The 72,089-nt window shown below is 35.2% G+C and overlaps 1 protein-coding gene across 2 annotated transcripts; it reads right to left on the minus strand.

Annotated features, from left to right (window-relative positions):
• Positions 1 to 23,827: 23,827 nt before the first annotated feature.
• Positions 23,828 to 44,009, minus strand: ETAA1 (ETAA1 activator of ATR kinase). Of its 2 annotated transcripts, none has more exons than XM_045884875.3 (6): positions 43,651 to 44,009; positions 42,325 to 42,453; positions 41,981 to 42,057; positions 38,852 to 38,964; positions 36,557 to 38,601; positions 23,828 to 28,116 (listed from the first exon to the last, which is right to left on the minus strand). In XM_045884875.3, exons 1-6 carry the CDS (start codon positions 43,871 to 43,873, stop codon positions 28,103 to 28,105), a joined length of 2,601 nt encoding a protein of 866 aa, XP_045740831.1. In that variant the 5' UTR covers positions 43,874 to 44,009; the 3' UTR covers positions 23,828 to 28,102. The 2 variants fall into 2 exon arrangements, with proteins under 2 accessions (XP_045740831.1, XP_045740830.1); XM_045884874.3 differs by lacking the exon at positions 23,828 to 28,116 and adding an exon at positions 29,869 to 31,555.
• Between the last annotated feature and the right edge of the window lie 28,080 nt (positions 44,010 to 72,089).

A 72,089-nucleotide genomic window follows, 5' to 3' on the forward strand; every position in this document is an offset into this window, starting at 1 on the left:
CCCATATTGTCTATCCTCCTTCCTCTCTCTTATTTTTCTCCATAGAACTTATCACCATATAGTATATATTTACTTGCTTATTTCCTTATTTTCTGTCTCTTCTCACTAGAACATAAGCCCTACAAGGTCAAGAATTTTGTTTTGTTTCACTGCTGTGACACAATGCCCCCTACCCCAATACTTGACACATAGTAGGTTGTCAATATATAGTTTTTTATTTTTTTAAAAGATTTTATTTATTTATTTGACAGAGAGAGAGAGCATAAGCAGGGGGAAAGGCAGGCAGGGGAGAAGCAGTCTCCCTGCTGAGCAAGGAGCCTGATGTGGGGCTCGATCCCAGGACCTGGGATCATGACCTGAGCTGAAGGCAGCTGCTTAACTGACTGAGCCACCCAGGCGCCCCTCAATATATATTTTTTAAATGAATGAATGAAAGAACAAACCAGCAGAAGAGATAAAAGGGAACAACCAAAGAAGTAGCAGGAAAACCTGGAGGTATCTTAGAAGCTAAAAGAAAAAAGTGTTTGAGATGAACCATGAGAGACGATGGACTCTGAAAAACAAACTGAGGGTTCTAGAGGGGAGGGGGGTGGGAGGATGGGTTAGCCTGGTGATGGGTATTGAGGAGGGCACGTTCTGCATGGAGCACTGGGTGTCATGCACAAACAATGAATCATGGAACACTACATGAAAAACTAATGATGTAATATATGGTGATTAACATAACAATAAAAAATTTTTTAAAAAAAGAAAAAAGTGTTTGGAAATGGAATATGGTCAGATATGTTAAATGCTGCAGAAGGGTCCAGGAAGGTGATACAGCAACAAATGCATCACACTTGGCATCATGAGAGTAACTGTGTTGAAAAGAGCAGTTTCAGTATAGTGGTGGGGGCAGGAGTCAGAATGATTAAGGTTGAGGAGATACTAGAAGATAAGGAAGTGAGTGAAAATAGAATCAGTAGGTAACTAATTTGAGAAGTTTTGCTGTGAAGAAAAGTATTAGTATAAGACAATTAATAAAGAGGAATATGAGATGAAGGAAGGGTGCATTATTAATTTTTACTCTGGATTTTTAGTGGTGTATGGATTATCTCCTGCTACAATATTGCTGGTTAACAGTCAACCATAAAACCTTAGTGGCATTCGACAACACACATTTTTTACTTCGCTGGAGTGCTTAACTAGGTGGCTTTGCTTTATGTCTGGATTTTGGCTGGCTGTTGTCTGATCTAGGCTGGCTTCAGCTGGGATTACTCAAGTATGTTCCACATGTCTCTCATCCTTAGAAACCACAGTCTGAAAGCAGATGATCCTCCTATTGGTTAACAGCCTAGTTTAGATATGTTCTCAAAGTGACAGCTGAAGCACAACATATAAATGGAAATAGACAAGTCCTCTTGAGCCCTGGGTTCAGAACTGGCACACTGTCACTTTGTCTTCATTCTGTTGACCAAAGCAAGTCAAGAGGCCAGCTAGATTCAAAGGGAAGGTATTCCAATACTATTGCTATGAAACAAACTGCCCTAAAACTTGGCAATGTAAAATAACCATTTTATTATCCTTACAATTTCTTTGGGTTACGAATTCAGACAGGGCAGAGTGGGGTTGGCTTGCCTCTGCTCCATGATGTCTGGAGCCCCAGTTGGTAAGATACAAAGACTAGTGGCTGGAATCATCCGGAGGCATCTGTACTTATGTTTGATAGTGATGTTGCTTGTTAACTAGAACTACAGCTGGAGCTATTGGCTGGAACACTAGCATGTGGCTTCTCCATGTGGCTTTCTCACAGCTTAACAGAATAATTGATTCTCACATGGCAGCTTAGAGCTCTGAAAGCTGATGTCCCAGTGTACAGGGCATAAACCATGTCTTCTTTTATTACCTAGTCTCAGAAGTCATGCAGTGTCACTTCTGACACATTCTATTGGTTACAAACCAATTCTCAAGCCTTCTCCAGATTCAAGGAGAAGGGAATTATACTCCACTGCTTTTTGGGAAGTGGTAAATTTGGAGATGGGTACAGGTACATTTATGAGTGTGGGAGGGGGAAGAAGAAAGATGCGGTAGTTTACTTCCTAATATTAGTTGTACTTCATTTGGTGTTGCTTTACCCTGTCTACTCATTCTATCTGAGAGCAGCCAACACAAACTAGAAGGTTCTTTACCCCACAAGAAAAGGAAATGTACTTTTAACATAAGACTGGAGCCTCCAGGATAAAGAATTTGTCCAAATTGACTCCATCCACGTGATTTTGAGGTTAAGTCCCTGAAGATTCTTGGGCATAGCTGCTGAGAAAGCTTCTTTACATTTAAAAGCCGCAACAAAGAGAGTATAAATGCAAGTCTCAGCAAGCATGTACTATAGGGGTCGGTTCTCAGTGTTTGACTTAGTGATGCCCAGGGTCTTCTCCTGAGACATTTCTAGGGTGGCTTTGGTATCCAGAAACTTCAGTATAGCAATACCTTACCACACTGATTCCAGATTAACTTTGCAAAAGCCTATAAGATATTTTAGGTCTTTGAGTTATTTGATTATTCAAATTAATTTTAGCCACAGATGTTCATATAGGATTTCTCTTATTATTTCATTTGTTATATTTAGTTATAACATGCCATTATTTCAACAAATCACGTTTTGAATATGCTAAACCCAAGCACCTGGGAAATAAATGAAACTTTTAAAAGTAGATTTTGCTTTTCCTTGTGGGTTTTCTGAGCTAAAGCTTTGAAAATAAGCTGACATCTATTGTAAATTTATGCTATATATTTATGGTCTCTAAAACCATACACGATATAATAAATACAATACAATGAATTATATAATACAGTCATTTCCCCACCTTATCTGTAGGGGATATATTCCAAGACCCCCAGTGGATGCCTGAAACCACAGATTATACCAAACTCCATATATACTCATGATTTTTCCTATACATACATACCTTTGACAATATTTAATTTATAAATTAGACACAATAAGAGGGTAACAATAATAACTAATAATAAAATAGAACAATTATAATAATATACTCTGAAGAAGTTATGTGACTGCGGTGTCTCTCCTACAATATCTTACTGTACTGTGCTCACCCTCCTTTTGTGATGATGAGAGACAATAAAAGGCCTGTGTGATGAGATGAAGTGAGGCGCATGACGGAGGCATGGTGACGTAGTGTTAGGCTACTGTTCACTTTCTGACTAGACGTCAGGAGGAGAATCATCTGCTTTTGGATTGTGGTTTCCTGGAAGTAACTGAAACCATGAGAAGCAAAACTATGGATGGGGTTACTACACTATATGTATTATATATTGATAAAGAATATATCTAAAAACAATTTGATTTTTAAAAGAGAAGGTTTCAATTCTTTTGTGTGATATATTGAATGCAATGAAGAAAATAGATGCTAAATTATTGACAAAATATACTAATTGAAGAAGGTGGGATTTTTTTCATGAGGGAGAAGAGGAGTGTTTGAATAAATATCATCAAATATAATCAATATTTATAAAGCATTTTGTAGCTTAAAAATTTTTTGAATTCTCTGTATAGCCTTCTGTTATATGTAAGGCAGGCATTATTGTTTTATATTCATTTTACAGATGTGGAAACAGGATCAGAATATTTAAATGGCTTTAAGAAAGTAAGAAAATGGCAGAGCTATAATTTGAGCCCTGTTTCTATTGCATCTCACTAAATGGATTATGTGTATATATAACAATACACCTAAATTTATATATGTTTATATACATGTATAAGTAATATAGGTCAATTTTATGTAATTCATAATCACATATCTAATTGTGTATATGTCTATAGAAATGAATATATTAGTAGTTATTTAGATTTTAAGCAAAATCACTCACATTTTTATAGATACAGATGTATACTTATTCCTACATTTTTCCATCTACCCATCAAACTTCCACTTGATATCTGAAAATATGTTTGCATCTGATACACATTTGGATAAGGAGGTATTTAAAAGATTACAGCTAATAAAAATGCCTTTAGATTTTTGAAAGTCGAACAAACATAGAACCTTAGTGTTCAAACCTGGCATTTTACACACTCTGTTTCAGAACTAAAGGGATTCAGCAGTTAAAATTCCATGAAAATTTATGAGGAGGAGCCAAGACAGAGAAAATAGTGTTTGTATATAAACCACCCTTGACCTGAACAAAGCTTTTGCTAGAAGTTCAACATAGAAGACTCATCTGTAGACTCAAGGGCAAAGAACTTAAGAAAAAAACCAATTGGGCAGGCATTTACCAGATGGCATGTGGGTGTTAAGTGGAAAGGAGCTGATAGATGTGGGTGAAGCAGAGTGGGTCTCCCGGATTAGCTACTTTCTAATATGGATCCAGCAGAAGGGCAGGGCAAGGAGGAAAGAAAGTCAACAATACCAAACCATAAGAGCTCGGGCCTAAACTCACAAAAGGCAAAAATACTTTTTTTTTTTTTTCTCCAAAAGAACCTTGGTATCTGAGGAGTAAAGTCAAAAAAGGACTTACAGTAATTCATTAATGTCTCAAACCCATGACCAAGTTAATGTACCTTTGTCTCACCACTCCTCTAGAATTCTAAGAAGCTATTCATTGTAAAACAAAGGAACCATTTAGTAATGGTCTTTGTGGAGAAAAATGCTATATTAAATGCACACAATGAATCTGGGACATAGTCTGCATTGCAGAAATGTGAAAATGGATGTGTGTTGGGGGAGTGGTAGAACATCTTAAAATCAGGGAAATAAATTTTTGACTTGAACACTTAGGTTAAGAGAAGGATGTATTTAGTGAGTGAATAGTACTCAAACGATAACAAGTTTTAACAGAGAGCAGACTTTCAGTGAGGTACAATTAAACAAACAGTTAAATAATCTCACATACAAGTGCTTAAACAAACAAACAATCACAGACTGCCTTGATCTGCTCAGTGCACAGAGCATGAGTCAGAAGAAATTATTTCAGCACCACTGAGGGGAAAAGCCATGTTGTGCTCAATTCTGGTTGACTTATTGCAAATAAGGATATCAGAGAAAATGAGAAGTTTATGGCAGAAGGTAAGATAAAGTTATTCAGTGACTCAAGGAAATTAATTATAGCGGAAAAGCTCAAAAACTAGGTGCGTCTGTGATGACCTCATTGAGGAAAGCAAGGATGACAGGTGTTGCAAGGGTGGATACCCTGAAGGGATCTACATTTATAACAACTAAAAAGGGAAGTATAAAATCCCCAAGAGAGGCAAGCATGAGCAAAATTTAATTGATATCTCTCATCCACCCCTTGATATTAGTTAACACTGGAAAGAAAGAGTTCTGAGAAGTGATTAAGATGAATACAAACCGTCCAAATATGGACCTGATTAAGAATTCAGAGGGAGAAAAATAAGCTCTTATGAAGGAACATCTTTTATAATTTTACTTTTTCTGGAATTTTGCTGACCCCCAATGAATATTTAAGGAGAAAAAAATATACCCCTATCTTGTCTGGAACTGGTATGTGAATTCAAGCTCTAAGTTTTAATATCAGGCAAGGCTTTTTTCTTTGTTTATTCTTGTGATTAAAATATTACATGAAACGAAACCTAAGTAGTGTGTTATAACTGCTGTTCAGATGCCACATTTCAGTTATTATATGCCGTACTTTACGACTCTCAGAAACCTTTGAGATTAGACCTGTGTGAGGTCGTCAGGTGTCTCCTCCATCTCTCACTTAACTTGTTTGTACCTGATCACAGTGATTTGAGCTCTCAGTGGAGGAGAACAGAAGGAAAAAAGTGCTCAAACTTTATAAACACAGAATACAGATTAATAGCTAAATGTTCATTTGACATATAATGTTGATCAGGATGTCTCTTCAGAATATTTCTGCACTAGACTTGGCATTCAAGATGCATATTTGGATTCTATTAAAAAAACCCTCAAGAAAGCCCAGAATTTACCTAGGAAAAAACTAGCAAAATGTGAAAGGCCCTTAAGCCTCACCATTCTGTAATCACAACAGTAATGGCCGATATCCTTGCAGTTAGAAGGGCTTTTCTTAGAACAATATTACATCCAGAAACCTTAATGAGAGGAATGCATATTCTATTTCCTAAAAATTTTAAACTTCTGTATAACCAAAGGCAATATTAACAGAGTTGAGAGAAAAAATGCCAAAATATAGGTTTAAGCCTATATAAAATGTTATCTTAATATAAAAGGCTACTATCTTAATATATAGAAGCTCTTGCAAATCAAAAAAGATTGATAATTGCGGGAGAAAATAGACAAGTAATAGATATAAAACAGATGCTCAACTACTAATCAAAACAATGTAAAATGAAATTACAAAATAATATGTTTTGCCTCTCGTAAAATGAATTGTTAGTAATCTGAACTGAGCAGGGTGTGGGGGGCAATGACAAACTCTCTTAGATGAGAAATGAGATTTTAAATTGGAACATTTTAAGAGGGTGATTTAATAAGATAAATAAAAAATTTAAATTTATAAATTTTGCCTCAGCAATTCTACTGTTAGAAATATACTCCAATGAAATAATTAGACAAGTACACAAAATTTGTGTGTACATATGTGGAAATTTTATAGTAAGGAAATAATACAGATAGATTGAAAATAACCTTAATGTTTATCAGTCAAATTTGGTTAAATAAAGAATGGTAGAGTTATAAAATGGAATACGGCAAAGCCTTCAAAAGGATAAAGTGATTATTACGTAGAGTTTTCCCTGAATGCAAGCATGGTTGGACACTAGGATATTGAGTAATATAATTTTCGATATTAATGTATGAAAAGATCATATATCTATAAATGTTTGTTATAGATTGAATAATGCCCCCCACAAAGGAGTTTCAGGCAATGTGACCATGGAGGCAGGAATTAGAAAGACAGCCAAGATAGGATTGTAATTCTACAGAGAAGCAAACTGAGCCTCAGAGAGGCTATGTAAATTTCCCAAGGTCACATAGTGACTAATAAGTGACAGAACTTGGATTCCAACCAGGTGATCTGACTTCAGAATGTCCTTGTTCGTGGGCGTAGGATAGTATGAGTTCAAGGTTCAAATGATTGGCTGCTCTTTATTGAGAATCTATCTATGTGTGTGTCATACACCAAGCAAGCCCTGCCCTTGGGAAAGGTAATCACTTCTGAGATGTATATATATTAATATTATATGTTATATATTAATATATAATATATTAAAAAAGGAAATAGCTTTCCTTTTTAATTACTACATAGCATTTTTTTCTTTTTTTTTTTTAAGATTTTATTTATTTATTTGACATAGAGAGAGACAGCAAGAGAGGGAACACAAGCAGGGGGAGTGGGAGAGGGAGAGGGAGAAGCAGGCTTCCCGCTGAGCAGGGAGCCCGATGCGGGGCTCGATCCCAGGACCCTGGGATCATGACCTGAGCTGAAGGCAGTCACTTAACCGACTGAGCCACCCAGGTGCCCCCATAGCATTTTTTTCAACACTTACTTATGCCAGATGTTATATTAGATGCTGGAATGTAGCAATGAACAAGAAAGGGAGGTTCTGTACCTCTGGAGCTTAGAGGAAGAGATAGACAGTGAATCCCTAAATGACCTCAGCCAAGCAAAGAGAAGGGGTAAGAACATTCCAGGCAGTAGGAATAGCGTGGGCATTGGGCAGGAAAGGTATGCAAGGACAAATCCCTGTAGATCACAGGGTTGTCTCCTTGAAGAGGAAATAGAGAAAGCATTGAGTTCCCATAGGATTTAATAAAAATCCCACAAGTTCTTACTCAACATATCCCATTTTAATGATTAGCTTCATGAGGTCAATCTCTTAAAATAGAGGACTATAACATATTCCTTTGTTATAACACTATAGTTTGTCATCATGGGATTATTTTAATTAAAGTACTTGAATAAACCTTAATTGTTAAGTATTTAATTAAAGTATTTGATTCAAATCAAATCAGAGAAATCAGATTTCTCTAATATTCTTAAAATACACAATTTACACACTCACGCTGATACGTTCTCACACCCATACATAGGCAGTCACACACACTTACACACATGCTCACAGGCATTCCCTCATACACATTCACATGCTCTCATGCATATTCATATGCAGTAGAGCATCCTGACACTCACATACAATCATATAATCCCACACATGCTCACACACTCATCTCACAAAAACCCACATGAGGGAGGGTGCACAACTCATTTACTCAATATTTTAACAAATACTTACTGATCACCTGCCAAGTGCCTGGAGATAGAACAAAAAACAGGATTCATCTCTGCCCTCATAGGGCTGACCTTCTAGTGGGAGGTACAGAGACTGAACAAGACAACAAAAAATGCAGATTATAATTCCAGGTTGTAATGAGCACTATGGAGAAAATAAGTCAGGTGATGAGACAATAACTAGAGGGCAGATGATTTAGGACATATGGAGAAGGCTTCTCTGGAAGAGGACAACTGAACTGAGGCCTGAATGACAATATGGAGCCAGTCATTCAGAGAAAGGGAGAAAGACCAGTGCAGGCTGAGAGAAGAGCAAGTGCTTGGAGAAAGGGCTTGGTGTAGACGAGGAACCAGAATGTGATCTTACGGCTGAACTTTAGTGAGCAAATTGATAGTGAAATAAGAGTGAGGAAGGGACACAGAAGTTAAATTAAGACAGCCCTTATAACCACGGGGCTGCCTTGAGATTTATTCTAAGAACAAACAGAAAGAACGGACAGTGTATAAGTGTCCCCACTTGATAGGATTTGTAGTTTTGTAAGTCCTCTCTGGCTACAATTTGAGGAATGGACTAGACAGGACAAGGGTGGAAGCTAGGGACCCATGGGGAGGTGGATGCAATTGGCCAGGAGAGAGTGTTGATGGTGGTATCGGCATGAGTGGTCACCGTGGAACTGAGGAGAACGTCGTGGATTTAAGATGCATGTTGGAAGTAAGAAAGCCAGGACTTTGTCAAAGCTTTGATGAGCTGAGGAGATAGGACAGGGTTAAGGATGCCTTCCAGGTGTTCTGCTTGAGCATCTGAGAACACTGTGGTAGCTGGCCTTCATTTAACCACTGTCTCTGTCATAGGAATGGCTTCTATTCATCCAGTGCTTATTGCGTGCCAAGTATGCGCTTTATATGTATTATCTCATTTGTTCTTTTTTTTTATTCTTATGTCAATCCCCATACATTACATTGTTAGTTTTAGATGTATATCTCATTTACTCTTTACAACATCTCTATAAAGTAGGCCCTATTATTATCTCTGCTTAGAAATGAGGAAACTAAGGCTCAGTGAGGTTCACTTCCTCAGTTCCAAGGACTCATATGTAAGTGTTGGAATCAGAATTTAAATGCAAAAACTCTGAACCCAGAGTCACCTCACTGAGGAATTGAGTAACCATTATTTCAGAAACCTATCACTTCACATTTGAATTGCCAAGATCTTTATTACTAGTTTCTCTTTTGTCCTCAAGTTGACTCAAATGGTGATCAGTTCACTACAGTTTGTATCCTTGCTGTAGACTTGGAAGAACAAGTGAAGTGCTGACCATTTATTTTTCTACTTATGCTGTAAAAAGGTAGTACAGGTGGATTAGAATTATAAATGGAAATGAAGTTTGAGGATTATATTTGGATTATATTTTATCTCTAATTAATATAAATGAGAGATTTAGTCATATAAAATTGCATCTACATCAAATGAATAATTTCAGAGATGAGTGCTTTGGGCATAATTTTTCCCCCATTACTAATTAGGGGTGGGGGCACACTGTTGACATGAATCAGAACCTCTTATTAAATATGATATTGCTCCTACTTAATTGGATTGTTCCTCTTCTGGTACTTCTAGGACCATCCCCTTCCCCATTCCGCAATGTGCATATCCTTGACTCATGATCCTCCTTTCTTCACACTTACTCCTGATATCATCAGTTCTCACCATCTGTCCAGTCCTGACCCTCTGTGCCATTGACCTCTCTCAGAGCTCTGTGTAGCATTTCTTGTCCACTGGCTCCAGGCAGGAGGGAGAGAGAAGGAAGAGTGAACTCTAGAGGGCAGAGTGGTGAGAGATGATGAAGATGATGATGATAATGGTGATGACTAGGTGTAAGGGGAGACAAGCCAGATTCAAGGTCCTATTTAAGATATTTAAGGAAAATCCTTAATCCGCACTATCCATGTGGGCCCTGTGAGCTTGGAGACAAATCTATACTTAGATTCTGAACACTGAACTGTTACAGCTTATAGAGGCCATCCACTGTTCTGTGCTCAAGTGAATGTGTGTAATTACACAAACATTACATAGAGACAATAATCCCTATATCCATCACTCTAAATATAAGCCCCATCCCTTGTATATAAGAATGACAAGCATAATCCCACCAGAGACAGTCCTGGGAGGCCAGAGAAGCCACGGAGTTTGCTTGGCTGGATGGTATATAGGATACAATAGGGGAAAGAAGTCCTAACCCAGTACGCACTGTTCAGATTTCTAAACAAAATAGGTTTAGGTGCTAATCTAACCTAATCTTTACACTATGTCTGACCCTCCCAACTCCCACCCCTATACCATGATGTCTCTCTTAGTGAATAAAACAGGCAGCAGAAACATGAGGTGAGAATACAGAGGGAAGGAAAAACAGGAGAGAGGGAGGAGGTGAAAGACACAGATCAATTAATCCTCCCATTTTTTTAAATCAGAGAAAAGCTTGGCATTCAGTGATGATGAATCAATGCTGCTGACAGATACATCATGTTAGGATCTCAACAATCTAATTCTTCCATCAACAGAAAAGGCAAGTAATTACCACATTATCAAAAGGCTTAACAAACACAGGAGGGAATGCCACACAAATACTAGTGCTGCATTTTCTGACTCATCCTGTTTAAGACTTAGCACCATGTTCTGAACTGATCAGCACTCCTGGAGAGTGGGTAGCAGAGTAGGTTAAAATCCTGTGGGGAAATCCTTCTTAGGAGAGAAATGTCTTTTGATTAGAAAAACAAAATAAAAAAAATTATGAAGGGTCGTTTCAGTTGTGGAAAGACAGGCCTTAGGAAATGGCCAGTTGTGAGATAAGGGTAAATAAAGAAAGCATTGCCTTGTTCCTCATAATGAAATGGGAAGAATTTTCAATTTTCAGGGACATGAGAGAGGGACAGCTCATCTTGTGGACATTCCAGAGATGAAAGGAGAAGGAGGAAGATAACGTTCAAGGAAAAGTCACAAAATGACTAATTCTCAATAGCACAAATAGCCAAAGAACATTCAAGAACATCAGTGTCTAATATTAATCTTATCTGTTGTGCTATAACTAAGTGACTACTAACCAGATCAACAATAAAAATCTATTGCACATAACTATCTTTGGTAACTGCTTTGTTTGGATTGTGTTTTGGAGAATTTAAAAGGGGGTTCTGATCTCTGTTGAGCCAACTAAAGAAAGAGAGCTTCTACAAGAGGTCAGAGATAAATGAGTTAAAATTCAGCAGAAGCAAAAAACTAGATGTGACTGTAAGAAATAAGTTTCAGAGGATCCTCAAAGAGACACACTGTGGTACACACTGAATTACCCACAAATGGGAGATGCAATTTAACATTAGAACTCATAAAACTAGGGGTGCCTGGGTGGTTCAGTCAGTTAAGCCTCTGACTCTTGATTTCAGCTCAGGTCCTGATCTCAGGGTTGTGAGCTCGGGCCCCACTTTGTGCTCAGCACTGGGCATGGAGCCTGCTTAGGATTCTCTCTCTTCCTTTCCCTTTGACTCTCCCCCCTCCCTCTCTCCCTTTTTAAACAAAAATAAATAAATTGTAAGGCTAGAAGACTGAGGCTTACATCTGAGTTATATTGCATACATCAAAAAATTGTTTAACCTGTCCCATTTTTAGAATAGCTTGAAAGGGAAATAAATTAAATACCCAACAATAGATGATTAAGAAAAAATGATAATGCATCTGCTAGATGAAAAATTATGTAGTCAATAAAATAATATTTACAAGGGATTTAAAATGAAATGATAAAAGGTTTTGGTATGTTGTTTAAGATGAAAATAAATGATATTAATTGTATATGTGGTATGATTGGAACTCTGCATTACCTAAATTCATCCTAGGAATACAGAGATGACTTGATTCTAAGAAATTTACTAATGTGCTTTCACCAGTTAATACATCAAAGGAGGAAAATGCATTCATTTCCATAGATACTAAAAATACAGCATGCATTCTTTATTTTTATAATTCATTAACATAATAATAGATGGATACTTCCTTAACATGATTTTCTACCTAAGGCCAAAACCAGGATCTTGCTTAATGTTGGATAACTAGATACATTCCTATTAAAGTCTAGGAACAATTTAATATTATTCGAGCTGTACTAACTAGGCAGTGCAATAGGCTAGAAAACTAACATATATAACCTAGGTATATGTCAATCAAGAACTGATTAAGTAAATGATAGAACACACATACAGTAGACTACTAGGGGGCATCTGCAAATAAGAGACTAATATCATATTGTTAAAATAAAAGTGAAAATGTATAGAGCATGTAAAACATTGTATATAGACTGCTTCTATTTGTATAAGGAAAAAAAGCAAGTTTGTATATACACAGACTGTTTAGAAAAGGGGAAGATTTGAAACAGATAATCAGAGTAGGAGTAGGAATCTGGAAGTCTGGGATGGGAAGGAAATTTTTCATATAAATCCTTTTTTTCTATTTGCATTTTTGATTTGTAAGTATTACTTTTTTAATTAAAAGGAACTAAGAATTAAAAGAAAAAAAACTTCGTAGATCAAAAAATAACAGGAAACTAAACATCCAATAATAGAAAATTGCTTAAACTATGGTAAATGTACTTTATGGGATTTAAGGCAGCCATTAAAAATTATATGTATAAAATTAAAATTAAATGAGAAAATATAGTACATTGCTCAAGAAATATTTGTTGAATGAGTGAAGTGAGGAATCCCAAATGGGAAGAGAAATAGCATAAAAATTGTGGATACTGAAAAATCATAATTATATAACACCACCCACATATATATAGATATATCTAGAGAGAGAGAGAGAAGGAAATGTGAGAAGAAAGAAAAATGTAATAGTGGTATCTTCTGCTTGGATGGTATTATAGTGTACAATGAAAAACAATTCCTTCTATTTTTCTGATTTTCAGAAATATAAAATAAATGTGCATTGTTTTAAAATGAAAAAGTTCTTCAGAAAAGTTATCTGCTTTTCTGAAGAAATGTGGATAATAGCAAATAAATTACTCCCCAAAGGTGGTTCATGCAGGCCCTGCAGTGTGGACACAATTGCCTTAATGCTCACCTTAAACTCTACTGTTGATTTTGAGTTTTACCTGCAAAATAAACAGTGAGCCAAAAGTAAAACACTGATACAATTGAACTTGATCTGATTTATTCTTAAAGCAGAGACTTGCCTAAGGCATAATTCTTTAGGAAAACATTCCAACAGCTAAAAGAAGGTTGTGAGTTTGTACTTAAACTAGGTGAATTTTCATTCATAAAATTATTTCCTGCTCCTATTACAGATTGTAAAATAAGGTAGAAACTGCTGCCCTTGGACTTTAAATTTAGTGTGTATATACTTTGTAGGAAATAAGGGGCTGTGTGAAAAATGTCTAAAGCACTCAGCTGATGTTTGTTAATGGTGATGTTTTAGTAAAACTATTTGAAGTCAATTGGAATCATTATTGGAAATCAAGACAGTAAAGTAAGGGATTTTGTTGTCTCTCTAGCAGCTATTCAGATATTTTTTAAAGACCAAGCTATCAGTCTATGGTATATAAATTTGTTGTTAGTTTCAGTGTTTACTAGTAATTGATAAATGTTACCTCATATACCAAATCTCCTATTCTACTCAAACCCTTTGCCCACTTAAACATTCTTTACAAGAGTGGTGCTCATCTTTTTTTATACAAGACAGTGAGCTAATTTTTCTTTTGCTAATTTTCGAACAACAAAATATTTTCTCCCCCGCATTTGAATTATTATGTTTTTTAAAATATGTTTCTAAAATTTTGAGAGGAGAAATAAAGCAAAAGCTCAATGGCTTCTTATTCCCTCTCACATTAACCATTTAGTGTATCTTTCAATAACCTCAATAATCTATGTTTCCTCCAACACACACACATATTTCCTAGGCAACATGCCTGTGTCTCTGGCCAGAATACCACAGCATACCATTTCAGTTCCACTTCATTTCTTTGCTTATTATGTTCTTCCCATTGCCTTGTCTCCTATTCTTGGCCTGAATTGTTCTGGTTCAGGTACTCATGAGGTGGCAAACTGTCAGCTGATGCTGCTGTCATCTCAAGACTGGACTGGTATTAAAGAATCTTCTTCTAAGCTCGCTCACATGGTTTTTGTCTGTTAGCCAAAGCCTCCATTTCTCCCCACATGTGCTTCTCCATAAGCTGTCTCTACTGGTTTCCTCCAGAGTTATTAATGACAGAGAAGGAGAACAAGATAAAAGCCACAGGATGTGAATGCCAGGAGTGGGGATTATTGGGAGGCATCTTGGAGTCTGGCTACCTTCGAACTACCACACTTCGAAGTCCCAGCTTCTCCTAGAAGCTTTCTTTAATCACTACTCTTCTATGATTTCCTTCTTCACAGAACACCTTTAGAAGAAGATCTCAACCATACTTGGCTCTTAATAATGTCATTTTTGAAATTTTTTGTGTTTCATTTTAAGTAATTCTTCTCAGTGCAATGTAAACTCCTTAAGTACAGTAAGTAAGACTCAATAAATTTGATAATTCCTATCTCAATTTCAGCAATACTGGGCTTAATAAATATTGGGATGAGTCTATTTGAGGATAGTGGTACTGAATACTGCATGCTGATTAAAATGGCCTGAGGAGCTTTTAAAAAATACCGATGCTTAGGTGATATCCCTAGATGGACACTGGTATTCATTTAAATGCTTCACAGGTGATTCCAATGAGCAGCCAGTAGTTTAGAATATTTCCTGCCTCAGTTATAAAATTAAGAGGAACCTATTTTGAATTATGTTTTTTTGTTGTTGTTCATTATCCTATAATTCCACCAAACAAGACATTTGCCATTTTTTTTTAACATTTTCTATTTTTGATACAGTTCTCTTAATTAAAAATATTGGGAGAAGATCAAGTAACCATAACCCCATTAGTGAATCTAGTTTTTTCACATATATAGTTTTTACTTCATATTCTGTCCAAAATAGAAATATACATAATTGCTTTTCCAAAATGTGTAATTATCATGTCCTCTAATAGAAAAATTAAATTCCTAAATATAATAAAAAAATTGCCCAAGAGTCATGACAATCAACTGAAATGGTTACAGTTGCAGGTCATAAAATTGTTTCCAATAGATAAAATTTATAGTCTGAAGATTGTTTTCAATCCAGCCATTTAAGATCTGTCAGGAAAGGAAGTGTCTATTTCACTTGAAGTCCTTAAATGTTTTCCCTTCTTTTACATTGTCCCTGAGGCTTTTAAATTCTCTATACCAGTTCTACTTCCAAAGGTTCCCCACTGTCCCCCCTCCAATGCCACCCCAGCCCCCAACCACAATCCACAATCCTGAAAAGGATGGAGTAAAAAAAGATCTTTCTGATACAAAGGAGTTTTTCAAAGGCAAGCCTTCTGTGACTTGAGATGTCACAAGGAAGAGATTCTTTACTCCCTGGTTAGAAAAATCAACTGTTTTCAATTGCTTATTTAATGGTATTAGCCTTAGTTCTTTTGCCACTCTAATTCCCACCCTCTAATTTGAAGAAATAAGTAGTGAGCTCATTTACCTCTTAAGAATGAGATGCTTCTGTGGTAGCAGAAGCTCTTCTGAAAAGGTTAACTAATTCAAATCAGAGGCTAAAGTTTAGGACAATGATTCTTAAATGTGGTGCACTTCCTTTACATTTTTTTTGTAAAGCACTTATCTGAGACCTATACCAGACCTAATCAGCATCTTACAATATAAAATTTGCACAGATGAGGGGCGCCTGGGTGGCTCAGTCGGTTAAGCAGCTGCCTTCCACTCAGGTCAGGATCCCAGGGTTCTGGGATCGAGCCCCACGTCAGTCTCCTTGCTCAGCGGAGAGCCTGCTTCTCCCTCTCCCTCTGCCTGCCGCTGTGCCTACTTGTGCTCTCTGTCAAATAAATAAATAAAATCTTAAAAAAAAATTTGCACTGATGAACACTGAAAGAGGCAAAGACAGAATTAAGCTTTGCTCAACATCTTGGCACACAGGGGTATTTCTAAAATCCATCACCCTGTCCAGCATAAGTAGATTAGACAAATAGCACATACCCTCTCCAATGTTAAAGACATACTTTAAATCTGTACCCTGCAGAGAGGTTTTCCCCCAAATAGTTGAAGTATAACTTGTTACCATTAAACATAGCTACCATGTTACCTAAATTCATTTATTATGTATTTTAGGTCTAAACATTTGACTGGGTAAGAAAACTTAAAGGAAACAATTGTGACTTAAACAGTTAGAAGTTAGAGATATAACAGAGTTTCTTAAGCAGGCAAAAACAAACAACTCAAATGGAGTTGTGTTTGAAAACTGTATTTCCTGAAATATGCTTTGATAATCTCTGTAAATTGGAACAAGCCAAGGGAGATAACCTCTATAGTGTTGAATATAGTATCTCAAATGAGCTGGTATCAAAGATGAGATGATGTTATAAAGTCAATATTTCCCCATTTTCTTCCTGGATATCACTCAAAGCAGCACAGAGAAGGAGATAAAGTAACACAAACTCCTTTTTTTTTTTTTTTTTTTTGCAAATAAAGTATTAAACAATAAACTGAAAACTAAGTGTAGAGTTTCCCATTAGAATACAGGGATGTATGCATAAAGAACAAAGGGGAAGAATATTGTAGCTTCAAATTTAAGAAAGATTCAGCAAAACACACTTCTTAACAATAAGGGACACTCTCTGAGATGCAAAATCCAATGCGTTGTTTACAACAATGGAAATAGGATCCATGTGCTAGAAGCAGGAACTACTCTGGATCCAGCTTACTTCTGGGAATCAAAAGGATGGCAACAAACAAGGCATCATGCAGATTGGCTGCATTTGCAGGAAGTATTTGCAGAAAGTGAGTGCAGAGATTTGGCATTGTAATAAACTTCCATAGTGCCTATCCTCATTGACTTGGGAAAGTTTTTGTTTGTTTTGTTTGTTTTTTTGTTTTTTGTTTTTTGTTTTTGACTTGAGAAAGTTAAGGGGAGACAAACTGATATACAAAATTCTGGGTCCTCAAGATAATTACAGCTAACCTGAAATATAGCCATCAATTCTTCCATACACTAGACTCCTGAAAATAACTTATCCTGGAGAAATTTATTTGCTTTAAAGATGAGTAATGAAAAAAAGGAAGTATCACTAGAGCCACACAAATATGCTGCAAGAAAAAGAAGGAAACAAGAGTATCTTACAAAGAATATAGGCAGAAAAATGATCTATTGTAGCAACAGAAATTTAAAAATCTCAATTAAGCAATACCTCCTATGAAGAAAGAGCATGAAAAAGATATTCTAAAGCTCAGGGAAGGGATCATAAGACAATAGGAAGAGAAAATTTATAATGCAACTACAAAGTGAAAGGAAAAAATAACAAAACCATCCCTCAAATATAAAGAAGCACAATGGAGAAAAAATTGCAGAAAACAATAAAATAAATATAAGATAGGTATAAGAAAAGTAAGGAAAATGAAATAAAGAGGTAAAATGGAAGAGGCAAATTGACTCAAGATTTGCATGGAGTCCAAAAAGAGAAAAAAATGAAAAAGAACAAATAATTTACAATATAGTTTAAGTTTATTTCATGGAAATAAAAGATTTGGGTTCACATAATGAAAGAAAACCTTGTCAAAGAAATATATATTCAAAATAATAAACAATAAAACATTTCCTAGCAAATGTATAGGATTTCAATGAAAAAGAAACAAGTATTTGGGTAAACAGGCAATAAGCTCAAGGTACTTTTAAGGTATGGGGTATGGGTGGGGGATCAAGCTGGTCTCAGACCTTTCTGTAGAAAGATTTAAAGCTAGAGATTCCAGAGAAATTATATAACATCCTCAAGAAAAGAGGAGGGGTGAATAACACTGAGAATTTTATACCTAGCCAAACTATGATTTAAAAAATAAAGAAATATGCAAGAACTAAGAAAATACTAAAACTATAAGAACTCAGAAAATAGTCCCATTGGTCCAGTTTAAGTAATCTACTAGAATAAGAAAAAATGGAAAAGACTATTAATGTTGAGCATTTATTCTATTAACATTGAAGAGTGAAAAAAATGTAGGATTGGAGTTACAAAAGTATAAATATCACAAGCCCTGGAAGTATGGAAATAATGCAACTAACAAAAGATGGAAAGAGCAGGGGCAAGGAAGGTGAGAATTTCCAATTTCCTCACCTTTAATGGCTACAAATCAAAGCACATCACTAAAAGCTCACCAATCATTAATACAGATATACATATATAGATGTTAATAACATGAAAATAATATAATCAAGGGAAAGCAAATGATAGAGAAGGAGTGGAAAAGAAAAAGAAAATACAGTAACTATCATTGCTTATAGTAACAGCTTAGGCATATTTAAAGAAATGGAGAAATAGGGGATTAAAAATTAATCGTATGTGATGTAATTTTTTTAAAAAGATTTTATTTATTTGAAAGAGTGAGCAAGCAAGAGAGAGAGAGCACGAGCAGGGGGAGAGGGAGAAGCAGACTCCCCAGGGAGCAGGGAGCCTGACGCATGTCTGGGGATGCCAGGACCCTGGGATCATGACCTGAGTCAAAGGCAGATGCTTAACTGACTTAGCCACCAGGCACCCTGTGATGTAATGTTCTTATTAAAAAGGTATTCATTAGAACAAAAATATAAATCTCCGATTATCAGAAAAAAATGAAAAATAGATGCATGGGAGGGAAAAAGGCTACATTTGAAAGGTTTTTAAACAAGTATAAAAACAAAAAGCAAAACATAAAATAATATGACAGCTGACACCAAATATATTTATCATAATAATAAATATAAATAAATTACCTCAACCATTAAGAGAAAGTGAAACCTAACTCTATACAAAAGACATACCTGCAACAAAGTGATTCAGAGGGGAAAATAGAAACATGGGCAAAATTTTACCAAATAAATACAAGTAAACAAAAAGGGAAGGTCACAGTTTTGGGACCAGGGAGGTGACAAACTTTTAATACTAGATAAGATTGAATTCAGGCTCCAAATCACTAAATGAGACCAAAAAGTTTATAAGGAAGAGGGTAAATTGAAAATTAAAATATATTAGTTATGAATCTGTATTGCATACCAAATAACTTGGATACACTATTTAAAAGGACAAAAACTATTGAAAAAGAGTTCCACTTTTCTTTAGGATATAGAAAGTCACAAGAAGAAAGTTCCTCCCATCCTAAAAATAAGATACAACAACACCTTTCTTGAACTTTTTCTTGAACCTAAAAACAACAATACTTTTCTTGAATCTATCAGAGAGCTGAGTTACAAGGCAACCTACTGAACTGAATTTTAAAGTCACAAGTTCCTCTAAGAGAGATGGAACATACAAACTGCCTCACCTTTGGCGGAGAACAAGAGGAAGATGTGGCTTCCATAGAAGCAGGTAATAGAACATCTTGCTAATTGTGCTCTATTTGTGTCATCTGTTCTTTGTTGTTGTTTTTCTTCTTTACCTACCTTCTTTTGGATTAATTGGATATTTTATTAATGTTCATCTACCTTCACTATTGGCTTCTTAGTTTTACTTTTTTTACTTTTAGTTGTTCCTCTAGGTTTTGCAATATAAATCTTTAACATCACATTTTACCTATAGAACTTTGTATCACTTATGTATGTTGTAAGAAATTTATAATGGTATACTTAGATTTCTTCCCTTTCATACTATATATAATTGTTGAATTATATTTTAATTCTACATATCTCATAATCCTTACAACACCTTATTACTATTTTGCTTGAGACATTCAAATATCTTTTCATAAATTTTTCTAAAATTACCTGAGAAGAAAGAAAATCTAAATGACCAATTACCGTGAAATAAATACAATTGTCAAGTAGCTATTTCTCCATAGTACCAGACTGTGAGGGTTTCAGAAATTAATTCTAAAAGAAAAAGATAAACCTAAATTACTTAAATTATTCTAGAGTATTTAGTAAAAAAGACAATTTTCTAAATCCTTTTTATAAGGTGGCCATGTCATTGATAACAATGTATAAAATAGATTTCACACACACAAAGGAAAACTAGTGGTCAACTAAACTGAAAAAATCCTAAACAAAATATTAGTAAACAGAATCCATTAGCACATTTCAAGAATTATACAAGAATATAGCTGGAGTGGGGTTGGATTATTTTAATACTACAAGGATGATTTAAGATTAGGAAACCTAAAATTTAATATAAAATTGAAAACAAAAACAAGAGAGAAAACTCACAGGGTCACTTAATTAGGTAACACATTCACTGGCTATAAGAAATACTTCAAATAACAGTGGCTTATACAAAATGAAAATTTACTTCTCTTTCCTGGAATAGATTGAGCATAAGCAGTTTAGAAATGATATAGTGGCACCCTAGTATTGGAGAGCTTATGGTCTCAACTAAAATTAGAGAATTAATAAATGAAGAAAGGGGGAATAGATACTGGGCAATGTCAAACAGTATCTACCATAGTCATCCCCATTAATGATGATAATAATACTTTTTTTTAAAGCAGCAATCCTTGATTTCAAAAAAATAAGGTAAAAATAATAAGATAAAAATAATAAAAACTATTAGCAAGAAATGTGTCTCATTCTAAAAGCCTGAAATGTAGATATAAAAAATACTAGAAGCATCCGTATTAAAATCAGGAGTAAGGTAGGATACCCACAATGACCACAATTATTCAACAACTTTCTTACAGATATTAGTTATTACAAATAAAAGTACATGAATGAGAGAAATAAAATTTGTTTTTTATTTTTTAAAGATTTTATTTATTTAACAGAGGGAGAGAGCAAGCACAAGCAGGGGGAATGGCAGGCAGGGGGGAAGCAGGCTCCCCGCTCAGCAAGGAGCCCAATGTGGGGCTTGATTCCAGGACCCTGGGATCATGACCTGAGCTGAAGGCAGCTGCTTAACTGACTGAGCCACCCAGGGGCCCCAAGAAATAAAATTTGTAAAGGATGAAAAGAACTTATCAGTTGTTTTATTTATCTATTGATGCATAGAACTCACACCTAAAAATTATGGGCTTAAAATAATAACATTTACTATCTCTCATGATTATGTGGGTTAATTAGGCAGTTCTTTACTCTCTACAGTAATTCAAACTTTATATTTTAAATCACCAAATTAGTAAACAATCTAAAATTCTAATATTAGATAATGTTCAACTATTTGGAGAAACATTTTCTTTCTCTTTTTTTTTTAAGATTTTATTTATTTATCTGAGAGAGAGAGAATGAGAGACAGAGAGCATGAGAGGGAGGAGGGTCAGAGGGAGAAGCAGACTCCCCACTGAGCAGAGAGCCTGATGCGGGACTTGATCCTGGGACTCCAGGATAATGACCTGAGCTGAAGGCAGTCACTCAACCAACTGAGCCACCCGGGTGCCCCTGGAGAAACATTTTCAATACTGGGTAAATCTTATCTGTAGGTCTTTGAAAGTTTTGGCTCACATGTTCCCTCTGTCATGGTTCTCTAAGGAAGAAAAGTAGGACAAAAAAAAAAAAAAGGTAAGACAATATTTAGTTTGTCCTCTTTTGCTGAATGTTGGATATGTTTCAAATCCAAGATTTCTGTGGTTAAGTTTTTAGACTGACTTTTTCAACTTGGTTCACAAAGTAGTATTATGACTCATGCATATAGAGTTCCAGATACAGTGAAGAAGCAGAAGCCTGATCAAGAGCCCAGCATCAGAGAAATGAAAATGATATAGATGAATAACCAAGATTGACATGGCAGGAGAAATGTAGAGGTTCTATATGTAAACCTTCATTGGGAAGTTTCTGGGCACATTAAAATATTTTCTGGCTGTCACATGACACCATTTGAATGGACTGTTTGTTGTTATTTTAAGCTTAATTCATCAATTTTAGAAACTTTTCCAGACACATAGAATGGCTTCTATGTTTTATCCCATAACTTGCTTAAAGTATTTGATCCTCTTTGATGTGGACTATATCCAACTTGGAAACTAAACTATGAGTTATGTGAGATTTCAATAATACTTTCCTAAGGTAATCCACACCTTTCATCAGCAGTCTTCTGTCCTCTCTCTATAAAGACTACATCCAACATTTTAAAAAGAGGCAACTGTGTTTGTGACATTATATAGTTGCCTGGTATTATTTCTTATTGTCTCAGAAAGCAAAGGACAGTAAGTCTAGAATAATGATAAACAACATTTTTTGAGGGGGGGGAAGGGCCAACTCAAGAAAATAAAAACATGTTACTTTTTTTGTCTGTAAAAAAAAGTAACTTTTGGAAGCTTCCCCTCTTGTATGTCACATGATTCTGGTATGATTGTCAATTAAGAGGCCACTTCCCTGCCCCAAGAGTTGCATGTATCCAAGCACGGATAATCAGAGCTCTTGTTCAGTAATTGAGATGGAAACTGGGAGACGGGGGTTACCTATCTCCTTGTATAGGTTGAGAAAAAGCATGTAAAAGGAATAAGATTCATTTTTCTCACTATGTGGAGAGCTTGGCTAAAGATAAAGTCAACAGAGGAACAGAAAGAGGGACACAGAGGTAAATGTAGAGTGACAGGCTGGCCACAAGACAACTTTTACCTCAAGAATGGATTATAACAAAATAATTTAAATAATGGGGTACACTGTTTAATTTCATTAAACTATTTTCAACTATTTTGGAAACAAACTTATTTGCAGGATCCAGCTTTAAACCTAAAATATTAAATACCACACATCAATAGTCTTTATACCTCTTTTTATATACCACACTTACTAAAATTACATTTATGCACCTCCTATTAGCATTACCATTCTTTTTCTTTTTTCTTTTTTTAATGGGGGGGGAGGGAAGAAGGAGAGGGAGAGAGAGAATCTTAAGCAGGCTCCACGCCCAGCATGGAGCCCATCACAGGGCACGATCTCACAACCCTGAGATCATGACCTGAGCTGAAATCAAGAGTTGGATGCTTAACTGACTGAGCCATCTTGGTGCCCCTAGAATTACCATTCTTATGAAATGGTGTTTGTGCAGTTATTTGAATATTTTAATATATTTTGCCATATTTTACAAAATTGAGTGGAAAACTGAATAATGAATATGCTAATATTAATGGGTTTAGATAATTTTAAAGTTTGGAAAAACACCTCTTTTTAAGTTGGCTTAAATTTTCAGGACTTCTATTTTCACATATATATAATTTATATATATTTTATAGTAATTCATATATATATAAAGCATATAACATATATATATGTATATATATTACATATATATATTACTTAAGTAAAAAATATTCTTGTGATCATCTGTGTATGTGTGTATTTGTGTGTGTGTGTTAAGCAAATATAGTTTAAAAGCCTGAAGTTACATAATCCAAATATTCTTATAAATATCTTTTGAAAATTGTGCTCATTTTTCTAATAGGTAATAATTATATGTAGGAAAGTAAACTCCTCTCAAATGTTGAAATAACACAATAAAAATATAGTTAACAAGGAACTTCTAAGTCAATAACTTTATAATTTGGTTTAAATTAATTATATATAAGTAATAACCTATAAGCTTTAAGTATAGTATAAGGTTATATAAAGCTTATAGGTTATGCTACATATACATATGTTATGCTACCTCAAATCATGGCAATAAGTTATGTGGTTATTTCTAATATTTCTAACACAAAGCATATATCTGTAATCAGTTTTGTGTGTGTGTGTGAATATACATTTACACAAAAGTTAAATTAGGAAGTGATTATTTTAACAAAAAGGATCTTAACTAAAGAATAACCCACGCAATTCCTATAAATGATAGTCATCTATTATGTACTATGTACTGGCTCTAGCCATGAATATGGCCTTGACTGAGTCCTTTAACCTCATTTGAGTTTCAATTTCCTCATCTATACAATGTGGATTTCACATTTTTTATGCTAAACAATAGAGTAATGATTAAGATGTGAACACTGTGCCAGGCTGGTTTGAATTCTGGCTCTCCCACTTATTAGCTATGTGATCTTGAACAAGTTTAAACACTTTATGTTTCCTTATGTTTATGTATTTCCTTATCTACAAAATGAAGCAATATCCTCTTCATAGGAGTATTGAATTAAATGAAATAATGCATATCAAATTCTTATGTCAGTGCTCAATAAGTGTTAGCAATTAGTTGTTTTTTAAAATGACCCTGAAATGTGAGGTACAAATGAAAGTACTAACTAAGTGAATAATAAACACAATTCCTTTTTGCATATTAGAATTTTGAGGCAGGAACATACTAAGGGTATGCCTAAGAAAACAGAGTAACTCTGTAATGGAAACAGAAACAATAACAAATTAGATATTGTTTCATGTAAAGGTGACAATTCACAAAAAATAAATCTTGAGACATTAAAAAAATCAGTTAATATTTTATGTTTATTTTTGTTTCAAAGATACTTGTATTCAAAGTATTCAAATAACTAGTTGAGTACCTCTACGTGGTACTTTTTTTTCTCTACAAACATTTTGTTATAAATGAAAGTAAGCTATACTTCTTCAACTCCCTACCCCGCAAAAATATGGTTTGTGGGTTTTTTTGAACCACTAATAACACTTTCAACATCACAAAAAGTGTATTGGTAGAACCAAGTAAAAGGTGTAATTTATTAACATAAATCTTTGAGTCTGTAAGTGTACTACCACAGACTATAGAAAGATATTGTCGGGGCGCCTGGGTGGCTCAGTCGTTAAGCATCTGCCTTCGGCTCAGGTCATGATCTCAGAGTCCTGGGATCGAACCCCGCATCGGGCTCCTCGCTCTGCGGGAGGCCTGCTTCTCCCTCTCCCACTCCCCCTGCTTGTGTTCCCTCTCTCACTGTGTCTATCTCTGTCAAATGAATAAATAAAATCTTTAAAAAAAAAAAAGAAAGAAAGATATTGTCAATTGAAATCTAAAGCAGAGGATTAACAGCTTGATGACTTACTCGAAAAGTTCATTAGGAAAAGCCATATCCACAAGTGCTGAAAATGTCTAGAGCCCAGAACTGTGGTTCTCTTTCTAAGTACACCATTACCAAGTTCTGGAAATGCTATTTCAATAGCTTTGGCAATAATTATAATTTAGAGATGTGGGGTTTTAATTCCCAAGAGTTTAAAGCATGATTGTCCCTATGGCTTAAATTTTCCTTTCTGTGTACTGGGATGTAGAGATAATGACTTTGGGAGAATGCACAGCTGAAACAGCACTAAACCACAAAGAAATCTGAGGTTACTAAATAGTGTCAAGGAGTTTTATCCATATGTTTCACTCTGCCTTCCAGAGAGTACTCCCAGACTAGAAGTTATAAATGGAATAAGAGGGGTGCCTGGGTGGCTCAGTTGGTTAAGCGTCTGCCTTCAGCTCAGGTCATGATCCTAGGGTCCTGGAATCAAGCCCTGCCTCAGGCTCCCTGCTCAGCAGGGAACCTGCTTCTCCCTCTGCCACTCCCCCTGCTTGTGCTCCCTCTCTCTCAAATAAATAAATAAAATCTTAAAAAAAAAAATAAATAAGTGGAACAGGAGCTCTTCAGCATTTAAACAATGTTTTCTATATTTGCATTTAGAATATACTACTAAATCCTTCATACCAAAGAAGGAAATATTTTCTATTAAACATTTAAAATTTTCATTTATTTAATGTAATTCCAATTGTATTAAAACAAAACAAAAACAAGAAGCCCTATATAAAACACCATAAACCAATCACAGCAAAAGAATGGATGAATTTACAAATAATGGGGAGGTGCCTGGGTGGCTCAGTCAGTTAAGAACCCAACTCTTGGTCTTGGCTTAGTTCTCAATCTCAGGGTTTTGAGTTCAAGCCCCATGTTGGGTTCCATGAGAATAATGGTTTACTGTGGAAAGATCCTGAGATATGGAGTCAGCCTGAACTGGTCTTAAAACAGGGTATAGCTCAGGATAGAAAAACTGAACCCCTATCTCCTTAGCTCTGAACTGGGAATAATGTCAACTGGGCGGTTGTCACAAATGACATGATTGATCATGCATCATAATCCACATGTTATTTATGTAGTGATTTGTGGACTGAGATAGCTATAAAGTTTGTACTTTATGCAAGTATTCACAGTTTAATATACTGTGTTAACAGAAATTTGAACTACGTTGTTAGGAAACTGGTGTTACGTAACTGAAACCCATGCATGCCAAAATGTGCAAGACTAGGACTATCTACTTTCATATTTTTTTTCCTACTGGCCTTTATGCTTTTGTCATGTTTAACTTTTATGTTATAAACCCCACAACATTGTTATGTTTATATGAGTAGTCAATTCTTTTAAAGGATTTAAATAATTTTTAAAACTCATATATTAACCCATGTTATCATTTCCAGTGTTCATCATTCCCTCATGTAAACCCACATTTTCATTTATCATTTTCTGCTTGAAAGACATCCTTTAGTATTTCTTGTAGTGCCAGTGATGAATTCTTTCAGATTTTATATGTCTGAAAGCAGCTTTATCTCATGTTTGACTTTGAAAGATATTTTGCTGGGTATAGAATTCTAGATAGACAGGTTTTTCCTTTCAGTGCTTTAAAGATGTTTCTCCATTGTCTTCTCAGATTGTTTCTGATGAAAATTCTGATGTTATATTCATCTTTGTCCCTTTGTTCTTTTTTATTGCTTTCATGATTTTATACTGGCTATGATGTGGCTTCATAGTTTTCTTAATATCTCTTGTGCTTGGAGTTCATTGAATATCTTGGATTTGCGGGTTAATAGTTTCCATAAGGTCTGAAAATTGTTAGGTCATTATTTCAAATATCCTGTATACTCTCCCCCCACTTCCTCCTTCAGAGACTCTAACCATACATTAGGCTACTTGAAATTATTCAACTCACTGTTCTTTTCCTTAAATTTTTTTCATTTTGAATAATTCCTATTGATATGTCAAGTTCACTAATTACTAATCTTCTACAGTGTGTAAATTGCCATTAATCCTATATGGTGTATTTTCACCTCAGACATTTTAGCTTTCATCTGTAAAAGTTTGAGTTTAGTCTTTTTAATATCCTCCATGTTTCTACTTAACTTTTTTGAACACATTTAATAACTGTAGCTATTTTAATATCCTGTTAAGTTTTAACATCTATATCAGATACAGGTTTGTTTCAATTGATTCTTCTTATAGGTTGTTTTTGCTTATTTGCGTGCCTAGTTATCTTTAATTAGAGGGCAGTCATTGTTAATTTTATCTCATAGGTGCTGGGTATTTTTGTTTTTCTAGAAGTATTTTTACACTTTGTTCTAGCATGCAGTTGTTCTGTGGGAATGGTTTGATCCCTTTTGACCTTGCTTTTATGATTTGTTGGGTGGGCCCAGAGCAGTGCAACCTAGGGCAAATCATTCCCTACTACTCAGGCAAGTAACTACCCAGTGACCTTGGTTGGTAAGAACTGGCATTATTACTAGATGCTTGTGAGCACCGGACAATGTTTGCTCCCTCTTAATCCCATCATGTCTTTCTCCAGCTTCCATTTCCTCACATATATGTGCTAATCAGTACTGAATTTAATTATCAAAGGGGATCATCTGCAGATCTCTGGAGTTCAGTTTTCTCTTCTCACAGGTACTCTGTCCTGTGAACTCTAGCTACCTTAGTCTCCCTAGTGTCTCAGCTCCATTTCTCACTCATGATGTCTACTGGGCTGTTCCTCAATTCTTCCTTGCATCATGGTCTGGAAACTCCCTCAAGGCAGTAAGCTGGGAAAATGGTAGGGCTCTATTTGTTTGTTTCCTCATTCTCAGGTTGTCTTGAAATCCACTTTTCCATGTAGTTTATTTGGTTCTTTCAGCAAGAAGTGTACATGCAGTCCTCATTATTCCATCTTGGCTGGAAACAGAAGTTAGAGCTATCTTTTAATAGATTATCACTTCCTGAGTTTTTGTGTAATATCAGAAAAGAATACCTATACTTATCTGAAAACACTATTAAAATACTTTTCCTTTTCCCAACTACAATCTGTGTGAGCTTGGATTTAATAGTAACATATTGTAACAAATTAAGTGCAGAATACCCCTCTTCTATATAGTGTGAATCTAACCAGAAACCTTGATTTTATTACTTGGATCAGAGTTTTACTAGCAGCTTGAGGTATGCCATTTCATCTTAGACTAGGCAATTAAGGTTTCCCTAATAGATTTAAAACCAGAACACCCAGAAGTTAGTAAAATAGTGAGGTAAAATGAAGACATTTTAAATAGCTATACATTTTATGTATTTCTTTACTCTTTTGTTTAGTGGTTGAATGAAAAAGAAGGAGATCTCTGTGTGGATTCATGTAATCAGTACACACCCACCTGCTCATGTACACATAAAGGATAGGAGTCATCTATAACAGCGACTTGGACTGTAAACAACAATTCTCCTGAGCTATACAGTTAAGCTATAGAATTCTAGTGAGTTTTTTTGGCACACTTGCCTGAAATGTAACAATTCTTTCCTGTACATATAATTTCCACAGACAAGTGATTTTTATGAATAGTTTCCAAGAATGACAGTACACTCAATAGTTAAGATCACAGTATTTGAAATTAGACTGCTTGGGTGCAAACTCGAGCTCCAACTACTTTCTAATTGTGTAACCTTGAGAATATCCCTTAATATGCTTACTTCAGCTTCTTTTTTTTTTGTAAAATGGCGGTAAAAGTGTTATTTACATAGTTGTTTTGAGAAGCAAATTAGTTACGGTAATTTCTTAAAATTGTGCATGGTAAATAAAACATTTAGCAACTTATAGAACAGCAATTACAGTTTCTTTTCAACCCTCTTGGCTATTAGCCAATGAACTTTAAAAGCACACATATCTGAAATCTACCCCTAGATGTACTTTTATGAAGTCTAAAGAAGGCACAACAACACACGTTTGTTGTTTTGTTTTTGAGTCCCACAAGTGATTCTGATCATCACATTCCGGCAAGAACTGAAGATCATAGTTAGACTTTAGATAAATTGTCACTTAGACTAATCAGTATTAGGCTAAATTTTAATTGTTCCTAGAAACATTTTCTAATACTGAATAGCTCAGGGAATCAGAGTCAAACTGCTTTAAGGAGGGGAAGGCAGAACTTTGCCATCAGAATATATCTAAATTCATAAAATATTTAATAAGTAACCATTGAATATCAGTATTGGGTAGACAGAGATGAGTAAGGTGCCTCTGTTCTCAGGAATGTAAAAGTTAAGTGATATAAGCACTGTTTCCCAAGGTTGGTACATGCCTGCATACAACTGACTCTGTGTAATAAGCAACCCAAGTTTTCCTGGGATCAGGGTTGCCTGGCTGCAGCAAGAAAGAGTAGTGATGGGGTGCCTGGCTCAATCATTAAGCATCTGCCTTCGGCTCAGGTCATGGTCCCAGGGTCCTGGGATTGAGCCTCACGTCGAGCTCCCTGCTCAGCAGGAAGCCTGCTTCTCCCTCTCCCACTCCCCCTGCTTGTGCTCCCTCTCTCGCTGTCTCTCTGTCAAATAATTAAAATCTTAAAAAAAAAAAAGAGAGAGAAAGAGTAGTGATAGATGGGCTCTATTCTGCAGTGGACTTTCCTGCAATCATGGCATTATTAATGTCAGTTTTTCCACAGCCAGCCTGAGATGCATAAACAGCAGCCAAGCTTGAGCTAGAATTAAGCTGTCAGGCCTACCAATTACTCCTCCTCTGTGTAGAAACAGATTTCCTAGAGTTTGGAAAAAGCCAACCTAGAGAAACTATCTATACAGCCCTGTGTGTGTTCACTGAAGGGCCACTAACCCCTACTGTTTCCAATAATACCTAAAGGAAGAAGAATGTGTTACAGTGTTACTCTACTGTAGATATGAAAATACAACTGTCAGAGTGATATATCTCTATATAGTCATACCTTAAAATGCATTTAATTGTTTTGATATTATCATAGCTCTAAGACACCTGAATAGTGGTAAATGCACTAATAGGTATTTTGCATCTATACCTTTCATCAAGTCTCCCAAAGCCATTTAGGACAAATAAAGCATCTTTACTGCCCTTATGACCTCTGTTTAGATTTTCTGGCTTAGTGAATTCTAAACAGACAAAAAGAAAAAAATAGAGTAATAGAGATGAACAAATTAGTAAAGTGAGAAAACTAATTAAGGGAAAATTAAATAGTTATAGGAAAACTAAAAAGAGAAAGATTCTCATTTTTATATTCTGGAATGAATTCTTTAATACACAAAACAATGAGCATTATTATTAAACAGTCCTTAATGTACTTTGAGTTACTATTTTTTTTAGTTTTATACTATGAAATAATTAATGCTCCTACAAACAAGTTATTTTATATACTAATTAATACTCAGAAGAAAATGGTACAATTGTCTAGGTGTTGATTAGAATGAAAGCAATCATTCTAATTTCAGCACAGCTTTAACCTGCCCTGTGATTTTCAGAATAACAGTATTCATTTCTCACCTATACAAAAAAGAAGTTGGACCAGATGATATCTAAAGGTTCTGACAGTTCTAAATGTTAATAATACTGTATTATTTATATAGCCAGTCTACTTTCTTTTTTCTAAACTTCTTAAATCAGCATTTTCCCTAAAAATAGTGGAAAGTTTCCAAAATACATCATGTTTTAGAAAAATAAAATTAAAATCTATTTCAGATTAGGAATTAAAAAGTGATTTACTGACAAATAAACTGAAGTCATTTCCCACCAACCATGTTCCTAAAAATATGAAAGTGTTTTTAAGATTCAGAAATGTATAAAAAACTTAGAAACAGTTACTGAAAGTAAAACTATAAAAAATAAAATCTTAAAACTTAGTGAGTTGAAGCTTTGTATTAGGGAGTTACTATGATAAAAAAATTAGTAGATTACCACTTTTGGATGATCCACAATATTTAAAAATATAACTACTTACTCTGTATAATTCTACAACATAATTGCTAACTCTCCTGAATTTCCAAAACTTTTATGCAATTATTTTCACATACCTCTCCAAGGAAAGGTTTCATTGAATTGCAACATTGATTTATTAAATAAAATAGAAGTCCATAAAAAAAAAAAAGTCCATGCTTTATAAGTCAGCATTAAATTTCTCACAGAGAAATCAAGAAAAAATATTTCCTATCACAGATAGCTATTAACTGTTGTTGTTACATCTTCCAACTAATATTTCATAAAAGAAATCAAGTTAAGTGGGAGCTGCCTTTACAGATGATGCCTGTGCTTTGGCCATTCTTCGAACCAGTGCTTCTTGTCTTTTTCTTTGAATTTCTTCAGGAGAATACTTTTTATTTTTCTCTTCTTCCTCTAAAAATTAAACAAAATATAGATATTACTTTTATAGACTGTAAAGTCATCCTGAATATGAGTTTTAGTTTTTACTTTTTTATTATCCAGACTTGCCATACTGGTATAACTATTTCACACTAAACTACTATATATGATACTCCACTTACAGATACAGTGCTCTAGCCAAAAGAAAATCAAGCACTGATCAATCTGTCCTTATTTTATATACCTTTTCAAAATGTCATAAAGTTCATTTGATTAAACTCTACATTTTAACTTCCTAGCACATAATTCTTGTAAATAAGGACATCTAATTTATATAATTCACAAATGAATATTTTTTTAAAAACTGGGATTTTAAATGTTATATACACTTTAGTAAAAAAGCAGTCAAAATATAATGAATTAAATACAAATACCTCAAGTAGTGTGTTTTTACTGAAAAGCTATATTAATATTCACACCAACTTTTTTCCCTCTATAGAGCTCCAAGATTTTCATTTTAGCCATTGAGGAAAAATGTTTTAGAGTGATCTAGTGAAATCTATCATGACAATAAGCATATAATTCACTGTCAAATATTTTTATTTGGAGAATACATTTTATATAAACATTAGAAAATTATTTCAAAAAGGAGAATATCTGAGTAAAATCTTCAATTTGAATGTCTTTTTAAGTATACAGAAATGTGAGGCATTCTGACATATTCCTATGCAGCATATTTTAGTGTATACTTCAGGGATAATATACTATAAAATAAACAGTGTGTTTTAAATTAATGAAAATAGTTAAGTTTGATTTTAATAATATATCCAATTATATCTATGCAAAATACTAAGTTCTAATAAAATGAATTTAATTCCACAGTTTAGTCACTTTAAGCTAAAATATTAGATTATCTACATAATGGTAATAATAATCAAACTTTAAAATTAGCAAACGTATTTTCTCATTTAAAGGATGTTTTAAAATTAAGACCATCACCTTAAATCATATTTACATGACCTTGTACTGGTAAAACTGTTTATGTTGTAAAATCTGCCTCTCACAGAATATAAATCTGTAGTACTGTTGGCAGAGAAGTATTATTTACACTACCATCTAGACAAAGGTTCAGATTTTGTTATAAGACATTTCCCTTGTTAACTAAGGGAGATTATTTGTCCAAAATAAATTATCTGTCTCCCCTTCCTTTCTTGGTATAATTGGAAATGGGAGAGGGTGTTCAAGGTAAGAGGTAAATATTTTAGATAAACTCCCCAGATTACTCTGATGCCTTATTTATTTCCTAAACTAATTATCTCACAGATTTGTAGCTATTTTTCCTTACAGAAAGATGCTACAAGATACTTTATAATTAGCTTGACTAATTATCTAATATTTTAGTCTCAAAGCTGAGAAACGAAAACTCAGAACACACACACAATTGAAGTGACCATAAGTTTGGAAGGAAAACAGGTTAATAATCCATGCCAGCAGAAAAGAACATAGCTCTCTAAAACTGGTTTTACAACTGGCTTGGTGATATTCTTGGAAAATAATTTCAAATGATGTAAATAAAGTCACACTATGAATTTTTGACTTAGAGAGAGTCATCCATTTCTCCCATCAGCTCTTCCTTTAACTCAATCTTCAATAAAAATACATGGTAAAGTCTCAAACTATTACAAGATACAAAGCAAAAGTGGCTCTTCTTAATCTTTATCCTAGAGCAGAGGTCAGCAAAAAAGAAAAAAAAAAATCTGTGAAGGGCCAGAAAGTAAATATATTAACCTTTGAAGTTCATATGGTCTTTTGTTGCAACTGTTCAACTCTGTTATTGTAGCATGAAAACAGCCAGCCATGGACAATACAAATGATGTGACTATGTTCAAATAAAACTTTGTTTAGGGACAATGAAATCTGAATTCCATATAAGTTTCAAAGGTCATGAAATATTACTCTTCTGCTGATTTTTTCAACTATTTAAGATGTGAAACCATCTTAGCATGCTGGCTGTACAAAAACTGGCTATGGGCTGGATTTGGATAGGCCATGGTTTGCCAAACCCTGTCTTACAGCAATGAGGTAGTTAAATGGGTTTTGTTTCAGAGACATTCTCTGGAGAGCAGCTTGCTACATAACAAAGTAAAAGAAAGTAGAAACAACAGACAATATCAAGAAGATTAATGTTAATTAGAAGATTAGGTACTATCAGTAAACTTAAAAAAATTGATAAGATAAACTGAAAGAGATTATCCACCCATAAAAAATGCAGATAGGATAGTAGTTTTGGGAAAACTCAAATATTGCAGAGATGTAGTCATTTTTAATATAGTTATAACTATATGTAACTAAATTCATGTTGAGAGTATGGTCCAATTAATTACACTTATTTAAATATAAATTTAAATATTTTAAATTATAGATTGACCACAATTTTTAAAAGTTTCAAAATATCAAGGCTATAATGTAGGGAAATATTCATTGTCAATGTTGATAAGAATATAAATTGATGTAACTTTTGGGGAAGATTTGGTGATATCCATCAAATTCAAAACATTCTCTTACATAAATTTTTCAATAATTAACAGATACAATCATAGGAGCATGGAGAAATTTATGTAGAAGTATATTCACTGGCGGATTGTTTGTAATGCAAAAAATGCAACCAAACTGGACTTTCCATCAATAGAGAAACAGTTAAATAAATCATGGTACATCCATATAATAACATACTATGTAGTTATTAGAAGGACTGAAGCGAAACTATATGAATAACAGGAAAAGATAGCTATATTAGATGAAGGCAAAACCAAGTTGTCAAAGGGTAGGTACATAGTACATAATTCCATCTGATTAAATAAATGTGTAGGTATACACACATATACATACACACAAACATGCATGCACGCTTTTATATGCACAGAAAATACTACATGATGTATTCCAAACTGTTAATTGTGGTTTCCCTGAGGAATGGCTGTGAGAAAAGAGAAATAGAGAATTTAATTTTTCACTTCAAATTAATCTATTCTGTCTTCTTTCTTTTTAAACAACCAGCATATTACTGTTACAAGTTAAAAAAAAAAAAAGGGTGGGATCACTTAAATAGGAAAGTTGTAGCAGTAATGCCAACAAAATCATCATCTAGAGTCTAAATAGAAAACAATGATCTAATGCTAAAAGGAGCCAAAGACTCCCTCACCTTATTAGCATTAATCTACATAATAGATAAGAATCCTAATGTTAGCCCTCAGTGAGGAAGACTGATTAAGAAAATCAATAATTACAAGCTAGCATAGTAAATGCTATAACAGAAGTTAACACTGGGTATTGGAGAAACCCAGAGAAAGTGAAGCTAAATTATCTGGGTGGACAGAAACATATTGTGTTTTAAAGGACAAATGGAAAATGGCTGGGCAGATTTGGTATATGCAATGTGGGGCACTGTGTTTCTGGTGAAGGAAACAGCATCTGTGAAAACATGAGGCTGTGAGAAAGAACTGGGCATTAAGATGTACAAGTAGTTATGCCAGACACAGTCCTTTTTAAAAAACATTACAACGTCAGTGAATAACAGATTTTTCACATTATATTGCATGATATTCATTCAAATACTTACTAAACATCTTCTAAGTGGCAGATACTGTGGTATGCCTAGGTATTCACAGATAGGACAGACAATAATCAATACTTGCTTGGAAATTGTGATAAAAGAAACAAAGGATGGAAAATAACAAAGAAAAGACCTATTTATAGGTTGTTCAAGGAAGGTCTCTATGAGGAAGTCATACTTAAAATGAGACCTAAGGATAAAAAAGCAGCAACCAAAAGACAGGAATGGGGGGGGTCAAATGCTGGGAAGTAGTAGTTTTAGTTAGGAATAGCACAGTCAGATCTCCTGAACTAGGAAAGAAACCATTCTGTTTGAGGAACCAAAAAGATAGCTAGTGTAGTTGAAGCTTAGTAGGTGAGATAAAAAAGCAGACAGACAGGCTAAGGAGTGGTAATCCAGGGCCTTATAAATCAGTGTAGAGTTGGAATTTTATTTGAAAAATGATGGGCCATCATTGAAGGCTGTGGTTAAGCACAGGAATGCCATATTTGCCTGTTTGTTTTTTAAAAGATTATCCTACTGTTTGGAGACTAGAATTGAAAAGGGACAGATAAAAGAACTACAATCTAGTCAAAAAATGTTGGCTTGGACAAGGGTGGTAGCAATTAAGAGTGAGAAAAATGGACAATTTTGAGATGTATTTTTTTTTGAGGTAGAAACAATGGCACTTGATAGAATTGTGGGAGAGGAATCAGAAGAATCAAAGATGACCGGTTGTACTTAGTAAATTACAGTTCTAACCATCACAACTAACAGAGTTTTATATCAGATATTATAGTAGCAAATGTGTTTAATTAGAATGCTCTGAATTTTCAAATATCGTTCACCTCAATGTTCTGCTAAACATAGGAATAAGATTATTCAAGTTTTAAAACAATGAGACATTTAGTAAACACAATCTCACAGCAATATATCTACCTAAACTACAATTTTCTAGGAAACAATTCAGAAAACATTCAACAAATATTTATTGAGTACCTACCATATGCTAGTCACTGTATTAAAAGCTAAGAATCTAATGCAGTCTTCTGAAAACATAAATCACACACCCTTTGTATATTAGAGCATAATTATTTTTAAGAGTCACTTTAAGAATTCTAGTTAAATATCATGATTTTTTAAATTGTTACACAAATTCAATATAACAAATAACTAGTTTAGCTACTTTCCCAGGTGATAATTTTCAAAGAAAACTGTTTTTTTTTTTTTTTAAGATTTTATTTATTTATTTGACAGAGAGAGAGAGAGCGGGAGCAGGAACACAAGCAGGGGGAGTGGGAGAGCGAGAAGCAGGCTTCCCGCCAAGCCGGGAGCCCAACGTGGGACTCGATCCCAGGACCCTGGGATCATGACCTGAGCTGAAGGCAGACGCTTAATGACTGAGCCACCCAGGCGCCCAAAGAAAACTATTTTATACATACCTTTTGAAGGCTGTTCCATAGATTCAGAACGTTTCACCAAAGACTGCTGTTGAACAGTCTTCCCACAAAATGGGCTGACAGTTTTATTTTTCTCCAAACCCTGTGTAATTTTGGTATCAGAAATACTTGCTGGTATACAATTTTGATTGAACTGGGAAAGAATCTGAGAATTTTTCATCTTTGTAAACGTATACTTAGGAAATCTAACTGGTCTGTTAGGGTCACTCTTAGCTCCATCTGTTGTGCTCCTATGGGATAGATGCTGAGTACTTAATTTCTTCTTGTAAGTAGCAGTTTCTGTATTCCTATGATCTGAACTCACATTCAAACTTGAATTTCCTATAAGAACCGATTCAGTACTATTCACTTGTATTGGAACATCAGTGTTATTCCAGGAATAACGTAGATTATTGATCTGACAATTTGAGTTCTTAGAGTATATTGTTAAATTAGTTGTAGCACCTAAAAAGCTTGGAGAATTTCCACAAATTTCTCTTTTTTCCGTCTTCACTGGTTTATTTAATTGTGAGCTATTTGTGAAAGATGTATGCCCTGAAATGCTGCTCAGATTCAAATGCTTTGACTGCACCAGTTGACTTTCTTTAGATGTAGTAAACATGTTTTCGGCTCCATGTTTGGAACTATTATTGATCTCAAGTTTACTTTCTGATATCTTGCTGTCCTTTCTAATGTCTTGTTGCTGAGTTAGTCTTTCAATATCATCACATGCTTGGTATAATAAATCATCATCTACATCATCTGCTTCCCAGGTATTCTCTAATTGATGACATGCTTTAACAACTTCATTGGCAAATGATGGATCATTCCAGTCATCAAAGAAAGAACCTAACTTTGATGTATTAGTCTGATTTGGATTATAAACACTGGTTTCATTGCCCAAAGTTGCAGAGCCAAAATGATCTATATTAGCAGGTGCTTTAAAAGACTGATTATAAATGGACTTATTTTTTTGTTCATTAGAATATCCTGTGTTCAAAGTTGACTTTTCAGAAATATTTACATTAGAAGTAAATTTAGTGTGCATATCTTCTTTTACTTTTGTCAGATTAGACGCAACTGTACAGTCTTGAATTTTGTCTTGAACAACAGTTTTATTGAAAGATTTCTCAAATTTCATTTTATTTCCAGTGGATGGTAATTTGCTTGGTTTATCATTTGGGTTTAGTGAAAACCCGTATTTTCCAGAATCTATTAATTCCTTGTTATATGTCTTTGAAGGGAGATCCTGTAAAATTTTTGAATCCCTTACCCTGGTATCTAGACTTGTATTCATTCTTGACTTATTTTTATCATTTTTATTGTTAAAATTATAATTTTGCTTTTGATCAGCAATCTGGGCTGTTCTAGGAGCAGGGAAAAGTTCACACATTTTGACATTTTGCATAACAAAAGGTTCATTACTTAGTAAGTTTTCCCAATCATCCTCAAAATCACTGGTAGTAAATGCATCAAGGTGTTTATGAAACGCTTCTGGCTTCTCAGTATAAGAAGTCACACATGATTTTGTCATTCCAGGAGTGTCTACTTGACAAAAAAGTGATCCTGGGGTTTTATCTGGCAGTTTTTCAGGGACCAGAATTTCATTCATAATGATTTTCTCCTCTTTTAAAGCGCTTTTCTTTTCAAAGGTGGTATTACTTGTGTTCAAAAAAGCATCTGACAAATCTTGGCTGAACTGTCCGCTACATTTCTGAGTAGAGCCATCAAAAATGGCATTAAAGGCTGCTTCAGCATTTTGGTCAAATGGCTTCTGACTGCTATTTTGATCATTTACCACCGACATTTTGGTGTTTTCTTTCATCGGCTTCTTTATTATAGAATTATCTATTTCAGGACCTATATCATGTAATAACTGCATTTGTACATTATCTTTATAATTACTTAAAGTCTCTGCTTCTGCAACTGTCTGGATAAAATCATGATTTCTTTTGTTTTGCTCTTGAATCACATCTAACTCTTCCATATTTTTATCAAATTGCTTAGCCAATTTCATAAGTTCTTCCTCTCGATTTTGTGTTTTTAACCTATTGAAAAAATTATAGAAATTATAACTAAGAAAACTTCTAAGGGTCATTATAAATATTCAACTGTTATTAAGCATATTTTAATATATTAAAACTCAAAATTTTAACAATTATTTTAAGTCTAAAATTTTACATGTCAAAACTAAAAAATATAATTTATAGCCATTTTGATATATTTACAAAGCCAAAACAGAATATTAAAAATATTTACTCCACTGAATCTCGGGAAAACTGTAAAGTTTGAACTTACTTTGTGCAGCTGATTTTTGCTCTTGATTTTCCTTTTGCTACACTAGGAGTACAAGGAATAGCAGTTGCACCAATCCACATGCCAAGCATGGAGTTTGTTGTTGGTTTTTCATCCTTTGGCAGAAGGGAAAAAAAAGAAATTTACATAACAAAAAAAAGAAAGAAAAGAAAAAACTTTAACTACACTGAATTGTTTTCCTAAAGCAAAAAATTTTGGTAAGGTGATAGTTACTAAACAAATCCAGAATAATGAGAAGTTGGAGGATGGCAATAACAAGCTGTAAGAAGTGATCCTTTTACATTTCAGGAAGTGAAAACATTCAGAACTGGTAATTTCTTATTTTCTAAAAAATTAAGTTTTAAGAATTTAATTAGTTAACATATGCATATTCAACAGTAAAAGCAGTTTTTTTTTTTCCCAAGAGAAAACCGACTGATTTATTAAGAATAGAGAGAGATACATATGGAATTCTTTCTGTATCACCTGATTCTCCAAATTTTCCCTATCCCCATTATAATCTTTATCTAAATTTGGACAATCCATGTTGACCTGAACTGGGAACACATAAAATTAAACTCAGGACTGAGTCAAGTGCAAGGTTAGAACTGATGCTAAGAATATGGCAGGGATAAGAACAAAAATAAGTAGAGAAAGCAGAAAAAGAAGTTTAACCACTATTAAGGAAAAGAAAGGGCCATTTTAATCCTCGATGTTTTTGCTACTCCTTTCAGTGAGCTGATCATGCAAAAAAATTAGAAACTGAATTTATTCATTAGTTACAAATGAACAAATCAAATGGTTTATCCATTTTCCACTCTATTTTTGTACTTAGAATGAATATAATACTTAGAATGAACATAAATAACTATCACACAAGCTAAAAATAATCTTATCACTAGGTTATAGGATACTTAAAAGCATGGACTGATCTTATGATCAGCACCCAGAAAAATGCTCGGCATGAAGAAGCTATCAGTTTATATTTATTTACTAGGTTTAGATGAAAATATCTCTACAACTTGATACTTTAAAATCCTCATTCAGCAAGCAGTTTTCTTAGATGTCCAGTTGAACCTAGATTTTAGCTTCACAAAATACTCCAGTAATCAATAATTTTACTTTCAGACTCAATATATATTTTCACTTTTGTTTCAACAACAACCTTGAATTTAGGGAAAATATTCTTAATGATTTAATTATGGACCCTTTGTCCATTTACTAAGTATTTTTAAATTCATTCAATTTTTAGAGAATAAAGGTATGACAACTTTTTATGTCCAATTTTATATATACAAGGGCCCTGTGTATGTTTTTATACTATTTGTGTTAAATTTTAAAAATGTCTTTAATAATTGCATAATTTATTGATTTCCAACTACAATCCAGGTGTTATATAAGGAATCTGAACACATTACTTCATTTAATCCTAAAGAGTATTCTGTGTAGAGTTGTATAAAAATTATGAAAAAATACACATCCTCAAATAAACAACACTATATGAAAAGTATCCCTCAAAAAAGTGAAACGATTGTCCAGGGAAAATGGAAGTGAATATTTGAGGGGGGGGAAAAATTGCCATCTCTGAAAATATCAAGGTGACTTAAATAACTACTTGAGGAGGTAACTCACCTAAAAATAAAAAGCATGAACATGTCATTCTGAGAACATGACAATCTTACACTACCAAAGACTTACATGCTTTAAAAGTGCTTAGTTGAAAAGAGTAACATTTAAAAGCAACTAATTTCACTGTATTTTTTCTTATATACAAGTTACCACTTGCATATTGTTTCTATTTCTTTATGTGAGCTATTATTTCCAGCCCACTTAGGTAAAGGGTCCAGTAATTTACTCAACTATCTTTTTATCACTATTTAAACTGGCCAGTCCAAACACATTTTATTATGCTTCTTTCATGTGAAACCCACAATTAATGAAGATCTATTGTTAACTTATGAAGTAAATAGTATTATGGCATAAAAGCTATTTAACTAATGAACCGAATGTAAAATGAATTTCTATGACACGCCGAACATGGAATGTAAAGCTAGTAGCAACAGAGTTGTTTTGACTGTGCTAATTGTAATTTTGGATATTTTACAGCCACTAAGAAAAACTTTATTTCCTGTCTCCTCCACCTGGATGATGGTAATTCCTTGTAATCACAGTTTGGAACAATGCCATCTATTGTTTATGGTGAACATACAGTCACTATCCAAGGGTATGTCAAGGAAAAATCCCATACTTCCTACAAAGAGGACACTGAGCAAAAATTAGATGCTTTCTGAATTTAAATATTGTTAAATAAGAAAAAGAGAGAGGACAGTAAAGAGGTTCAGAATACAGGCTGCCTTAAACTTGTATTTCTATTCCATTCAAGCAGTAGAGGAACTGAAATAAAGATAGAGAAACTTTTGAAGATGGTTCTATGACAGTAAATAATTTAATTATTATAATGAACTTTAAAATAATCTTACATTTATAGTGCTTATGTTTACAAAGAATTTTTATCTAATTTAATCCTCATAATAGTCCAATGGAGAGAGCAAGACAAGTAATTCTAGTTTATGGCTGAATGAACTAAAGTTCTGAGAGCTTAAGTGACTTGCTTATGGTCACCCAATATAGGAGGCAGACTGAGAACTTCAAATCCAGTGTTCTTTCCACTTTTATGAGTATTTCTCAATGATCAGATTAGTCCACAAGTATTAAGAAGAGCAGTTTCAATGGGGAAAAATTGTGCTATTGACAGTAAACAAATACCAATCACAAAAAAACTTTAAAAAGTTTAAATTTTTATTGTCTGATTCTATTATTTTAGTAACTTTAAAAATAATGCCATATATTGTTAAACAACATTAAACACAAAATAAACACAAGGCTCTAGTCAAAATTCATTACTCTAAAAAAATTAAAATATAAGATATATGCTTAGGAAAATATATATTGCCAATTATACATTATGTTCCTTTTTTCAAAACATGTATTTCAGTAGTACAAAAGGTAAAAGTAACCTTTGGTGCTCTATTTTCAGAAAAGAGAATTGTAAAAGACAACATTTTTCATACATGGGCCTAGTGGCATAGTTTTCACAGTTCTAAAATAAACTATAAAACTAGTGATATTTACCTGAGGAGCAATACGATTAACAATATGTGAGATTTCATCACTATCTGTGGTGTAAATCTGTTTTTTTCTTCCTTTACCTAAAGAACAAAGACATTCCTATAAATGGTAAACAAAAAACTTAATTTTTAAAAATAGGAGTCACTTCATAGAAAACAATATTAATTAGCATGGCTTAGATCACTATGCACTGACATCACATGCGTACCATACCAATCACGTAAGATTTCTCAAAGAACATCTGTTGTATAAAAGTTCTGTTATTACCCTACTGAAATTCTATAGTTAAATCCTAATCATTTGCCAAATATTTACCCAGATAAAAATATTAATTAATAATAAATTACCTAACTGTTTTGTCATTGGAGAATTTTGATCCCAAAAGATATCATTTTGTCCATCTGGATCATTAGGAGAACTGAAGGTAGATGACAATAAATCCATTTTCAGCACTCTCTTTGGTGTTTCATATCTTTCTACATAAAATAAGATTAAAAAACAATTGTTGCATTGTAAAGCATTACTTTACTTCCTAATACCCCAATGTCACATATCCTTTAGATTACTTTTTATAGTCTAACTATAAAATTTTCTCCCAGAGATGATATTACTTTAATAACAACTGAAATGTTTCACATAAAAATCCTTGTAACACTTCACAAATCTGACACTGTAAATAGCAAGTATTTTAAGATAACTCAGTAGCTCTATGAATGTCTACTACTGTATAATCTAGTCACTCCATTCATTACCACTGGAACTTGGAGGCTTTGGGAACCACCTGTAATTTCGAAAATCAAAAAGCTCCCAGCAGAAACTTCAGTAAAAGTCTTTTTAGCTCCCTTTCATTAATTCTATCCAACTTATGCTAATTACTTCAAAAAGCTTTAGCGACCCATTTCCTGTGAAGTTTTGTCCACTATCACTTTTAAATTTCTACAGACCTTTGTTTTTGTTCATTCCAGAATTGCCTTATGGGAGTAAACTAAAGACAAATAAGGTAACAAAAGTCGTATTTTAAGAGCACACTTTAAGAAAGAGCTTTTGTGTGAATTTCAGTTCCTACCAGGATTTACTGGAAATCTTTAAAAAAATAGAACACCAAAAATTGACCAGAATGAAATATTCAGGGGCCCTTAGTTTCCTACTTTGAGGGACATCATACACAGGACTTCCGGTTTATTCATAATGAAGTGAGACATCACCCAGACTCTTGAGGATGAGAGAGAGAGCTATAGCTGTTTATAAGATCCCTTCACTAAAGCAAGTCAGGGCAAAAAGTCTGCGGGGGCGGGGCGGGGCACAATTCCCCTGGAAATAAAGTGAAGGCAACAGGTTATCAGATAGTTTTCCTTGCTCTGCCACTGCTGAAGACTGGAGGAGCAGTATAGAAATAGCCGCCCTCCTTCCCTCAAACAGGTAAATCACAGGGCCTGTTCCTACACCAGGGGCAACAAGTGGGTGGTCACACAGAGCGTGGCAGAGCTCAAATTCGGAGACTAAAACCATGGGGGTAGTGGCGTCGTGTTCCTTTCGGACTCACGAGGGAAGAAGCCCAGAGAAAGCAAGCACTAAGACTCCACCCCCACCCGCACCCTAGGATCGCCCATTGCAAGCGGGGCTGTGGGGCTGCAGCGCTTAAGCCCGGAGAGGCCGCGTTGCCGACGTCTCACCCTCGGGGTTACTTTTACTGCACGAAGCGGCTGCTGGAGGCTGCTCTTGTTGCGGCACGGGCCGGGGAGACGTCTCTCCGGCCCTGCGGGGCTCTGAGCCGCGGGCCGACCTCAGCCGCCTCTTCCCTGGCTCGACCATCGAGCTGCATTCCTCAGCCGCCGCCGCTTTCCGCGGCGTGTTCTTCAGGCCAGGGCTGTCCCCATGTTTCCTTCGCCGACTCATTGCCTACACACCCCCTCCGCCAGCCCCTTCTCCTTTCACATTTTGCAAGGGGAGTAGTAAGGCAAGGGAACTACAAGCGGGACTCAGCGCCAACGGCCGCCGCCATTTTGGCCGATAGGGCGCTCGAAAGAGGCAGCCGCTCATTGGCTGCGTCTGGGCAAGGGGGCGGAGCGGTCAGGGTGCTAGCGGCGCGCGCTTCCGCAGCCCGCCTCCAAGCTCGCCGGGCTCGGCTCAGACTCGTCCGGATTGGAAGTGATGTAAGGAGTAGTGAGCTGGTCAGAGCAGTCGAGTGAGAGTATGGGAGGTGGAAAGAAAATTGAATCCACTGGCACCTTTTTACTGTATTTACAGCTGGAGTTACACATTACTCAGATTTAGATAATTGTGGGCTTTAGTATTTTAAAGAAGAAATAAAAGGTATAGATTAGGAAGGAAAATTTTAGCTATTTTTTCATAGGTGATGTGTGCATAGAATAATCCCAAAAGTGTAGAAGTTATTAAATATATAAATTAATTTAGCGGAGTTGCAGATACGAAGGAAATATTCAAAGACCAATTATGTTTGAATCTATTAGGAACAAACAACACTGACTTTTAAAGAAATACGATTTCTGGGGCAACTGCCTTCGGCTCAGGTCATGATCCAGGAGTCCCCAAATCGAGTCCTATATTGGGCTCCTTGCTCAGCGGGAGCCTGCTTCTCCCTCTCTTCCCGTCTAGTGCCATCTCTGTCGCTATCTCTGTCTCTCTCAAATAAGTAAATAAAATCTTTAAAAAAATAAAATATGATTTCTAATAGCATACAAGATATCAAGTAACTAGAAATAAATTTAACCAAAATCGCAACATTTCTACAGAGAATATGAAATATTTTTGAAAGAAATTGAAGACCTAAATACAATTGACCCTTGAACATGGCAAGTGTTAGGGGTACTGACCCCTGTGCAGTTGAAAAATCACTGTTACTTTTAACTCCCCGTGAACTTAACTAGTAATAGCCTACTGCTGTTGACTAGAAGTCTTCCAATAACATAGTTAATTAACACGTATTTTGTATGTTATATGTATTGTATGCTGTATTCTTACAATAAAGTAAGCTACAAAAAAGAAAATGCTGGGCTCCTGGGTGGCTCAGTCGTTAAGCGTCTGCCTTCGGCTCAGGTGATGATCTCAGGGTCCTGGGATCGAGCCCCACATCGGGCTCCCTGCTCATCAGGAAGCCTGCTTCTCCCTCTCCCACTCCCCCTGCTTGTGCTCCCTCTCTTGCTGTGTCTCTCTCTGTAAAATAAATAAATAAAATCTTTTTAAAAAAATGTAATTAAGAAAATCATAGGAAAAATATTTTATAGTACTGTGCTGTCTTTATAAAAAAACAAAACTAACTATAAGTGGGCTTGCACAGTTCAAGCCCATGTTGTTCAAGGGTCAACAGTGAATGGAGGATTACATCATGTTCATGGTTGCAAGACTCAATATTTTTACCTTATTTCTTCCCAAATTGACTCAATGCAAATCCATTCAAAATTGCAGTAGGTGTATGAGTGTAGGTTTGTGTGTGTGTGTTGCTGGGGGGTTGGGTGAGGGGTGTAACATGACAAGTTTATTTTAAATGTATATGGAAATGCAAAGCACCAAAAATATCCAAGAAATGCAAAGCACCAAAAATATCCAAGGAGATCTCTTGAAGAATAATAAAGTTGGTATGTACCACGTATAAAATCGTGGTAATTAAGACACTGTGGCAATGGTGAAAGGATAGACAAACATGAAAGAAACAGGATAGATGGCTCAGAAACAGACCTTTACATAAATGGACACTTGATTTAAGAACGAAGGTGATACTCCTAAGCAGTGGGAAAAGGACTTTTTGATAATGAACAGTGCTTGGTTGATTTGATAGTCACATTGTGGGAAAAAAAGAAACAACCTCTATTTCAAACCATAACCCAGATCAAATGATATGCAAGTTGATTATATATTTAATTGTAAAAGATAAAATAATTAACATTCTAGGAACTGTCTATAAATTGTCCTAATGACAGGAATGATTTTTAAATTGAACAAAAATGTCACTAACTATGAAAAAAAAATTATATACTTGAGTACATTAAATTGATAACTGAAGAACTTAGGTCTATCCAAAGACAACATTAGGGAATGAAAGGCAAGGCACAGATTGGAAGAAGGTATTTACCAGATGCCAATTGGGCCCATATGTAAAATATATGAAAAACGGATATAAATTGCTAAGAAAATGATTGACCATCAATAAGAAAAATGGGTCAGATACTTTAGCAGGCTCTCCAAAAGAAAATCTCAAAGATCAATAAACTTGTATAAAGGTGCTCAACCTTATTTGTAATGAGGAAAATGAAAAATAAAGCCATAATGTGATACTCCTCAACACCCATCAGAATGGCTAAAATTAAGACTGACAATAGGGGTATCAGGGGAACCAGAGATGAGACCACAGCCTCAGCCACTACCTTGATTGCAGCCTGTGAGGGACTCAGAGCCTGAGGACCCAACCAATGGGAATTGTCACATACTGCTGGTGAGAGTAACTTGGTACAACAGTTTTGGAAAACAGTTTTTGGTCTAGCAATCCCACTTTGAGGAATATAACCAATGGAAATGCATGATGCACTTGTGCATCAAGATACATTTTATAAAAATGTTTTTAGCAGTAAAATTAAAAATCACCCCAACCTGGAAGTAAGCCAAACATCCTTCAAGAGTACAAGGCTTAAATATATTGAGCTATAAACAAAATGCTACATAGCAACATAAAAGAAAAATCACAACTCCTTGCAACAATGTGGAAAATCTCATAAAGTTGAGCAAAAGAAGCCAGACTCCCAGTCAATTACATCCCAAGAATACTGTATAATTCCATTTACATGTGAACAGGCAAGGTGTTGTATAGGGTTGTAAGTTTAAGTGTTAAAATTATAAAGAATAATCAAGGAATCGATTACCATGAAAGTCAGGATAATGGTTACCTTGGGGGGGGAGAAGGGACAATGATTAGAAGGGAATAGGGTGGCAGTAATCTGGTGTTTTGGCTTTGTTCTTTTTCTTGTTCTAGTTGTGATTTTGTGGTAATTCATTGAGCGGAATATGTTGTTTTGTGTACTTTTGCGTGTATACACTATATTTATCAATAAAAATATTTTTAAAACTTTTGTAAAGCAAAAATATTTGTTTCCACGGAGGAACTGAAATGTATTTCTTTGTAATTTACCCTGTCTGGCTGAAAGAAATCCTACAACTAAATATGAAGTTCAGTTCTAACACTTATATAAACCAATGTGACCAAATATTTCCCTTCTTTTTCCTCAGTCCTTGACTTTCTACTGATATTTCCCTTGCCATGATTGTTTTTAATCTCCATATTTTAAACCATTATTTAGTTTTATATATTTATACCTGGATATGACTGCTTGGAATGTGACATCTCTTAAAATTCACATCAACTACATGAAACTCCAATTGTTCAAATTAACAGGAATAGTTATTTCTCTTGGGGATCTCTCCTACCTACCTATCAACTGACCAAGAATCCCAGAAGCAGAACAAAAAAAAAGTTCACGTTTGCTACACTTTATTAAATAGATGGCATCATAGCTGCCTAAAAGACTTAACTTACCCTAAAAAGAATCCACCTCACACTTAGAAAATAGTTGAAGTTTGAAGAATTTAATAAAGCCTATAGGAGTAATAATCATGTGGTAATCCTTTAAAGCATATCAATACTGCAAATAAAATAACAATGAATAATTTCCCATTACTGTCCAAATTCTATAGTGCCCAAGTAACCCTTGTAAAAAGGAACAACTGGAGCCCAAAGAACAGCCATGTGTTGTTACCTTAGCATACCCAGAATGGTTGTAATTGTAATCATTATGTGGTAGGAAGCTATCATAAGTTTTAGCTTGGAAGTTACTTAATTCACACAATCTGTTACAGTTCTAAATGTAGTTCAAATTAACTGTACTTCCTAAATGTAGCTCTTGAAATCAGTACAGTACAATTAAGTCCTTGATAAAATGTTTTTAAAAAACAAAAGATAAGTCTCCTAGACATTTGAATGCAATATGATTCAAAATGCCAAAACTTAGCATTTCTAGGCATTTGGATACAATGTACATACACGTAAGGTTTAATACAACTAAAAATTTTTTGATAAACCAAAGTTAAACTCTTACTTGTTTACTTGCAGGAATTATCCATAAGCTTGACAGTGATTATTAAACAAAAATTAATTGAGAGTCTATTGATAAGGAGATGTTATGTGGATTGATTGCCTTGTCATATCACAATGATACTACCTGCTGGCTGGGTGGCTAATTGTGAGAAGTCTTTGTTTCAAGAAAAAAAAATGAAAATCATAATGTGCTACATAATAGCACATTATGTGTACAGAGCCCTGCCCCAGTTCCAAATATATCAATTGGCAATTGTATAGCCAAATATATCAATTATCAATAGATACAACTGACAGAAACTGAACAGACAACAAAATGAGTAGAAAATTTTTATAGTCTTATTGCTATGTTCCTAAGATACCCCAAAATGAGCGTGGGTAGGTATTGGGCCCATTTTTCCTCAGTCCTGACCTATTAGCAATTGTAATTAAAATCACCTACTATGCCCATCCCTCTTCTGTGGGAACTGCTTCATCCAGAGCCTCTGCCTAGGTGACTTTAGTCCCATCAGGTAGTCCCAGTCAGGTAAAACTGATTGGACTAGAGTGGGCACTTGACTTTGGGAGCCAATCCATAGGCTGGCTTTCCACCTCTGACCACAAAAGATACATCGAGACATCATATTTCTTGAAGATTTGAAGAAAGAATTTGCTAGAGGGCCTTGTGCAAAACCATGCAGGGCTACAAACTTTGAGAAAGCTTGTAGGTAGTAGAACAGTGTTACCTGACAGGACAGTTGGAATGAGTATGTAGATTTGATACCTGGAAACTGAACAGCCATTCAGCTCCAGCATCCCAAGGCCAGGTTCTATTGTAATTCCAGTTCTTTTCTTTTTCAATCCAAGCCCTTACAGTAAACTTCCTTTCCTTGTGCTAGCTAATGCCAGTTAGTCTATACTCCTTATATCCACAAAAGCTGAACTAAAACAAAGCTTAGGATCAACAATTATAGTCTAATTGTTTTTCAGTTTTTATTAGAAGGCGCAAATTGCCATGAGAAATGGCAGCTGCTAAATGCTTTTACTTTAAATGCTGTTTGCAAAGCAGGATACCAAACTCATTCTCAAGGACAAGATGGTAACTGCAAACTTTAACAAAATCACACTTAAGTATAAATGACTTAGGCAGTTTTTATAATAACTTAAAGAGATATGATTTTGAAAAGTTCAAAATAGAATGTAACAAAATCCCATTTAAAGGTAGAGTTGGGAGCTAAAATATTTTAGTGATTTATCTGAATCTGAGAAATTATAGTGGACACTGGCTGTCATCTAAAAATCACTTTATTTTTATTTTTTTACATTTCTTGGCTCATTCTTTATAAAGACCTACAAGTTTAGAAAATATAGACTGTGTTTGTTTGCCTTTCCAGCCCATACTCCAGGATGATGTTTCAACCTCTATTTTACTGCTTTCCACAATTCCCTTACCTTCTCAACCCACCAGTACACTTTCCTTGCTGGCCTCCAGGCTTGGATCAATCATGCCACTTGCTTTCTCAGCTCCTACAAGTGAGCTACGGAGTAGGTTGGAGAGGTTTCCAACTGTGCCATCATGAAGCTATAGTGACCAGGTGAGTTTTCACCCATGGCGCACAATAAAGTATCACTGACCAGCAGAACTCATGCTTCCATTCTCTAGAACAGAGATTCTAAATTTCTCTACCATTGTCTATATAAGAACAGATACCATGAGAAAAATGAAGGCTTTACTTATTAAGACTAAGCTTATTTAAATCTTACATAAAATTTCACAAGGAAATAAACAAGATTTGGAATGTTTTAGCAATCATTCTGCAGTATTATATATACTTCCTTAAGTCTTCACTACAATCAAAATCATGAATATATCCATCACCCCTAAAGTCTCCTTGGACCCTTTGTATTCCTTTTGTTTGCAGTATGTAAGAGTGTATAATTTACTTTTGATTAATGGCTGTATTTAACAGTTTGCTAGGCTAATTCCTAAATACTTAACGATCAGCTCTCAAGAGCTAGGATCAGCTGGCTATAGCACATCACTGATTTTCTTACCTCTCGTTCTCCTTTCTCCAGTTTAAGTAACTTCAGTTTCTTCAGCTTTTCCTCATCTTACCTATTTGTCAAAGCTTTCATCAGTTTTAAGCTTCTCAATTCAGTAATTGAGCTGAGAACTGGACTGGAGAGTGCTACTCTATATGTTACAGGCTTAAAAATGAAACCAAGCTGTAAATGTTAAAGGACAAGAGAGCCTGGGGCACTTTCCTAGGGTTGAGAAATTAGATGGTTGCTGGGAAAGGTAGCTCCAAGTAGGAAGGGACCCTTTCTAACTAAGCGACCCTTGGGAGATCTCTCTGTAGATGTGGGTAGGAGGAAGGAAGCAAAACAGGGTTACTCAGTTCTGGAGTGGGACGTATTTTTTGCACACTGTGCTTTCTGCAGGCACCACTTAACACTAATTGAATTCAGTGCCACTGATTATTTCAAAAGCAGCCCCCATTGGGCCTATCTCTACCCAGGAATAATGGTTGTGGGTATCAAAGAGGTAATTTGAAAAGACATTTTCCTCTACTGCTTTAAGTGAAACCTTGGGGGGAAAAGACTGAGCTGCCCCAAAATGTCTTATTCAGGGTTAAAACTTTCTTTTCCCTGGCTGTAATGGAATCTGGTTGTCCTCTATGAATTTTTGCTTTTATGAATAGCAGAAAGATGGCCTGATTTTAAAGATTGCCCTTGACTTTTTCAAGCAGCAGGATCCAGGTCATTCACTCTGTCACCATAATTTTAACTTAAAACACCCCTAAACCATACTTGAGACTATTAGAGATTTATTTATTTTGCAGTAAATAAAATAATAAAATCTTAAAATTTTTACAACTCTAAATAGTGTTTACGTTAGTTCAGACAAATGCATGCTTGGGGGTGCTTAAAGTGTCCTAAAAGCAAATCGTTCTTTTGGTGAATGGTTCATTTGTACAGTATACTCTCGCCAGAGCTAAAAATGGCTTTTGATTGTTTAGGAGTGATTTTACAGCACTTAAAACATTAAAACTTTAAATAACATTTTAGATCGATTTGAATGTAAAAGGATAGAAAAGAAGCTAGTTAAATTGCAAAATTTATATTACAAGGTAACTCTGCTCATATCAATCTAGTTCACAGCATAAGAAAATTTTCCTTTCAACAAGGCTTTTCCTTCTTTCAGACTCCTGGAAAAAATGATTGGTGTATTTCATATGAATGTAAAAGACTCTTTTGGCTTTGGTCTAGTGTCAGTAATCTGGGTAGCGGGGTTGGGGAAAATTGGGCCCTGGGGGTTGTCGTCTCCTTGACATGAAACATATGGAAAACACAGGTACATTTAAGCTGCTGTTGAACTATTTTCTTAAGCCTGTTACTATGACTTCTAAATGCATCAACAGGCAGTCCCCTTTACATGCTGCTCTTCACATTTCCAAATGCTCCCTGTCCTTTTAGTCATTGCTATTCAAAATATAGTGTGTGGAAGAGCAACCTGGGTTTCACCTGGGAGCTTATTAAAAATGCAGAATCTTGAGCCTATCCCAGACTGCTGAATCAGAATCTGCATGGTTACAAGATCCCCAAATCATTCATGACCATAGGAAAGTTTGAGAGCTGATCATCTGCATGGACTTTCCCAAATAATTTTGACCATAGTGATTAATGCCTCTTTTCTCTGAACTCTCACCTTACCTTTTGTCCATTCTTTAAATTAGCACTTTATTATATAATCCTATGTTTCTCATGAATTGTTGGGCATATGCAAACATGGTTTCCCTGACAATATTGTGAGCTCTTAGACGAGGGGTTGGCACAATTCTCTAAAAAGCCACATGGTAAATATTTTAGGCTTTGCAGGCCAGATTCTGTCTCAGTTGCATATTCTTTTTGGACTTGTTTACTCTTTAAAAATTAAAATATATATTGGGTAGAAAGCCATGTGAAAACAGGCCCTCGTCTATATTTGATTTGTGGGCAGTAGTTTGCCCACCCTGGCCCTAGATGGCTAGGCCAGAGTTGTATGTTGGGCTGTTATGGGTTCTGCCTTCTGTTCTAAAACATTTTGAGGTAAGGTTTAGAAAAAGTTATGAAAAATTATACTCTATCAATAAAAGCACCTATTTACATACTTTAAAAAGAAGCTATTAATAAGAATGAAAGATTCCAAATGAACTCATACATACATACATACATACATACATACATACATACATTTCTTTTCTTATGGGTGCCAAGACAAAAATAAACCATGAATTTCCACTTGGCAAAAGAATATAATAATCCTTAATTTTTCATTAAGATCCTATTGGTAAAGAAATGTTGATATTTATTCCAGCCCAATATGAGTACATCAATAGCAAAAAGAATGAAAGTAATATGCCACAGTAGTCAGTTTAAAATTTTTTATGGCAATACATTCTTTGTGACTTGACCATAGTATTATTCTTTAGTCTCTAAGTGCTTGTTAAATTGTAACCTAATATTATTATGAGCCATCTGTGGTGTGTGGTGTTTAAGGTATTTATATGCCTTATTTATAATTAATTCCTTGATTTTTGATTGCATTAATACTTGAACCGAAACAGTGTTAGCAAGAGATGAATGAAAAAAAATATTCTAGGAAAAGCAGCAGTATAACATATATATTACACCCCCCCACACACACACATGCACAGATGCACACATGCACGCAAGTAAGTATGCTGCCCTGTGTTATTGCTCCAGGCAATGTTAGGGAGAGAAATGGGTTTTCTGTTTAGGCTGCTGTTTTGTTGATTTTTTTTTCTGTTTAGGCTGCTGTTTTGTTGATTTTTTTTTTTTTTTGACCCTCATAAGAAAACTAGTAACAAGCTTATTTTGAGACCAGAAAAAAAATGTAGTTTTCCTGATAGGAAAGACCAAAAAACATTACTGTTATATATCCTATAGATTGTTTCTTTCATTGGTATCAAAAGAACTGGACTGTGTTTGGAAATCTGAATTTAAGGAAAGGCTACACAGAACATATTTAAATTTGTGAAACCATTTTCTATTAAAATAAGAAATAATTTTTCTTAAGACATTGTTCATCTACAGAGATGGAAATCATATAATATTCAAGATGTAAGAGCAGATTATTTGTATTTATATCTTTTTAAGTTTGATATGTTCACAAGAATAAGGCTTTTAATTTTCATATGCTTGAAGAGAATAATTAATAGCTAACCTATAAATACTCAATTAAAATACCATTATTTTTGTTTGGTTCCCCACAATATTATCTTTATGTTTCCACTGAAGGCTTTCCAAATTTTGTTTTATTTCCATGTCTTTTTTCCTGTCTGGAGTTATGTGTAATAATCAAAGAACACCACTAAACTGGATGTAGTTGACCTCACATCCCCAAAACATTAGATAATCTTAATCATTTTGAGGGGCTGCTCCTTTTGCAGGCATCCACTGGGTTTCCTGGGAGTGGAAGCTTGTACTTCTCCAGATTGACATAGAGAAACTTACTCTGAAATGTGTCCAAGATGGTCAGGATGAGGTCTTCACAGGAAGTCAGGTCTAGGGAATCATTCATTCAAGATGACGATGTTTAGGTAGTGGAAATCAGTGAAGGTAACTTCAGAGGTCAAAAGGCACGATGCTATATTCTAATTAGTGGAGTTATCTTTGGAAAATTCCATGTTTCCCTTTTGCACATACACGTGAATGTATAGATTCCCTGGAGATGTGTCTGTGCAGACTCGACCTCGTAAGGTGGAGAAAAACAGAGTAGATGCTGGTTTTGTACTGCTGCTATTTTTGGCCAACTCCCTTCATGGCAGAAACACAGCTTGCCTAATTCCTGCTTATATGCAGAACACATTCTTCTACATGAAGAGGAACAATATAAGTTAACACCCAAACTAGACCACTTCTGATAGTGAAAAAGGATGCTATTAACAATTTCAGCTGAAAACAGATAGACAGCAGGGACATTTGGCTAATGGATTAATGAGGAAATGTTGAAGAGTGAATGCATACCATCCAAGATTTTACTGATGGGTTCTCAAAGGCCCTGGATCTCCAGACTTGAGGATGTGCTATAGGAAAGCATTGGTTTTGGAGGTACACAGTTGATTCCCATCCTAGTTTATCACTTGCTGTCTGCATGACCTTGGGCATGATTGCTCTTTCAGTTTTCTGGTTATAAGTGGGAATAGTAATTCTTACCACTCAAGGTTGTTTTAAGGATTAAAGAGATGATGTATGTATAGTATTTAGCACAATGTTTGGCACAGAACCATCACTCAGTATAAAAATAGTGTACTTTATTATCCCTACTTGACTAGAATCTAGTCCTATGTATATGAATAATGATACAACCACAGCAAGGTATAAAAGAACCTTTTTGACTGCTTGCTCCATACATTCTTTGGACTTCTAAGACAACTCCAGTCCGATGTCCCATCATCAGTCAGCAAGTTCTTGCCATGGGCTCCCCTTTTGTCTTGCAAATATTTAGACTGAACCATGAGGCCCAGGGCTTACTGCTTGAATAGGTTAGGGCTTATGCAGCCACAATGACCCAAATTTTTAGGACATTTCCCTTGTAATATATGACTTCTGTAATATATGATGCTCTATAATATATGACTTCTTCTTAGAAGGACACATTAGCAAGGTGGAAGATGTTCAGTCTACTTATGGATGCATATATTCCACAGTTCTCTTTTCTGGTAACACAGGAGAGCTGGGGCTAGCAATTTGCTCCTGAAAAGAACATTTCAGGAATTTTGACAGCCATTATTAAAAATTAATTTATGTAAACATTAACTAAATTATATTTAAAAACAAGGTTAATATATACTCAAAAATTCACCAATTGCTAATTATTTTACTGCATTTAACTATTACCTATGCTTTTCAGCTTAATTTATGTCCATTGTGTCTGTAAGGTATATTCACATCATGGAAGCAGATGAGCACTACTACAAATCAAGGCTTGATTTAATGTGTGTTGATTGTCTAGACTTTAGAAAGTGATGGAGAAAATGTAGATTAAACCTTTAGGTATGCCTTGGCTGCAACCAGTACAGTGCAAATAACACAAAATTGAGGAAATATTCTCCCAATATTTAAAAACAATTCTCTGATTGAGCGAAGAAGTCAGTCAGATCATTGAAAAACTGGAGAAGTTCCTACGTATGTCTTCATTGTTTTACTTTCTCACTAACGTAAAGGAATGTATCAAGCAACAGTCATATCAGAACTACACTTTTGCTCATCTATTGCAGCCATAGTTTGGCTATGAATACAAGAATTTAACAAAAACTCCACAAGGATTCCAGGAGATTCAATTAGCTCCATAGAATTCACAGAAAAGAGTATCGTATATTTTATTATTATTTGTAAATTGTGTGATGCAAAATATCTTCTACATCAGTAAAAATTTATAATAAATGTGTGTGTATGTACCTAATTATATCAATATTAAATATTTTTTTTTGCAGAAGGAGCTGGTTGTTAAACACTTACCAGAACACCACTCGTTGGGACCTATGGAGCTACACTTATCTGATGTCAGAACAGCCCCTGAATTCATAACTGCTCCTAAGGTCAGTATTTCCTTACTCCTGGGAACTTCAGGGCTTGGCCACTGTTGCCCTGCTAGTCCATGGAAAGGCCAAATCAGTAAGGGTTAAAGTCAGAGAAGTGAACTTTAAAAGTGAGACTAGACGGTAGAGTGAATGGTGACTTGAACTAGAGTCAAATGCTTGAAAAAGAACACAAAAGAAGTCCGCATGGGAAACAAGGCAGCCAGAGAGATAATGAGATGAAGGGTGGGATTAGTTCCTGAATTCACTCATTTAAAGGCACTCATTTAAAAGATGCCTATTTTATGTGGGGGCCACCAGACTATCCACTGTTCTGAATATACACCTAGAAGCCCTGTGCTGTCTCAGACAGTTTAGGAGCCTATGAGGTTAGGAGTGTTGGTGAGGTTGAAAGTGAAGTTTGCTTTGGGTGAGCTTCCAACTCAAGGAAATTGGGGAGAAATGATAGCCATTTCAGGGAACATATTTTTTTTTTTAGTACAGTAGGATGGTTATTAGAAACATTGCAAATCTTATTTATTCTATTCTATAATTTTATGTAGGATTTCTTGGAGGTTCATTCTTGGCAATTAGACCCCTCAGTCCTCACATGGTACCTATTTAATATGTGTATTAAATCTTGAATCCATCTGAAATTCAATTTTGTGTATAAAGGAAATAGCTGACAATTTTTTTTTTCTGAAAGCATAGTGAATTTTCTTAGAATGCTCATCAGCAGAATATATTTTTATTTTTTATTTTTTTAAGAATTTGTTTATCTATTTGACAGAGAGAGAGAGAAAGAGAGAGAGTGAGCACAAGCAGGGGGAGTGGCAGGCAGAGGGAGAGGGAGAAGCAGGCTCCCCGCAGAGCAGGGAGCCCGATGTGGGGCTCGATCCCAGGACCCTGGGATTATGATCTGAGCCAAAGGCAGATGCTTAACCAACTGAGCCACCCAGGTGCTCCAGAATATATTTTTAGTTAAAATATATTTTTAGTTAAAATGCTTTACTTAAAGCATTTGGCTTTTAGAAAGACTTGGAAGATGATGGCTTAAACCGGAGGTTCTCAGACTTTATTTAACAAGCATCAGAATCCCCTGAAGGCTTGTTAAAACCCAGATTGCTGGGCGTTTTCTCCAGAGTTTTGAGACAGTAGGTCTGGGATAGTGTCCAAGAATTTGGATTTCTAACAAGCTCACAGGTGATATTGATGCTGTTGCTCTAGGGGCCACACTCAAAATAACTGGTTTAAACAACTAAGGGATTGATGACTCTCAGTGGATCAGGGATTGATGGTCTGTCTAAAGCTAGGCCACCCAGGCCTGGTACCTTGGTTGTGTGATGCCTTGGAAACCTAGGCTCCTTGAATTTTTCTGTTCTTTAATCCTTGGATTGGGGCTTTAGGCTTTATGGTCCTGTGATTGCTCCTGCAATTCCATGTTCCCTCCAATAAGAATAGGAACATCCACCCCCCCACCAATCCCCCCCTCTTTGCCCCCTCCCCCAAGCCAGACCTAGAGATTTCTGCTTATAGCTTTTTAGCTAGAACTGTGTCACATAGCAACCTGTACCTATAACAGCAATTTAGACACGTAGATCTTTTTTTTTTTTTTAAAGATTTTATTTATTTATTTGACAGAGAGAGATACAGCGAGAGAGGGAACACAAGCAGGGGGAGTGGGAGAGGGAGAAACAGGCTCCCCGCTGAGCAGGGAGCCCGATGTGGGGCTCAATCCCAGGACCCTGGGATCCTGACCTGAGCTGAAGGCAGACGCTTAACGACTGAGCCACCCAGGCGTCCCCACGTAGATCTTTTTTTAAGCTAGCTGCATTGCTACCCTGAGCAAAACTGGATATGGAAGCCTTTGTGTATTGTTTGTGATTTCAGTGGCAATGTTTCTTTCTAGTGTTTCGTTATTAAGATGTTGTTGGCTTATCATATTAAGGAGCTATCTTACTTTCCTTCCTCACTTATAAGGCACTCTCAGGCATAGGCATACGATTTTTAAATGTGACAATATATTTTTATTAATTGGTGTATTGATGTAGCAGGACTCATTGCAACAGCACATGTCCTAATACTAAATCGTCATTGCATTTATGCCTGATTATTCTCTAATATCTCTAATATCTAATATTTGATTGTATATATTGTATTAAGATTTTTACATTATTTCTCATTAACTAAATCAGTATGTTGTTGACTTTAGAGCTATATTTAACAAGTTTTTATATCAGGGGTATTTTAGCTTTAAAAACAAACTTGTTGTGCACTGTGTCCCTGGGAATCTGCTAAGCTGAAGTTTACATGAATTACCCCATTTAAATTTTATAGACACTTTAAGAGGCTCATACCTTAACTATTCCCATTTTACAGATGAGGAAAGTGGGGTTTGAGAGCAGTTATCTAGGGTCACCGATCTAGGAGATTCTAAGCCCCTTCTTCTTTAGACTATTCTTAATTTATTTGGTACACTGGGAAGCCTTCAATCTTTTGTTATGTTGTAGAATAGCTTATGTTGTGTGAGAATTATTAATTTCTCAAAAGATTAAAATAATTTCTCCATAAAATAAATTCAGATATTCATTTTCTGATTCTGTAGGCTTTGGGAAAGTTATTTCATGATAACTTAAAATTTTTCTTACAGTTAATTTAGATTTTCAGTTTCTTCTTTGTCATGTAGATTGTCAAATTTATTAGCGTACAATTGAACACAGTACACACAGATGAAAATTATCTCCGTATTTGTCACAACCTCTTTTTATTAGATTTATTAAAAAATGATAATTGCATTATGTTTTCTCAAAGAACTAGACCTTGGCTTTATCTCTCAGCTTTCTCTTTCTATTTTGTAATTCACTGTCCTATAAACATCACCATCGTTACTTTCTACCCCTCCTTTCCTTAGAACAGTATTACAGTTGCTTCTTTTCCAATATCGTAAATGATTTGTGTATTTTCTCTACTTATTTTGTTATTTTTAAAAATTAACACAAGCTTTTGACTTTATTAATTCGTTTTCAAATATAGCTTTAGGTTAAATCCCTTACGTTTTTATACATGTCATTTCATTTTGCATTTGATTTTATGTTTAGACAACAGTTATTTAGGAGAAATTATTTTAACTCCAAAGGAATATAAATATATGTCTGTTTTTTTTTACTATTAAATTTTAGTGGTTTTGTATTTTTTGTTACATTTTGTTTTGGTTCATTATTATCAGAGAGAGTGGCCAGTATAATTTTCATTTTGTGAAGTTTACTGGGGTGTTGATTGTTCCTAGAAAATAATCAAATTATATTTTCAAAGACATTTTGAAATAAAATATTATGTTTGTCATAAATAAAAACATATGTCATATAATTCATCTTTCTTAATTAATTTGCCATCAATTAAATCTCTTTTATTTGATGCTTCATAGACTAATAGTGGTTTATGAAGAATCCCACTATAAACATATTTCTGTCCATTTCTTCTATTTTCATCAATATAAACTTTTTATATTTTTATAACCTGACACATAATTCTTATGTTTCCTTTTAATCTTATAAATTCACCCTTTTTATCTCATTCTTTTTCTTGGGTGTTTTCTTGTCTATATAAATATCACTGCCTCTGCTTTATTTTTTTTAACATTTGTTAGAAATATTGTTGACCATCTCACTCTCTTAAGCTTTTTGTTTAATTTTGTTTTACATATTTTTCTTGTAAGCAACAGTTGGATTTTCATAAAACTGAATCTAAATATTTTCCTTTCTTAATAAGGAATTTTAAACCAATATTCATTAAGTCATATACTCAATGTGTTAGATGTACTTTTGGAATTTTTTTTATTTTTCTAAGTTTATACTTCTTGTTTCTTTTCTTATTACCTGTCTTTTACTACATACACTGTATTTTTTCATTTGTATTTCTTTCAGAGATTTGGAAGATATAATCCTGCTTTCAATTCTATTTAGGCACTATTTTTGGTTAAAAATACAGAAATTTATCAACCTGTAATTATTCATTCAGCAGGCATTTTTTTTTGTAGGTTTTGTAAGGTAGGCACTATTCTACACCATAGGTTACCATAGTTAGCAAATACATACATACATAAATAAAAATGATATAGTCTCTGCCTTTATGAATTTTAACTCTAGAGAGAATACATTCATTTGCCAAAGAATCACACAACACTGTTATAAAAGTTAGGGTTCAACTAGAGATGTAGAACCAGTAGAAGGTTATATATTAAGAAATTTATTGCAAGGATTTCACTTACTAATTGTGTGTGCTGACCAGGCAAGTCTGAAATTGTGGGGCAGGTTATCAGAAAGAGTGAGTTAGGATCTCTTAGTCAAGGGCTGAAGCTACTGTTCACACATAGAAATTTCTTCTTCTTTAGGGACACCTCAGCTTTGATTTTAAGGCCTTTCAACTGAATGAATCAGGTCTACCCAGATTATCTAGAAAATCCTCCCTTGCTTAAAGTCAACTGATTATGGATTTTAATCACACATACAAAATACCTTCACAGCAACACCCTGATTAGTATTTGATTGAATAACTGGGGATTATAACCAAGTTGACATATCAAAAGATAATTAAAAATGTAAAATTACAATTGTGGGAAGTATAATAATGAAGAGGTACATAGCATTATAAAATTGAACATAAAGGAAAAAAGTTGACTTAGACATGGAGGCTAAAAGTTGACTTAGACGTGGATGGAAAACATAATGTGCCTCAGTACTGTGTGAATAGCTTCCATCTTCATCATAGAAGGAAAAATAAATGTGTGGTTAATCATTGCAGGCATTCCATCTGCACCTTGGGTACCCAGATGATTTGTCCAATTGAAGTTTAGCTCAGCAAATAAGCTTTTTCTTTTCCTTCTTCTTCTTCCTCTTTTTTTTTTTAAAAAGCATTTCAAAGGTACTGGTAGACTTTAGAGTTTCCAAAAGGTGTTCATAAACTAGGAATTTTTCTTGGGTGACATCAGTGTTCATATACCCGATAAGAACCAGGAGCCGCCTGTAGAAGAATGTCAGGATCAAATTGCATCATGAAAATAAAAAGAATGACTATCAATTCATCCATATCTTGCTTCAAAACATTAGAAGGCCAGCAGTTCTGGAGTGAATGATATCATTTGCCAAAGGCACTGCCTCACTTGTCCCCTCTCCTCCAAGACACAACCAATCCCATCATTTCCAGGGCTTATGGCTTTACCATGGTCTCTGTAGCAGTGAAAGCCTTCTTTTCCTTGGATTGGATTTAAGTTATGCAAATTTGGAGGATGTCTCTGACAAGGAACTGTCTGACACTTGGGGGCCAGAAATGTTCTGTTATCCCAGACTCACTGCTGCAGGATGGGGAATTTACCATGGATCTTCGTACCAAGAGCACCGGGGGAGCCCCCACTTTCAACATCACTGTCACCATGACTGCCAAGACGCTAGTCCTGCTGATGGGCAAAGAAGGTGTCCACGGTGGTATGATCAACAAGAAATGCTATGAAATGGCCTCCCGCCTGCAGCGTTCCCAGGACTGACCTTGTCCGTCCCTTCCCCCCACCACTCCCCACGGCTTTTGCACCCCTCTCCTTCCCAGACACACACATACACTATTTTTATTTTTTGGGCCATTACCCCACACCCCTTATTGCTGCCAAAACCACATGGACTGGGGGCTGGGGCTGGATGGACAGACACCTCCCCCTACCAAAACCCCTCCTGTGTGTGGTTGGAAAACTTTTTTGTTTTTTTTTCTCTGAATAAAAAAGATTCTACTAACAACAATAAAATACTAGCATAAAAGAACTAATCCAAGTTTTGGTAAAGTTCTTGTCTTTGTACACTGAACTTCTTTTTTAAGCAAAGATCCGTACTGATGTGTTGTTAGGCTGGATGGTTGTAAATTTTTGCATCTGCCTTATAATCCTCATGTTTCTGTAATGAGAATGTGATGTGATTCCTTGAGTACCCTTTGCTTTGGTCTTCAAATTGCCTTGGGGCCAGAATCAGCAATTTATCCTTTCCAAAAGAATTTATTCTATCCAAAAGAATCCTATCCTCTCCAACTTAATATCACTAAAGAAAGACTATTTCTGAGTCTTTTTCTTCTCTCTCCTCACTCTATTTTCCCTAGCAATTAGGCTATTTACTTAAAATTGCATTTTCCACTTAGCAAAAAACCACAACAAAAAATTCTGCCTAACCTGAGGTGACACATCATTCAGAGCCGTATGACTACAGAAGAAGGCATATTGAAGGTTGCCATCACCATTTCATGTGAAGAGCAGTACCTTTAGCACAAAATTAATAAAAGCTCTACTGGAGACTATGTTCCACCAAAAACAAGGGAATAAACAAAAAAGAGAAAGTCTTGAGATTCAGGAGACATAATCTAAATCAGGAAATAGATGAAAGGAATTCCTAGGATAATTAGGAAGTGATACCTTAAGATATTAGTGGTGCAATTAATTTATACTCTACATAAAAGTACAATGGAAGTTCTCAGGAGGGAAGACTCTAAAATTAAAACATCGAAGGGGAGATTTCTTTCTGGTGAAAAATTATTGTGACTATTGGCATGTGTATGGACAATTAGCAATAAATATAAGGAAAAACTAAATAAATGAAAACAGACAGATATCTGGGATGCCAGGTGGCCTGGGAGGGGGATTTCTAATTATGGCAAGGTGAAAAGTATGGCAAGTCCTCTTGCCTCAAAGTAAACATAAAACTTGATAAATTTTTGAAAAAAAAATTCAGGGCTCTAGAAATCAAAGGCAAATAACAAATTAAGAAGAATTTATTACTAAAAGATTTGCTGAACTTCAGATAAGAGCAGTGGAAATATTGTTATTCTTGGCTGTTCCCATTCAGTCCTTCAGCTCACATGGTGGGGCTAACCATAAACCAGCAGTTTTTTTTTTTTTTTTTGGACACTATTACACAATTATGCTAGTATTTTATTAATTCAAAAGCACTTTACAAGAAAATGTAAGTATGGTTTGCAATAGAAATGTTATGCTGGGACTTGATACCAAACTCACAGATTTTAGCTTTGCAAGGAAAAACAGGCTTTCAGGTTAAACAATAATTTGTAACCAAAACTTTAATCCCAAGGATTCTCGCAAACATATTACAAATGACAGCAGAAAAAAAAAATCTTGCACAGTAAGCCTCTTAACTCCTGCCCAGCTAAAGTGTGACATTTAATATTATGAAAACAAAACTGCGAAAATTGAACTAAGACTTTTTCCATAAAGCTGGGATATAGTATGTAGCTATAGTTGAACAAGCAGTCTTTAAAAGCTGCTGTGAAAACTAGCAGCTTTGCTGTTGAAGGGACTCACATGATTCAGAGCAGAGGGAAAAAAAATCCCACATTCAGCAGTATTGCCAGCAATCATAGCAATCTTAATAGGAAAAGAATAATGAAAGCATCAGCCCTGTGAATCAAGCCTGAGGTTGTAATCTTGTTTAGAGTGAGTTGCAGACCTGTAGATTCCAAAATAATTAAAAAGCCATAGAAGAGCTAACTAGCAAAGGTCCTTGCACTTCACTGGCTGACTGGGAGGCCATGTATATATATGCTGAAAAGACCTGAAAGAACGTGACTGAGTAAGCAGGGTCAAAATGCCTGAAATTTGGATGTGCTCCCAATCAACAAACAGATCTATGAGCAGGATGTAAACCTTACTGACTCCAGGTATTTCAGTATAACATCTGGCCAATCATGGGCTGGCCACCAAGCTGTCCATACTATGTTGACCTCTGACCTAGTTTGACCAAGAAAAAAGAGAGAAGACACAAATTAGGGAATTAAAGAATGAAAGAAAGGACATCACTGCCAACTCTGAGAAATTAAAAGAGTTATAAGAAAATATTAATGATATTATGTCAAAAAATTAGAAAACTCATATGAAATGGATAATTTCCTACACAAACGACTGAACACGAACTACTGAAACTGACTTAGGAAGAAATAGAAAATCAGAATAGACCAATGAATAAAGAAATTGAATTAGTAATTAAAAATCCACATGGGTGGGTGCCTGGGTGGCTCAGTTGGTTGGGCGACTGCCTTCGGCTCAGGTCATGATCCTGGAGTCCCGGGATCGAGTCCCGCATCGGGCTCCCTGCTCAGCGGGGAGTCTGCTTCTCCCTCTGACCCTCTCCCCTCTCATGTTCTCTCTATCTCATTGTCTCTCTCAAATAAATAAATAAAATCTTTAAAAAAAAAAATCCACATGGGTGCCTGGGTGGTTCCATCTCTTAAGCATCCCATTCTTGATTTAGCTCAGGTCATGATCTCTGGGTAGTGAGAGTGAGCCCTGCCTTGGGCTCCGGGCTCAGGGGGAGTCTGCTTCTTTCCCTTTCTCTCTGCCACTAACCTCACTCACAATCTCTCTCTAAAATAAACAAATCTTAAAAAAAAAAAAAATCCACCAAGAAAAGCCCAGGCTCAAATATCTTCACCATTCTGCAAACATTTAGGTAAGAAATAGGGACACCTGGGTGGCTCAGTGGGTTAAGCATCTGACTCTTGATTTCGGCTCAGGTCATGCACAATCTCGGGGTTGTGAGATCAAGCTCTACATTGGGCTCTGTGCTCAGCAAAGTGCCTGCTTGAGATTCTTTCCTTTCCTTCTGCCCCCCGCCCCCGCTCATGCTTGCTCTGCCTCTAAAATAAATAAACAGATCTTTAAGTGAGAAATAATACCAACCCTTCTCAAATTCTGTCAGAAAAGAGGGGAAAAGGGATACTTCTCAATGCTATGAGGCTAGTATTATCCTTATATTAAAGCCACCTAAAGGTATCTTTAATTTAATCTCAAGAAGAGAAAACTACATATTAGTATTTCTTTGACTATAGATGCAAAAAACCTCAAAAAATTAGCAAATAAAATAAAATCTAGTAACATGTAAAAAAGATACACAATGGCCAAGTGGGATTTATCACAGAAATGGAAGACTGTTCTAACATCTGAAAACAAATCAATGTAATATACCATATTAATAAAAACAGATAAAACCACATGATTATCTCAAGAAACACAGAAACAACATTTGAAAAAATCTAGCAATCATGAATGATAAAAACTTTCAGCAAATTGAGAATAGTAGGGAACTTTTCCAATGTGATAAAAGGCATCTGCAAAAATCTATAGCTAACATTATACTTAATTGTGAAAGACTTAATGTTTTGACCCTAAGATCAGGAATAAGGCAAAGATGTTCACTTTCACCTGTGGTATTCAACATTGTACTGGAGACTCTAGCCAGTAAAATAAGAAAAGACAAAGAAATTAAAAGCATATGGATTAAAAAAGAAGTAAACTGCTTTTTAAGACAACATGACCCTGAATATAGAAACTCCCAATGAATATAAAAAACATACTGGAACTAATAAATGAGTTCAAGGTTACAAAATACAATATAAGTATGTAAAAATAAATTATTTTGTATATTATAGCAATGATCAATTGGAAAATGAAATTTCATTCCTATTAGCATCAAAAAGAATAAAATACTGAGGGCGCCTGGCTGGCTCAGTTGGTTAAGCGACTGCCTTCGGCTCAGGTCATGATCCTGGAGTCCCGGGATCGAGTCCCACATCGGGCTCCCTGCTCAGCAGGGAGTCTGCTTCTCCCTCTGACCCTCCTCCGTCTCATGCTCTCTCTATCTCATTCTCTCTCTCAAATAAATAAATAAAATCTTAAAAAAAAAAGAATAAAATACTGACAATAAAGACAATAAACATAACCAAAGTAGTACAAGTCTTGCTCACAGAAAACTATGAAACACTGCTGAAAGAAACTAAGATTAAGGGGTGCCTGGCGGGTTCAGTTGGTAGAGCATGCAACGCTTGATTGCAGGGTTGTGAGTTAAAGCCCTGTGTTAGATGTAGAGCTTACTTAAAAAAATTAAGATTGAAATAAATGGAGAGACATTTTATGTTCTAGATTGAAAACTCAATATTGTTAAAATGACAATTCTTTATAGATTTAATATAATCTGTATCAAAATCCCAGGAGACTTTTTTTTTGGTAGAAATTGATAAGCTACTCCTATAATTATATGGAAACACAAAGAACCTATACTAGCCAATGAAACTTTGAAAAAGAACAAATTTGGAGGATGTGGAATTCCCAATTATAAAACTTCCTATAAATCTATGGTAATCAAGACAGTGGAGTATTTGGGTAAGGATAAACATATGGATCAATGAATTTGCTACCTGTCCTTTTACAAAAAAACTTGCAATTCTCTGATAGATCTGCTGAAGAACTTATATCTAGAATATATAAAGCACTTTTAAAACTCATTAATAAGGAGACAAACAATCCACTTAAAAAGAAGAGAAGGAATTCAGGTAGCATTTAGATGCAGAGATTAGCCCTTAGATGACAGCACCAAATAGAGATTATAACCACAAGGAACTGAGTTTGGCCAATAGCCTGAGTGGGCTTGAAAGAGGATTCTTTCCCAAAGCATCCAGTAAAGAACATACCCTGCTGATATTGTAATTTCAGTCTTGTGAGACCTTAAGAAGAAGACCCAGCTGAACCCAAATGGACTTCTCACCTACAGAAACAGATAATAAATGCATATTATTTTAAGCAGCCATATTTGTGGCAATTTGATGTAGCGGCAATAAAAATCTAATGCAGAGGGCAACAGATGTACGTAGACATTTCATCAAAAAAAGATCACAGGCTAATAAACCCATGAAAAGATGCTCAATATAATTAGTTATCAGGGAAATGCAAATTAAAATGAGATACTGCTATATCTCCTGAAATGGCTTTAAAGAAAAGACTGACAATTTCAAGTGTAGGTGTTGATATGGAGTAACGGGGGCTCTCAGACATTGCTTGTGTGATTGTAAAATGAGACAGCTACTTTGGAAAACAGGTTAGCAGTTTCTTAAAGTGTTAAAGGTATCTTACTATACATCTCAGCAATCTTACGCCTAGGTATTTATCCAAGGGAAATGAAAATATAAGTCTACACAAAGACTTGCACACTTATGTTCACAGCAGCATTATTTATAGTAGAAACAAAAAAGTGGAAACAATCCAAATATCCATCAAGTGATGAGATTATCAGAGTATTCTATATCCACAAAATAGAATACTATTGATCAATAAAAAGAACAAACTAAAAATACATGCTGAATCTCAACATAATGAATCTCAAAGTATTATGCTAAGTCAAAGAAGCCAGGCAGAAAGCACTACATATTGCATGATTCCATTTAAATGAAGTTTCCAGAAAAAGGCAAATTTACAGAGACAGAAAACAGATGAGTGGTTGCCTGGGGCTGGGAGCAGAAGCAGGCGCTGACTGCAAACAGACGCAGAAGAGTTTTTGGGGTGATGGAAATGTTCCAAAGTGATAGCTGCACAACTCTGTAAATTTACTAAAATTCATGGAATTGTACATTGAATTGTAATGATGGGTGTATAAAATTTAAATTTAAAATTTATGGTGTATAAATTGTACCTCAAATTTTAAATGGTAATAATTAACTTTGACAAAAATATAAGAAAGGAAATGTAATCATAGTACAATGCTCAGCTGTGAGTAAAATTTGCATAGACATAACTGGATATTGATTTAATTTACAAAAGTGAATACAACTACATTTTAATCACAGAGCAGGGAAAGCAGAGGGTGTGGGAGTATAAGAAAGTAAAATATTCAACTACCATAACAGGAAGTAAGTAGATTATGTACAAAATTTATGTGTCTAAACATAGCAAAATGCACATATTATTTAAATGTATAAAGATAGGCAAGTGCCAACAAAAACAGCTTAAAGAGTCAGGTGATTGCCTCTGAAGTCATCAAGTAAGGAGTAGGAAAAAGCAGGTAAAGGAACTGATCATTTTTTTATTATAAGCCTTTCAGTATAATTTTCTTTTTTTTTATTTTAAAGATTTTATTTTTTCATTTGAGAGAGAGAGAGACAGAGGGAGTACAAGCAGGGGGAGAGGCAGAGGGAGAGGGAGAAGCCAACTCCCGACATGACCTGAGCCCAAGGCAGATGCTTAACCATCTGAGCCACCGAGGCGCCCTGACAATTTTTAATAACATGTACATTTACTTATTAAATGAAAATCACATAGAATTTAAATCAAACACCAAGCGTTTTGTTTTTTCCTCTTCAATTTTCTATTTCTTTCATTTTCCCTCTTCTCTCTGGGAAATTTCCTGAATTTTTCCTATATTTTTTTTTCTAACGAGTCTATCAAGTTTTTTTCTTAAATATGCTCTCATATTTAAAATTTCATGATCTTTTTTGTTCCTTGAATCTTCTTTATAGTGTTTTATTAACAACTGCTCTTCTCTATGATTATTGAGTTTTTCTCGAGCTTTCTTTTCCCTGCTGAATTTTTGCTTCCTCCGAGTGTTTTTTTTTTTTTTCCCTGTTTGCTTGATCTCAGTTACTCCTATTATGAAGTGTCCTTGGCTGTGTGGGAATCTTGGTAGACCACTTATGTTTAATAGTGTCAGACAAAGCTGAATTGCCAGAGAATGAACTACTGGTCTTCTTATTTATTTATTTATTTATTTATTTATTTATTTATTAATTATTTTTTATGTTACTATGTTATATTAATCACCATACATTACATCATTAGTTTTTGATGTAGTGTTCCATGATTCATTGTTTGCGTATAATACCCAGTGCTCCATTCAGTACGTGCCCTCTTTAATACCCATCACCAGGCTAACCCATCCCCCCACCCCCTCCCCTCTAGAACCCTCAGTTTGTTTCTCAGAGTCCATAGTCTCTCATGGTTCATCTCCCCCTTCGATTTCCCCCCTTCATTTTTCCCTTCCTGCTATCTTCTTCTTTTTTTTTTTTTTTTAACATATAATGTATTATTTGTTTCAGAGGTACAGGTCTGTGATTCAACAGTCTTACACAATTCACAGCACTCACCATAGCACATACCCTCCCCAATGTCTATCACCCAGCCACCCCATCCCTCCCACCCCCCACCACTCCAGCAACAAACTGAGGAACAGCTGGTCTTCTGTCTGGTGATTTAGGAGAATTTGCTCAGCTTCGCAGAGTAGAAGAGGGGATGTGGTCTCCAGCTGCTTCTTAAACTGCTCTTTACCAACCTTTTTTATGTTAGCAACCCATTTCCAAGTACTTCCAATACCTGAGCCTTTGGAGGATTCTATGCATCTATTTAAGCTTTCCTCATTTGCCAGATTAGGATTCACCTTTTTCTAGTCCTCTAAGTTCCTCTATCTGCTTTCCCTTTTCCAAAATGTTGAAGTTGTATCCTTCCAGCTCTGTCCCTACTTGGAGATTTATGTCTATAAAAGCAAAAATCCCTTTATTGCCATATTAATGGAAAGAAGCAAAATGAGAGACCATGGACTCTGACAAACAAACTGGATCTGTCCCTACATAAGTAACGTAGATATTTTGATTGCAGTGTCATTTTTAATGTTGCATAAACTAAGAAACCACTATATTTTTAGTTTTTAAGAAAAATTTCTTAGTGATGTTTGGAATGGATATCCCTATGCTAGACCAGAGTACCGCAACTCCGAGGGACGTCATGAGATAGAGAGAGGTTAAGTCTGAAGATGAGGGAGGTTTGGGATGGGGTGGGGTTGGTGTAGATGGTGAAGATGAGGTGGGTGTTAGGTAACATCCAGAGGAAAGATGCATAGAACCTAGAATTATATGTCTTCTCTATCACAGGCTTTTTTTCAGAATCATTCTGAGAAAAATGTGCGCTCATTCTCTGAGAACTCGCTTGTATCCTACATGGTATGCATATCAAATCCTCTCATTTCTCTCTTAAAATAACATAGTCGCACTCATTTAATTTTAGATAATGCATGCATTTGTCAACTTAATAATGATACATATTTTACCATTGAAAAATTTAAACAAACCTTCTGCTTTTGATAGAATTCTTGATTATGATTCCCAAAGCAGACTTTGAGCAATTCAGGAATGCATTTCTTAATTTATCTCTATTGATGATATAAATAAGGAAATGTCCCCCAAATAGAAAGTATCTTCTTTCTGTCTTTAGTCAGGAGTGTTATCAATTTGTTACATATAGTTTTAATTTTGGTTTGGTATTTATTACAAAATGGATATAAGAAAAGTGATATTTATGTTATATTATGTGGTCTTATTCTCAGGCCCAGATTACATGGGATACTCTCAATATTTCTTTCCATCAGTTCTTTTAGTATTCAATATTATACATACATTTAATTGGATACTTTAGGCTATTATATAACAATGATTTAGGGGTTATTGACATATTCTCAGAGGCTAACTCAGTTATAACACTTAAAATTATTATTATTAGTTCTAAAATGAATATGTCCTTGGAAGAAATTCATGTAATATCAAAAATGAAAAAGTAGAAGGTGAAAGTCTCCCTTGATTGGAATGGTTGAGTTATGTCTACTAAGCATCTTACTTGCAAAATAATAATATGCTAGTAACAAAGCAATGATTTTACATTCTGGCAGACTAATTTAGATATTAAAACAACCAGGACAATAGTCACATTGGCCATTATAATGGGAACAACAAGTCTTCCTCCAATTGCCCTGTCCTATTGATTCTTGTACTGTTGCATCCTGAGAAGAATGGTATCTGAATGCAAATGGAAAAAGAGAAGCTTTGGACATGGTGAAGGAGGAGAGAGATGCTACTGGATTAGAAGATAATTCCTTTGGGGATGAGAGGTGGGTTTCTGGCAAATGCAACCAGACACCTTTGAGTTGGGTGTGGTTACTGATGTGAGTCAAAGCAGTTTCTACCTTCCAGGTACCCCTCCTTAATGTTCTGAACCACGACTAGAGTTTGGGCAACTCAGGAATGCATTCCTTAATATATCTTTATTGTTTATGGAGATAGTGGAAATTCCTATGAAGTCTAAGATTTTTTTTTTCCTTTAGTCAGCACAGTTGCCAGTTTGGTCTATGGATTTTCATAAGTATTGTAATTAGAAGTCCGAAGAAGGCAAATTAGGTACTGCTTGTCTTGTTGCTATGATGACAAAGAAGGCCTTAAATATTTTATAAATCTTTGTCATGGAGGTTAAGACCAGAATTTAAATGGAAACTTGTAGGAATTTTATAAAGACAGGAGATTGAAACATACCATGCTTGTTTTATTTCTACTCTCATTTATAGTCTGCAGCTTCCATATGCTAATTCATTATGGCATAGAAAACATGGTGGGGAAATCGGAGGGGGAGACGAACCGTGAGAGACCATGGACTCTGACAAACAAACTGAGGGTTCTAGAGGGGAGGGGGTTGGGGGGTGGGGCACATACTGCATGGAGCACTGGGTGTTATACGCAAACAATGAATCATGGAACACTACATCAAAAACTAATAATGTAATGTATGGTGATTAACATAACATAATAAAATAAAAAAAAAGAAAACATGGTGCTATGATTTTCAAAGCAAGATTTTATAGGACTGTGCCTATTTCTATTTGGGAGGATAAGATGGTTCAAAGGAAAAAGCACTGGACTTGAGGGACGCCTGGGTGGCTCAGTTGGTTAAGCAACTGCCTTCGGCTCAGGTCATGATCCTGGAGTCCCGGGATCGAGTCCCGCATCTGGCTACCTGCTCGGCAGGGAGTCTGCTTCTCCCTCTGACCCTCCCTCCTCTCATGCTCTCTCTCTCTCAAATAAATAAATAAAAATATAAAAAAAAAAAAAAGCACTGGACTTGAATATAGAAGATATGAATTTGAGTCCTAGTCTGTTGGTTACTAGTTGTGTGCAACCAAGGCAAATTAGTTAAATTCAGAGCTTCAGTTTCCTTGTCTGCAAAATGAGATTAGTAGTACCTACCTCCTGGAGTTGTTGTGAGATTTAGTAAGACACTATTTAGGAAAGTACAACATCAACTGATAATGGCAAACAAAGACAATGTGGTCCTTGCCCTCATAGAGCTGGCTATCAAGAGCCACAGTCAGTAATCAGATAATCACTATCACTAATGAATGTAAAATTGCATCTGTGACAGGTGCTATGAAGGAGAAACTCTTTTTCTCATACCCTGTATCCCATCTTCCAAAAAAAAATCTATTGTCTCTGCTTTCAAAATGCAGGCCTTCCTCACTTTGTGGTTCTGAAAGACATGAATTTCTATTCTGAAGGTTTAGTTAATACCAGTTCTCCTACAGCATGGTTCAAATTTCAGCTAGTGCAGTATATAAACTATGAGTAATTACATAAAGTACAAACTTTACTACTAGGTTTTTTTTTTTTTAAGATTTTATTTATTTATTTGACAGAGAGAGAGATAGTGAGAGCAGAAACACAAGCAGGGGGAGTGGGAGAGGGAGAAGCAGTCTCCTCACGCAGCAGGGAGCCCAATGTGGGGATTGATCCCAGGACTCTGGGATCATGACCTGAGCTGGAAGGCAGA

This window comes from Mirounga angustirostris, unplaced genomic scaffold, assembly GCF_029215605.1.
Source record: "Mirounga angustirostris isolate CCGP_5_RB_7025 unplaced genomic scaffold, mMirAng1.0.hap1 SCAF_10, whole genome shotgun sequence".
Classification (NCBI taxonomy): Eukaryota; Metazoa; Chordata; class Mammalia; order Carnivora; family Phocidae; genus Mirounga; species Mirounga angustirostris.

Excerpts from the sequence above, each read along its gene's own strand:
- ETAA1 (XM_045884874.3), bottom strand. The coding sequence starts at position 43,873 with ATGAGTCGGCGAAGGAAACATGGGGACAGCCCTGGCCTGAAGAACACG. Across the intron at positions 42,058-42,324 it reads TCCAATGACAAAACAGTTAG|GTAAAGGAAGAAAAAAACAG; the intron begins GTAATTTATTAT and ends TTTGTTCTTTAG. Across the intron at positions 38,965-41,980 it reads TTAATCGTATTGCTCCTCAG|GATGAAAAACCAACAACAAA; the intron begins GTAAATATCACT and ends CTTCTGCCAAAG.